Below are 72,089 nucleotides of genomic sequence, written 5' to 3'. Positions count from 1 at the left end.
ACCAAGGTACATTCTACCTCTGAACTACACTCCCAGCTCTTCTTATTTTATTTTTTGTGGTACCGGGGGTGGAACCCAGGAGCACCCTTTGAGCTGTACTCCCAGCCCTAGTTTTTTTTTTTTCCCCCCGGGTCTTGGGATAGAACCCAGTGGCAATGACCTCTGAGCTACACCCTCAGACCTATTTTGTATTATTATTATTATTATTATTATTATTATTATTATTATTGGTGGTACTGGGGTTCCTGGAAACCCTTCTACCTCCGGCCTATACTCCCAGACCTATTTTTATATTTTTTTTATTTGAAAACAGGGTCTCTGAAGCCAACAAGGCTGGCTTTGAACCTGCACGATACTCCTGTCTCGGCTTCCCAAGCACGGGGATTACAAGCGTGCGCCACCACGCCCGGCTTATTCTGTATTCTCTATTTTGAAACAGGGTCTCACTAAATTGCAGAGGGCCTCACTAAGTAGCTGAGGCTGTCCACAAACCGTGATCCTCTAGTCTCAGCCTCCCGAATGCTGGGATTACAAACCTGCACCACCATGCCTGGCACAGTCTTTTTATTTTTGAAAAAAGGTTTTACTGAGTTGCAAATGGCCTTGCCAACTGGCTGAGGCTGTCCATGAATTGCAAGCCTCCGGTCCCCATCTCCCAAATGCTGGGAGTAGAAGTTTGGGCCACCACACCCGGCCTGCCCTTTTTATTTTTAATTTTTAAATAGAATCTCAGTTTCTGAGGGTCTCAGTAAGTTACTGAGGCTAACCTCAAACCTACAATCATTCTGCCTCAGCCTGGGGCATTCTGCCCCAGGTACTGGGGTTACAGAGGTATGTCACTACACCCAGCTTGTCTTGTGACTCTTTAGTATGGATAATATAAACATTTTTATTGATTTTCTTAGATCCTTAAATAAATAAATGCTTTGTTTAAAGCTGCAATTTAAGCCAGGCGTGGTTGCGCACGCTTGTAATCCCAGCATTTGGGAGGCTGAGACCGGAGGATCATGGTTCGCTGACAGTCTCAGCTATTTAGTGAGGCCCTCCGCAACTTAGTGAGACCCTGTTTCAAAATAAAGAATAAAAAAATTGGGCAGGGGGTGTAGCTCGGAGGTCAAATGCCTCTGGGTTCCATCCCCAGAACCGCAAAAAAAAAAAAAAAAAAAGAATAAAATATTACCAGGGGGTGTAGCTCAGAGATCAGAAGCCCCTGGGTCCACCCCAGACTCGCAAAAAAAAAAAAAAAAAAAAAAAAAAAAAAAAGCTACAATAAAAAAAAATAGAGAATATAGAAGTTTGTAGATTTGAAAAACTGATGAGTCAGCAAAATTATTAATGACTATGGAATCTTTCCTAAGTCACTCCTCTATGCTTAGCACAGCCATTTGTTGTTGTTTTCTCAATTTATACTTCTCAACAAGGATCCTACAGTAGACTTCTTTACTATTCGCAGCAAACTGCTTTTAACCAAAGCTTTAAGGCAATAAAAATAGTTTTCATATGATGATGCTTTGAGAAGTCTGGCACAAAATGTGCTTTCACTTAGCTGGTTTGGTGTGACAGCTGTAAAGCGCTACATTCCAACTTAGTGCTTCAGCACTATATTTTCGTAGAGACAGTCATTCACTTGTGGCTTTGCCTTTTCCACAGACAGCCTGGCATTCCGACAAAGCCCCTGAGACACTCTCACAAAGAGACGCTGACAGATCACTGTCTCTCCAAGGTCTTAACTGGCTAGTGTCCCATCCAGACATGCTGGGCCTGAGCCTGCGGGGCTGTCTGTGGTCCTGTGGGAGAGTCTTCTCCTGCTACCTGGCCAGCAGCCGAGAGGCACAAAGAGCCCCTGGGTGAGGGAGCTCTGCCCTGGGCCAGCCTGCTTCAGTAGAAAGGCAGTGGGTCAGTTAAATGGGACAAGGAGTCTTATCCCAGGCAGTCAGAAGTAGTGTAGCAGACAAATTCCTCTCCACAATTATAGCGGGGTCATTGTATAAGTCCTCAACAAATAACTGGTAGAATATTCAGGCAGCTCCTGGGTTCTTGATGTGTAAATGAAATATTTAATGCAAGGAAGTCACCCTAACTTGTTTGGAGAAATAGACTAGAGCTGCTGACCTTTTTTTAGCCACCCCACCCTATCCCTAACACTACTTTAAACTTGTCCAATGAATTGTTCAAATAGTTTTTATCAAGTGCTTTTTCTATCTATGTCAGGCCACTGTACTCTGCTTAGGATGTACAAAAATAAACAAGACAGGCTGTTCTGGCTTAATATTATACATAAAATATTCTAATGGTGATCTTAGGGGAGTAAAACTAGATGGAGATATGGACAGAGATTTTTAAAATTTAATTTAATTTTATTTCTCTGTGGTGTGTGTGTGTGTGTGTGTGTGTGTGTGTGTGTGTGTGTGTGTGTGTTACTGTGGATGGAACCCAGCGGCCTTCTATCTCTCTGGGCTACACCTCCAGACCTATTTTTTTTTTTTTTTTTTTGGAAACAGAGTCTCCCCAAATTGCTGAGATTGGGTTTGAAACTCTAATCCTCCAGTCTCAGTGTCCCAAGTACTGGGATTACAAGCATGTGCCACTATACCCAGTTTATTTTATTTATTTTATTTTTTGTGGTACTAGGGATTGAACCCAGGGCATTCTACCTCTGATATACACCCTCAGTTCTCTCTCTCTCTTCCTTTCTTTCTCTTTCTCCCTCTCTTTCTCTCTTTCTCTCTTTCTTTCTTTCTTTCTTTCTTTCTTTCTTTCTTTCTTTCTTTCTTTCTTTCTCAGTACAAGGGATTAAACCCAGGAGCATTCAACCTCTGAGCTATACCCTCAGCCCTATTTTTTATTTTGAAATTGGACCTTACTATATAGCTGAGCCTGGCCACAAACCTGTGATCTACTTGTCTTGTCCTCTCAAGTACTGAGATTACAAGCATGTGCCACCACACCCAGCTTTTCTGGAAGGCTGAGACAGGAGGATAGCGTTTCGCAGACAACCTCAGCTACTTAATGAGGATCTTTGCAACTAAGTGAGGCCCTGTTTCCAAAATAAAGAATAAAAAATAGGACTGGAGGTGTAGCTTGAAGGTAGAATGCACCTTGGTTCCACCCTAGTATTCAAAATAAATAAATAAAAATTTATAGCTGGGTTGTAGTGGCACAAGCCAAGCATGGTGGCACACAGTTGTGATCCCAGTATGTAGAAGACTGAGTCAGGAGAATTGCAGGTTAGAGGACAGCCTCAGCACGTAGTGAGACTCTCAATTTAGCAAGCCCCTGTTTACAAATAAAAATAAAATAGGGCTGGGGGTGTAGCTCAGAGGTAGAATGTCCCTGGGTTCAGTCCCCAGTAACACACACACACACACACACACACACACACACACACACACACGACATATCATATAACATGGATTGATTACATAGTTTATAGTTTGTCCTGTGGCAAAACCAATTAAAAAAATACAAGCTGGTCATGGTGGCATATGCCTATAATACCAATACTTAGGAGGCTGAAACAGGAGGATCATAGGTTTGAGGATAGCCTCAGCAGTATAGTGAGGCTCTCAACAACCTAATGAGACCCTGTATTTATTTATTTATTTAGCAGTACTGGGAATGAAACCCAGGGGCATTCTACCTCTGAGCTATGCCCCCAGCCCTATTTATTTTTATTCTTTATTTTGAAACAGGGTCTCACTGAGTTGCAAAGGGCCTCACTAAATAGTAGCTGAGGCTGTCTGCGAACCATGATCTTCCTGTGAGATCCTGTTTTAATATACAAAAACATAAAAGGAGCTAAGGGTGAATCTTGGAGATAGAATGCCCCGGCTTTAATCCCAAGTACCACACACATATAAATAAATAAATATAAATTAAAAATTACAGTTTTTAAGGCTTATTATGATTTGTTTTGATAATCGGGAATCTTTAGAGATTAGAATTATTATTATTATTATTATTATTATTATTATTATTATTATTATTTTGCAGTACTGGGGATGGAACCCAGGAACATTCTACCTCCAAGCTACACCCTCTGCCCTATTTTTTACTCTTTATTTTGAAACAGTCTCAGTGAGTTGCAAAGAGCCTCACTAAGTAGCTGAGGCTGTCTGCGAACCGCAATCCTCTGGTCTCAGCCTCCCAAATGCTGGGATTACAAACATGTGCCACCATGCCCAGCCAATCAGAATTATTATTATTATCATTTTTAAAGGGGTTCTTTTTTTGTTTTTTGTTTGGAACTGGGAATCAAACCCAGAGCTCCACACCTGCAAAGCAGTTGCTTTGCCACTGAGCTACATCCTGGCCCATTATTATTATTATTATTTATTTATTTATTTATTTTTGGTGGTCCTGGGCATTGAACCCAGATACCTATGAGCTATATTCCAGATCTTTTTATTTATTTATTTTGAAACAGAGTCTCTCTGAGTTAATGAAAGTTTTACTACTTGCTGAAGGCTGTCCTCAAATCTGCAATCCTCCTGCCTCAGCCTTCTGAGTACAGGGATTACAGGTATGTGCCACCACACCCAGCTGAAACAGCAATTCTTTACTGGCCTGGACAAATGGTACTCAGAGATAGTTCTCTGAGTACCATTTGAGTTCTTTGAGGGTTTGGCCTCAAAGCCTGAAAAGTGTGGACTCTTATCCATTACTCTCCCCACTCATTGCAGATGAAAAGGCCATTGAAGTCACCCATGTTCTTTTGGCACACAAGTGATGTCAACTGAGAGGGCGTGGCCTGGCTGGTTGCCTTTATCCAGAGCCCAGACCTTTCTTCATACAGACTGGGGACAGAGCTTTCTGCTGTGCCAGTGTCTAAAGGTGCCAACCCTGCATCTATAGCCTACTTCTTCTTTCCAGATTTACCAGCTGGTTTCTAGCGACATGATCCCATGGGCTTCTGGTTGGCCTTGTCTGACAGCTGTTTGAACACTGGGACTTAAAAATTAGTTCTAAGGATATGACTTGGGCCAACACATTCTCATCTATTTTTAAGACAACATTCTCCTTCTTTGGCTCCCTGAGAAACCACTCTTCTTTTTCTGTTTTAAAACTGCATCAATTCCAACTTCAGAGTAAAGTCTCCTTACCTAGGGAGACAAAGTTTCAGGGTTCCAGTTTCTGTGCACAGCCAAGGGGAGGTCCTCTTACACTAAATTACCCTCTGGTTAAAGGGCGAAAACTTGATGTAATATCAAATTAAGGAAACACAAAGCCAGGCAAAACTTAGCAAGATTCTGTTTAAAAAAAAGGGGGGGGGGCGAGGCTGGATGTGGTGGCACATGCTTGTAATCCCAACATTTGGGAGGCTGAGACAAGAGGATTGCAGTTCAGGCCCTTTGCAACTCAGTGAGACTCTGTTTCAAAATAAATAATAATAAATTGGTCTGGGAATGTAGCTCGAAGGTAGAATGCCCCTGGATCCCATCCCCAGTACCGCAAAAAAGGGGAGGGGGCTGGTATAGCTCAGAGGTAGAATGCCCCCAAACTTTTTCTTTCTTTCTCTCTCTCTTCTCTCTCTCTCTCTCTTCTTTCTTTCTTTCTTTCTTTCTTTCTTTCTTTCTTTCTTTCTTTCTTTCTTTCTTTCTTTCTTTCTTTCTTTCTTTCTTTTGCGGTACAGGGGATGAAACCTAGGGTCATTCTACCTCCGAACTACACCCCCTGCCCTGTTTAGTATTCTTTATTTTGAAACAGGTTCTCTCTCTCTCTCTCTCTCTCTCTCTCTCTCTCTCTCTCTGGGATAGATAGAACTCAGGACTCAGGGGTATTTACCTCAGATCTACACCCTCAGCCCAGGGTCTCACTGAGTTGCAAAGGTCTTCACTAAGTAGCTGAGGCTGTCCACGACCGATCCTCTGGTCTCAGTCACCGGAATCCTGGGATGACAAGCGTGCACCACCATGCCCAGCCCCAGCCCTATTTTTTATTCTTTATTTGGAAACAGGGTCTCACTGAATTGCAAAGTAATAGCTAAAGCTGTTTGTGAACTGCGATCCTCCTGTCTCAGCCTCCAGAATGCTGAGATTACAAGTGTGTGCCAAGACCTGGCCTGCACCCATACTTCTGAGCTATATCCTCAGCCCTATTTTATTTTGAAATAGATTCTTATTAAATTGCATAGGGTCTCACTAAATTGCTGAGGCTGGCCACAAACTTGCGATTCTCCTGCCTCAGTTTCCCAAGTACTGGGATTTCAGGTGTTTGCCTTCAAGCCTGGCTTTATATTTTCATTCTGATCTCTTCTAAGGCTCAAAAGTTTGTTATTGGTTGAATGTATTATGTGTGCACACAGTGCAGAATTTGAGAAGCAAACTTGTGTTTTGTTGTCTACTTCCTCTCCTTAACGGTGTTCACTGTTAAAGTCACTTTATGATCATTCCAGTCTAGGCATATAAAAAGAATGTATCTATCCCTTTTTTTTTTTTTTTTTTCAGGTCTGGGGAAGGAACCCAGGGGCATTTGACCTCCGAGCTACACCCCCTGTCCTATTTTTTATTCTTTATTTTGAAACCGGGTCTCACTGAGTTGCAGAGGGCCTCACTAAGTAGCTGAGGCTGTCCGTGAACCGTGATCCTCCAGGTCTCAGCCTCCCGAATGCTGTGATTACAAGCGTGGTGCGCCACCACACCCGGCTATCTATCCCATTTGTGTGTGTGGGGGGGGTGGGAATGGAACCTAGGAGCGTTCTACCTCCGAGCTACACCCCCTGCCCTATTTTTTATTCTTTATTTTTGAAACAGGGTCTCACTAAATTGCAGAGGGGCCTCACTAAGTAGCTGAGGCTGAACCATGATCCTCCAGTTTCAGCCTCTCAAATGCTGGGATTACAAACTTGTACCACCACACCCGGCTTATTATCCCTTTTTTTTGGGGGGGGGTACTGGGGGTGGAACCCAGAAGCTTTCTACCTCTGGGCTATACTCCCAGACCTATTTTATATTTTATTTGGAAACAGGGTCTCACTAAGTTGTAAAGGACCTCAAAAAGAGCTGAGGCTGTCCTCTAACCGTGATCCCCCTGTCTCAGCCTCCCAAATGCTGGGATTACAAGCGTGCACCAACGCGCCTGGCTTGTTTTGTTACTTCTTTTTATCAGTGTGTGTGTGTGTTATTGGGAATTGAACCCGGGGGCTTTAATCTTGGGAGTTACACCCCAGCTTTATTTATTTATTTATTTATTTATTTATTTATATTTTTGGTGATACTGGGGGTGGAACCCAGGGGGTTTTCTACCTCGGGCTATACTCCCAGACCTCTTTTATACTTTATTTGGAAACAGGGTCTCACTAAGTTGCTGAGAGCCTAAGTAGCTAAGGCTGGCTTTGAACCTGTGAGATCCTCCTGTCTCAGCCTCCCAAACGCTGGGATTACAAGTGTGGGCCACTACACCCCCGGCTTCTATTTTATTTTTTGAAACAGAGTCTCACTGGGTTGCTGAGTTTCCTTATGTTGTTGAAGCTCTCCTTGAACCTTCAATCCTTCTGTCTCAGCCTCCCAAGTACTGGGATTGTAGGCTTGTGCCAGCACACTCAGCTTTTTATTTTTATTTATTTATTTATTTATTTTGCCAGTTTGACAGTTTGTAACCAATCCCTTACTGATTCATCCTTCTCTCTCCTGCATGCAACATTTTTTCTCACTTGCTCCCCAATGCCCTGCTCCAGGCTGCTCTGCAAGGATGTGTTTTTCCTCTAGCTTTGTGTCTGATGGCCTGTACTGAAATGTCATCACTGACCTGTGTGGACATTCTCCTCAGCCTCCTTAGGGTTTGAAACCTCCTTTGAGCTAAGCCTTCTCTGTCATGCTTTTGTCACCTATTGTGCAAAAAGAGTTAATAGAGTCAGGCGAGGTGGCCCATACCTATAATCCCAGGACTTGGGAGGCTGAGACAGAAGGATCAAGGGTTCCAGGCCAGCCGCAGTAACTCAGCAAGATCATGTTTCAAAATAAAAAATAAAAGGGGCTGGGGATAGCCAGGTGTGGTGGCACATGCTTGTAATCTCAGGAGTTGGGAGGCTGAGACACGAGGATTGCGGTTTGAGGACAGCCTCAGCTACTTAGTGAGACCCTTTACAACTCAGTGAGACCCTGTTTCAAAATAAAGAAGAAAAAAATAGGGTTGGGGGTGCAACTTGGAGGTAGAATACCCCTGGGGTTCCAACCCCAGTACTGAAAAAAAAAATAGCTGGGGATGTACCTCAAAGAGAGAATGTCTATCGATGTAATCTCTAGTACAAAAGGGGAAAAAGTTAATATTAGCCGGGCGTGGTGGCGCACGCTCGTAATCCCAGCATTCGGGAGGCTGAGACCGGAGGATCGCGGTTCTTGGACAGCCTCAGCTACTTAGTGAGGCCCTCTGCAACTCAGTGAGACCCGGTTTCAAAATAAAGAATAAAAAATAGAGCAGGGGGTGTAGCTCAGAGGTCAAATGCCCCTGGGTTCCTTCCCCAGACCTGCAAAAAAAAAAAAAAAAAAAAAAAAAAAAAAGTTAATATTTCAGGCCTGAGCCACAGAAAGATCTACTTTGAAGATTGGCCTTTGGCTGACATCTAGAAACTTGGATTTTGGAAGGCATCCAACCATTACCATCTGGGAAGTGTGGCTCACTATACCCAAACTGTTCATATAAACAACATGGCTTTTGTGGGAATCTGGAAAATTTGTACTTGCTTGGCTTACAGTGCCTACATGGCCAGCCCCCAGGAAAAATCTTGGGCATCGAGTCTCTAACAGACTTTTTGCATAGACAACCCTTCACATATGTAGTCACAACCTTTTGTGGGAGGAATTAAGCATAGCCTGTGGATTCTACTGGGAAAGAACTCTTACAAGCTCAGCCTGGTTACCTCTGAACTCTGTCCTGTATGTCTTTCCTTCTGTTGATTTTGGTCTGTATATTTTCCCATAATAAGTGATAGCCACAAGTATGTGTATATGCTGAGTCCCATGAGTTTTAGGTGATCATCAAACCTGCTCTATTAGTCAGCTTCCCATTACTATAATAAAACATTCAAGGCAATTCATTTATAAAGAAAAGAGGTTTATTTCAGCTCACAGTTGTGAAGTTTGGGTCCAAGATCTGTTACTTTGGGATTCCGGCAAGGGCAGCACATCATGGCAGAACCATGTGGTGGAGCAAACTACTCATCTCATGAGTCAGGAAGCGGAGTGACTGAGAGACCACAATCAACACAATCAAAGGGGCCCCCTAATCCTCTTCCAAGGCATTTCTCAAAGACTTAACAACCTCCCCTCAGGTCCACTCGTGGAGGTCCACAGCACCTCCCAACAGCGCCACCCTGGGGACCAACCCTTTAACACACACACCACTGGGGGGCATTCAACACCCAGGGGACAGCAGCATTTAAAGCAGACTTGGGGACCCCTGACATACTTGGCTTGAGTGTTCTCACTGAGCTATATCCCCATCCTATTTATTTATTTATTTATTTATTTATTTATTTTTGGTATTGGAGATTGAACCCAGAGGCATTCTACCTCTGAGCTATACCCCTAGCCCTATTTTTTATTCTTTATTTTGAAACAGGGTCTCACTGAGTTGTAAAGGGCCTCACTAAGCAGCTGAGGCTGTCTGCAAACCACGGTCCTCCTGTCTCAGCCTCCCAAGCACGGGGATTACAAGCCTGAGCCACCTCGCCCGGCTGTTCTTTATTTTAAAACAGGGTCTCACTCATTTTGAGACAGGGTCTCACTAAATTGCCCACATTGACTCGAGTTTGGATCCTACTGCTTCAGCCTCCCTTTCAGTGGGTGAAAAGTGTACCAGTATTGGGAACGGCCTAGGAAGATTTGGGAAAGCTCTGATTATTAATATAGTTCAAAAGAAGATGATTGATATTTCAAAAATAGTTGTATCAAAATGGCAGCAGACGCCGGGCATGGTGGCGCACGCTTGTAATCCCGGCGCTTGGGAGGCAGAGACAGGAGGATCGCGCAGGTTCGAAGCCAGCCGCGTGCGCTGGCTTAGGAGACCCTGTTTCCAAAAATGAAAATGTAAAAAATAGGTCTGGGAGTGTAGCCCGGAGGTAGAAGGGCTTCCAGGAACCCCAGTACCACCAAAAAAAAAAAAAAAAAAAAAAAAAATGGCGGCAGACATGGGTGAGGGGCAGATCTGTGCAAGGACTTGACCTCTGCCTAAGACAGGCAGTTATTCCAATGTAAATTAACCTAGCTCAAAATAATGACCAAGTCAATAGAGGAGAGCTAGGACTTCTGCTTTCTAAGAGATCTACAGGATGATCTAGGGAGGATAGGGCAGGGTTTGACCTTGCCCTTCATGAAAGGAGTTGCCTTGCCACACCTGGTTGGGGGAGGTACCTTACAGGGTTAAGGGGAGGTACCTTACAGGGACGTTCACTATGTCAGAGTCACGCAAACAAGATGGAGGTCATGGGTATAAAAGGCCGAGTCCATGTGTAATCCCTTTGGTGTACTCATTCGAGTCATCCCCTCATGCCATTTTGGCATGGGGCTGTATTTCTATTTTCTGTATTTCCATCTTTTAATAAACTTCTTTAAATCTTCAGCAAGAGTTCGGGCTAATGTGTATTTATACTTAGCTCAGAACAAGAATCCACGGTTTTTCTCTGTTTTCCTCTTTGTGTAGTTGTGGTGGGGGAATTACTTCTCCCCTCATACACCAAACCCAACCGCAACAAAAGGCACACGCTAGGGTGCCCAGCCTTGGCTTGAGCTCTGAAACCCACACTGTGTTGCCTGTCTGTAAGAACACTTTCTTCATTCTACTTGGATTTAACCCCAACTCAAGCCACTTTTCTTTCTTTCTGGGCTCTGACACCCTACAGCAAGCTGCCCACTGGAGGCACACTGACCTTACCTACTTGCTTCTGATTTTAAGTTGTCATGATTGAAGAGCTATGAACATTTTTATCTGTCTTTTTGTGGACATGCAATTTCAGTTCTAGCAGGTAAAATACCTAAGAATGGAACTGTCAGGCCATAGGGTACATATTGTTTAATTGTGTAAGAAACTGACAAATCTTTTCTTAAGGTCTTGTACCATTTAACACTTCCACCAACAAAGCATAAGTACCAATTATCCTCTAAGAAATTATGTAATCAGGAAAAAAGCTTTTTCAATTTACTCCCCCCCCCTTTTTTTTAACCATTTTTGGCACTCTTTCTTTGTAGATCTGAATTTTCTTCTGTTATTGATCTTTCTTCAACATTTCTTGCATTCCAAGTCTGCTGATGGCAAGTATCTCAACTTTTTTTTTTTGTCAGAAATGTCTTTATTTTTTTGCTGAATGTTAAATTCTTTTCCTTTCCCTTCCTTTTCTCCCTCTTTCCCTCCCTCCCTCCTTCTCTCCCTCCCTCCCTCCCTTCCTTCATGCCTGCTTTCCTTCTTTCCCTTTTTTTGGTAATGGGGATTCAACTCAAGAGCATTCTACCTCTGACCTACACCCTCATCCCTTTTTATTTTTTTCTTTTTCAAATAGGGTCTTGCTAGGTTGCTGAGAGTCTTACTATGCTGCTGAGGCTGTCCCTGAACCTATGATCCTTCTGTCTCAGCTCCCAAGTATTAGAATTACCAGCACATACCACTATGCCTTGCCCAGTTTTATTTTATTTTGGGACAGAGTTTGGCTAAACTGCCCAGGATGACCTCAAACTTTTAATTCTCCTGCCTCTGGCTCCTGAGAAGCTTGGATGTTAGGGGTGTATCAGGATTCCCAACTTCATATTTTTAGTCTTTATTAGTGTATGTCCAAGGAATCCTTTTCTCTAGGACTAAATTAGCCCTAATAACAAACAGACTTTGTATCTTGGGATCTTTCTTCTGAAGGTGCAGCTTGATCAGCCAGGTGTGGTGGCATGTACCTATCATCCTAGTACAAGGGAGGCTGAAGCAGGATGATTGGAAGTTCAAGACCAGCCTCAGCAACTTAGTGGGACACTCAGCAACCTAGCAAGCTCTGTTTAAAAAAATAAATAAATAAACTGGGCGTGGAGGCACACGTTTGCATTCAGGAGGCTGAGTTTGCATTCAGGAGGCTGAGATGGAGGATCGTGGTTTGTGGACAGCCTCAGCTACTTAGTGAGGCCGCCTGCAACTTAGTGAGACCCTGTTTCAAAATAAAGAATAAAAAATAGGGCAGGGGGTATAGCTCGGAGGTCAAATGCCCCTGGGTTCCATCCCCAGACCCGCAAAAAAAAAAAAAAAAAAAAAAAAAAAGTCTGGGCATATATCTTGGAGATAAAACACCCCTGGGTTCCATCAGCAGTAAAACACACACACACACACACACACACACACACACACGCACGCACGCACGCACGCACGCATGCACGCGGACACACACACAATTTTAGGGTGATCAAAATTTTCTACTTTGGCTGATTAGAGTTTGAATGTATTCCAGCCCCATACCAGCTCTGGAATCATCATTTATCCTGTGAAAATATAATTAGATCTTTTCTCTTTTTTTCTGTGTGGTTTGGGGATAGAACCCAGGAACATTCTACCTCTGAACTATATACCCAGCCCTATTTTTTATTTTTATTTTTATTTTTATTTATTTTATTTATTTATTTATTTATTTTTTTGGTGGTACTGGGGTTCCTGGAAGCCCTTCTACTTCCGGGCCACACTCCCAGACCTATTTTTACATTTTTTTTATTTGGAAACAGGGTCTCCTAAGCCAGCGCACGCGGCTGACTTCGAACCTGCGCGATCCTCCTGTCTCTGCCTCCCAAGCGCGGGGATTACAAGCGTGCGCCACCACGCCCGGCTTATTTTTATTTTTGAAATAGGGTTTCATTAGGTTAATGAGAGCCTCATTACTTGCTAAGGCTATCCTTGAACCTGTGATCCTCCTGTTTCAGCCTCCCAAGTACTGGGATTACAGGCTTGTGCCACTATGCCCAGCTTGAATAAAAAAAAAATTTTTTTTGCAATATTGGGGATTGAACCCAGGGGTTCTATCTCCAAACTATACCCCCAGTCCTATTTTTAATTCTTTATTTTTAACAGGGTCTCATTAAGTTGTAGAGGAACTCACTATGTAGCTGAGGCTGGCCACGAATCTACGATCTTCCTGTCTCAGCCTCCCAAGTATTGAAATTACAAGTGTATGCTACCATGCCTGGCAAATAAAAATGCTTGTAATCCCCGCTTGGGAGGCAGAGACTGGAGGATCGCGCAGGTTCTAAGCCAGCCACACTGGCTTAAGAGATCCTGTTTCCAAATTTAAAAAAGTATAAAAATTGGTCTGGGAGTATAACCCAAGGTAGAAGGGTTTCCAGGAACTCCAGTACTACCAAAAAAAAAAAGAAAAAAAAGGTTGGGGGTGTAGCTCAGAAATAGAATGCTTCTGGCTTCAATCCCCAGTATCATGAAAAAAAGGCCAAACACTAATCCACATAAAATGCTACTTGTTTGTGTGTGTGGTGCTGGGGATTAAGCCCAGTGCATTCCATCTCGCAGCTTTACCCTCCAGCCCTATTTTATTTTATCTTTATTTATTTATTTTGTTTTGGTTTGTATTTTTGCAGTATAGGGGATGGAACCTAGGGGCATGCTACTTACAAGCCACACCCAGCCCTATTTTTATTATCTTGAAATAAAGAATATTTTGCAACTCACTGAATTGCAAAAAGCCTCACTAAAGTAGTTGATGCTGTCCTTGAACCATGGTCCTCCTATCTCAGCCTCCCAAATGCTGAGATTATAAACGTGTGCCACCACTCCTGGCTCTATTTTATCTTTTTTTTTTTTTTTTTTTTTTGCAGGTCGGGGGATAGAACCTAGGACCTAGGGGCATTCGACCTCCGAGCCACACCCCCTGCCCTATTTTTTATTCTTTATTTTGAAACCAGGTCTCACTGAGTTGCAGAGGGCCTCACTAAGTAGCTGAGGCTTTCCGCAAACTGTGATCCTCAGGTCTCAGCCTCGCAAATGCTGGGATTACAAGAGTGCGCCACCATGCCCGGCTCTATTTTATCTTTAAACAAGATGACTTAGTCACTGTTCACACTGCTAAAATCTAAAAGACTGACCACATAACTTAGAGGAAGGGAGATTTATTTGCTTATGGTTTTCCTTGGAGATGTCGGGGTTCAGTCCATGTGAGGCAGGACACCAGAGATCTCAGGACATGGCGGCAGGATGCAGAGAGAGAGGAAAAACACAAGGTTTTGTTCTCACATCATGGAAGCCAAAAGCAAGAAAGAGCAAGCAAGCAAGCAAGGAGATTCCAAGATACAAGCACAATCCCTAAGGCCATATCCCCCCATCTTATATTACCATCAAGGTAAATCCATTTATCTTACTTAAGGCTTTATCTGTTGATGAGTGTACATCCCTCATGACTTTACATTAACCCTGAGCTCTTCCAGGGGTCACTCTACATCATCTGACCACAGCAGAAGGTCAACTAAGTTATCATACACACAGGCCTTGAACCTGTAGTTTCTTGGCTTGGTCTTCTCTCAGGATGTGGGATTAGGGAGATGTGCCACTGCGCCTGCTCCTGGCATATATATATGTATGTATATATGTATATATGTATATAGTGTGTGTGTGTGGTACTGGGGATTGAACCCAGGGGCATTCTACCTCCGAGCTATACCCCCAGCTCTATTTTCTATTCTCCCCCCCCCCCCCAACTGGGGATGAAACCTGGGACATTCTACCTCTCAGCAATACCCCCAGCCCTATTTTTTATTCTTTAATTAATTAATTAATTAATTGATTTTTTTTTGTGGTACTGAGGGTGGAACCCAGGGGCTTTTCTACCTCCGGGTTATATTCCCAGGCCTATTTTATACTTTATTTGGAAACAGGGTCTCACTAAGTTGCTGAGAGCCTAAATAGCTGAGGCTGGCTTCAAACCTGTGCAATCCTCCTGTCTCCTCAGCTTCCCAAGTGCTGGGATTACAAGTGTGCTCCACCACCGGTTTTATTCTTTATTTTGAAACAGGGTCTTACTGAATTGCAAAGGGCCTCACTCAGTAACTGAGGCTGTGTGCAAAACATTACCCTCCTTTCTTAGCCTCCCAAATGCTAGGATTACAAGCATGAACCACCATGTTAATTTCAGTTCTTAGGACTCAGAGATAAAAGGATCATAGGTTTGCAGCCAGCCTCAGCAACTTCCAGAGGCCCTCTGCCACTTGGTGAGATTTTGTTTAAAAATAAAATAAAATAAAATATGGCTGAAGGTACAGCTCAGAAGTACAATGCTTCTGGCCCAAATCCCCAGTAACACACACACATAACTAGGAAGGAAATAAAATGGGTAGCTACCTTTTAAAGTGGTCACTGAAGGCCTTAACAGAAGTAAGCAAAAGATTTGCTCATAAAATAGTTCTATTTTGGTCTGGGGTATATCTCAGTGGTACAGAAAGTTCTTAGCTTGGGTTCAATCTCTAACACCTAAAACAAGAAGATAGTTCTATTGAACAGGTTTCCCATACTTTAGTAACCCTTTTTTCTTTAGCGGTGGATTTTCAAATTGTCACCTGAGATATCTCTGGAAAAGGGTCCCAAGGCATTCCTGAAAAGGGAGGAGGGCCATCTGACCAGCAGGATCCCTGACATACACATGATGGAAAAGAATTTCAATACATGTCGGTAGAGTCAAAGACTTATTTGGGAAAGCAAAGAATGCATATTGAAGGGAGAATATGGGTCATCTAGAGAGTGAGAAGTGCATTTTTAGGGTCCCTAGCTCCTCTTTTTTATTTTCATTTTTGTGGTACAGGGAATTGAACCAGGGGCCATTCTGCATCCTAGTTACACCCTGAGACCTTTTTTTTTTTTTTTTTCAGTACTGGGGATGGAACCCAGGGGCATTGTACCTCTGAGCTATACCCCCAGTGTTACAGATTCGGAGAATATGGTTGTGGGGAAACTGTCCCCAAGGACCCCTGTTAGGGTCCCGGACACAATTTTCCCTCAAACCACAACAAAACCCAAAATGACCAAAACCAGAAAAAATACCCGCGGGTTCTTGTCCTGAGCTAAGGATAAGTATACATAGCTCGAACACTTGCTGAAGATTTAAAGAAGTTTATTAAAAAGATAGAAATACAGAAAATAGTTACAGCCCCATGCCATGGGGGGAGGGTGGTCCGAGCCAATTCACCCCCCCCACCAAGATATAGCACGTGGACCGGACTTTTTATACCCACAACCTCCATCTTGTTTACATAATTCTGACATAGTGAACGTCCCTGTAAGGTACCTCCCCCAGCAAGGTGTGTGGCAAGGTTTCTCCTTTCAGGAAGGTTGAAGGTCAACCCCCTGCTCCATCCTCCCTAGACTATCAAGTAGATCTGTTTTTAGAAGGAGGAAGCCCTAACTCTCTATTGATTTAATTACTTTTAGCTAGGTTAATTTACATTGGAATAGCTGCCTGCTTTCTCAAATCTTCCTAAGCCACTCCCAATACTGGTACACCCAGCCCTATTTTTTATTCTTTATTTGGCCGTGAACCGTGATCCTCCTGTCTCAGCCTTTCAGATGCTGGGATTACAAGTGTGTGCCACAACACCCAGTTCTAGAACTCTCTTAACGAAGACAGTTTAATTATAGTTGTATGCAGGTTATATTCTGTATGTGTGTGTGTGCGTGCACGCTACTGGGGATTGAACTCTACCTCTGAGTTACATCCTCAGCTCTATTTTTTTTTGTTTGTTTATTTTGAAACAGGGTCTCACTGAGTTGCAAAGGGCCTCACTAAGTAGCTGAGGCTGGCTGAGAACCTGGATCCTTTTGTCTTAGCCTCCCAAATAATGAGATTACAAGTGTGCGCCACTACACCTGGCTCCTATGTAGGTTTATTCTGCAGATGTGTTCAGAGGGTGGACCCCATCCATGCGCTGCCTCTGTTGCCCACCCTAGTAGTAGTTGCTGCTGCTGGCTTCTTGTTGAAACTCCCACTACTTTACCCTGCTTGGAGGTAGAATGGCCCTGGGTTCCAGCCCCAGTACTGAAAATGAAGGACCAAAGTGACGCCATGACAGGCTTCAGTTAAAGCTTTAAATAGAATAGGCCTAAGTTTCTGTCCAAAATTAAGTTTCTGTTCCCCTGTAACCTTTGCCCTATTCCCTTGAAAGAAGCTGCTAACTGCGCTAATCTGATCTTCCCCTAGCAACAGCCAATAGGTGCAGTGTATATCTGGGTCTGGAATTCCCAGATCCCAGCAAGGTCACTCTGCCAAGAGTTAAAGACCCCCACCCATCCTGAACATTCCTGAGTTAAGTTTTCCAAGGCACGAAAGCTATGCCAATGGGGAAGGGGGGCAACAGCTGACTTATATTTGAAAATATCCAATCAATGCAAAGATGGGTTGGGCGGCCTTTCTTAGGGGATATAAGCTTTGTTCTTGGGGGGCAAAGGGCTCTCCTCTGTGACCCACGTGGAGAGACCAAGCTCGAGCTTGAATAAGTCCCTTTTGCCTTCTTGCATTGGAACTTTCGGCTCCTGGTGGTCATTGGTGGATAACGGACTGGCAGAACAACAAAAAAATGTATGAATGAATGGTAAATCATGGTTGCAAATAGCACATCAAACATATAATAAAAAAATAAGTCAAATTACTGTTTATAGTAGAATAGTGGGGCAGTAAATGGAAGAGTTTGTCTTTGCTCAATTCAGTAATTTAGTTATTTTAGTTATTTGCTTTTTTTTTATTTTTTTATTTTTGCAGGTCTGTGAATGGAACCCAGGGGCAATTTACCTCTGAGCTACACTCTCTTGCCCTATTTTTTATTCTTTATTTTGAAACGGTCTCACTGAGTTGCAAAGGGCCTCACTAAGTAGCTGAAGCTGTGGGCAAACTGCGATCCTCCTTTTTCAGCCTCTCAAATACTGGGATTACAAGGGTGGATCACCACACCGGGCTTATTTGCATTTTATAATAAGATATTTTAAATTATTAAAAAACTATATTCCCTTGTTCTTCCTACTTTTTATTTTATTTTATTTTTTTGGTGGTACTGAGGGCAGAACCCAGAGGCTTTCTACCTCCGGGCTATACTCCCAGACCTATTTTATATTTTGTTTGGAAACAGGGTCTCACTAAGTTGCTGAGAGCCTCCCTTAAGTAGCTGAGGCTGGATTTGAGCCTGTGTGATCCTCCTGTCTCAGCCTCCCAAGCGCAGGGATTACAAGCGTGTGCTACCACTTCCAGCTTTCTTCCTACTTTTTAATATGTGTATGTGTGATGTTTTGGTTCTGGGGATGGAACCCAGGGTTGTTCTACTTCTAAGCTAAAATCCTATCTTCTTTTTTATCTTGAGATAATGTCTTGCTAAATTTCTGAGGCACTAACTAAATTGCTGGGGTTGGCTTTGAACCTTCATCCTCCTGTCTCAGCCTCCCAAATACTGAAATTGCAGGTGTGGGCCACCATATCCACCTATTTCTTATTTTCTTTTATTTTGTCTCAAGATCACTTCCATGTTTTCACCATTACACTAATAAATGTTACTATTCCTTTATGTTTACATAAGGACTATTACAATTCCTTTATGTTTATTTTCAAGGAAGTGTCCTAGAAATATAAGTACTGGACAGGAATAATCCAAATATTTAATATATACTACCAAGTTGCTTTCAAGATGGGATTCCCATTATGCATCTTTCTTTTTTTGGGGGGGCGGTGGTAGTGGGGTTGGAACCCAGAGGCTTTCTACCTCCGGGCTATACTCCCAGACCTATTTTATAGTTTATTTGGAAACAGGGCCTCACTAAGTTGCTGAGAGCCTCACTAAGTAGCTGAGGCTGGCTTCGAACCTGTGTGATCCTCCTGTCTCAGCCTCCCAAGCTCAGGGATTACAAGCGTGCACCACCCCGCCCAGCTTTAAATTTTTTTTTTAATTTTATTTATATGTGAAACATATTGAAAATGGTATAATTTACACTGTGCTTGGTGCCCTCCCCCCATCCTGTTTCCCCTTCCTCCCTCCCAACAATGAGTGTACAGCTTAACCATGCTATATTCATACTTTTATACATATTTGGATTTAGCTCTGCCATTAATCAACCTCAGCCTTCTTCCTCTCCTACCCTTCCTTTCTAGCTTTGCTGAGGTTTCCCCTCCATTATCTGGAGTCCCTCTGGTATCCCCAATGCTCACTCGTTTGGGCATATTGGAGAAAACCTATGTCCCTTCTCTTTCTGTGCTTGGCTGATCTCACTTAACATAATGTTCTCCAGATCCTTCCATCTTCTTGTGAATGGCATGATTCTGTTCTTTATAGCTGAATAGAATTTTTATTGTATATATTTTGAGGGGGTACTGAAGATTGAACCCAGAGTCATTCTACCTCCAAACTACACTCCATACCTTTTTGTTTTGAAACAGAGCTTCACTAAATTTCAGAGTATGGTCTCACACCTGCAATCCTCCTGTTTCAGGGCTTCCAAGTATGAGAATTATAGGTGTGCATCATTACGTGGCTTATATTAGTTATTATTATTTTTTTGTGGTACTCGGGATTGAACCCAGAGGCATTCTACCTTCAAGCTACACCCCAGTCTTTTTACATTTTATTTTGAGACAGAGTCTCAATAAATTGCTGAGGTTGGCTTCAAATCTGCAATCATCTAGGCTCAGTCTCCCAAATACTAGGATTACAGGTGTGGGCCACCACTTGGTTTATATTAGTTATTATTTTTTGTAGTACTGGAGATTGAACCCTGAGGCATCAACCCTTTGATCTAAAACCCCAGCCCACTTTTATTTCTTATTTGGAAAAAGAGTCTGGCTAGATTGATGAATCTCACTACTTGCTGAGACTGTCCTCAAACCTGAGATCCTCCTGTTTCAGCCTTCGAAGTACTGAGATTACGGTGTGTACCACCATACCTAGCCTCTACTAGTTAATATTTTAACAGGCTGGGAGGGGAACGATCAATGGTAGGGCATGGACAATGGTAGAATTTTGCATGTACAATACACTAGGTTGGATCCTCAGCACCAAAAATAAATAAATAAAAAAGAAAGAACAAAGAAAGCCATTTAAAAGAGGAATATTTTTTTTGGGGGGGTCTAGGGATGGACCCCAGGGGCATTCAACTTCCAAGCTACACCCCTGCTCTGTTTTTTTTTTTTTTTTTAATTCTTTATTTTGAAACCAGGTCTCACAGAGTTACAGAGGGCCTCACTAAGTAGCTGAGGCTGTCCCTGAACCGGAATCCTCCTGTCTCAGCCTCCCAAATGCTGTGATTACAAGCGTGAGCCAACAGGCCGGGCCTTAAAAGAGGAATTTCTAGCTGGGTGTGGTGGCGCATGCTTGTGATCTTAGTTTTTGGGAGGCTGAGATTTGAAGATAGCAGGTTTGTGCCCAGCCTCAGCAATTTGTGAGGCCCTCCGCAACTCAGTGAGACCCTGTTTCAAAATTTAAAAGACTAAAAAATAGGGCTGGGGTGTGGCTCAGAGGTACAATGCCCCTGGGTTCCATCCCAAGTGAAAGGAAGAAAGAGAAAGAATAAATAAATAAAGTAGGGCTCTGTGGTGTAGCTTGGAGGTAGAATGACCCTGGGGTAAATCCCCAGTACTACCAAAAATAAAATAATAGAATAGGGATTTCCAATACACTCATCAATGAGAGTATGCTGAATAGTGGCTCTGAGAGGTTCGAATGCTAAACCTGTTAAAAAGATGTGTGAATGAATTGACCTGGACTTACTGGTGAGAGGTGGCAGGGTGATGACAAGGGAAAGCTTTGCCTGTGAACAACAAAATCTGGGTTCTAAGGCCATCTCTGTCACCCTGTGACCTTCACACGTTCTAGCTTCTGAGCCTTAGATTCCTGAAATTAGGGTGTGGGGAGGGCGTAGCTCCGGTTTCTAATGTTTTCCACCTTCAGAGGAAGCTTACCGTAGGCCCTCCAAATTTGACAGTCACTTCCGAAAATGTCTTTGTGTGTGTTTGGGGGGCTACTGGGGATTGAACCCTGGAGCAGTCTACCTTTGAGCTACATCCCTAGCCTTATTTTACTCGGAAACTCGCTAGGTTGATGGGAGTCTCACTACTCGCTGAGGCTGTCCTCGAACCTAAGATCCACCTGTCTCAGAAGGGTTTGCAGACGTGCGCCAACATGCTCTGCCGGAAACTCTTTAACATGAGGGCGGGTTGAAAAACCAGCTGCAGAACCCAAACTTCCGGGACTTCCGGGCGGCGGGAACAAAGAATTTGAAGTCCTGGGTCCCGCACTTCCGGATAATTAAAGCTGCGTCTTAGGTGTCAGTTCTCGGGCCGCAGCCGGTGACTCGGCACCACGACTGCGCATGCTCGCCGCGGGCGCTCGGCGGGGCGGGGCCTGGATGGGCGGGCCTGTCCCTGACGTGTTTCTCGGTGATTGGGCCGATGCGAGCGCGCGAGGCTCGGGGGCGGGGCGGGGCGGGGCCTGGCTGCCGAGACGCTGCGGGTCCCTACGGAGCGACGCTGCGCTCGCTGGGCTGAGGTCGTGTCAGGTGAGAAGGTCGCGCCGGAAGTGGCTCAGATCCGGGACCTCGGCGTTTTAAGGAACCTGCGCGGGGTTTTGTTGTGAAGGGGGTGCGGCATCACCCGGTTCTCTCTCCGTTTCTCTTTGCAGCAGCCATGGTGAAAGCCAGAGTAGCCGAACGATCGCAGACCGAGGCGCTTCTTGCGGCCCCAGTGGGGGACGGGGCCGCAAAGACGAGGGCTCCCGCGGCGCCGGGCGACAGAGAACACCTGAAAGGTGAGTGGACCTGGCACGCAGAGCTGGACTGTCCCAGAGGTGCCAGTGTGTCGGGAGGGGGTCTGCAGGGGAAGGGACCCTGCAGGGGAAGGAGGTTCCGGGGGAAAGAAGGGGTCCGCTGACTCCCCGAGGCGGGATCGAGAGATGGAACGCTTGGCCCCTGCGCGGCGCTAGGCAGGCAGACGCCTAGCAGGTGCGTGCTAAGTGCTTTTAAAACTGAATTCTGTTAAGAGAAGGAATGACACCGGCTTATCGACTTTCTGGGAGATTGTATTGTCAGTAAGGAAGCTAGACAGATCTGGAAGGGACTTTAACTTTGGTTGCGTTGTTTTTACAGATGAAGTTACTGAGGCCCAGGGTGGGTACATGCCTTTTACAGAGTCACAAAGCCAGATTAGTTAAGAAGTTAAAAGCAAAGACTTGGCTCTTCCAGGTGCTGCTCTAATAGGTGTCAGGAACATACCTAGAGTTGAGTCCCTGCTCTACCATTTACCCTGGACTTGCTAACTTTTTTTTTTTTTTTTTTTTTTTTAATGCGGTACCAGGGATGGAACCCAGGAGCATTCTTCCTCAGAGCTACACCTCCAGTCCAATTTAATTATTTATTTATTTATTTTTTGAGGGTCTGGGGATGGAACCCAGGGGCATTCGACCTCCGAGCCACACCCCCTGTCCTATTTTTTTATTCTTTATTTTGAAACCAGGTCTCATTAAGTTGCAGAGGGTCTCACTGGAATTACAAACGTGCACCACCAGGCCTGGCTCTATATTTTTATTTTTATTTTGAAACAGGATCTCACTAAGTTGCAGAGGGCCTCACTAGGTATTCAAAATAAAGAATAAAAAATAGGGCAGGTGGTGTAGCCCAGAGGTCGAATGCCCCTGGGTTCCACTCTCAGACCCGCAAAAAACAAACAAAACATTCTTAAAGAAAAAAATATACCTAGAAATTAAATACTTTGATTCCATCTTGTTGCAAAATTGTTCATTGTTTTTCAGCTGTTGAAATGATGAAACTATACTTGGTTTCAAGCCTCATAAACTTCAAGTGATCCTAACAAATAGCCATTTGTCTGTAGCTCACACATTCTAGTATGTTCCAACACAAGTGATGACTAAAGGGATCTTTTAAGGATGTGTATTGAAATCCAGGTGTGGTGGCACAAGTTTGTAATCCCAGCATTTGGAAGGCTGAGACAGGAGGATCGTGGTTCGTGGTCAGCCTCAACTACTTAGTGAGGCCCTCTGCAACTCAATGAGACCTTGTTTTCTTTCTTTCTTTCTTTCTTTTTTTTGGCAGGTCTGGGGATGGAACCCAGAGGCATTTGTTCAACCTCTGGGCTATACTCCCAGCCCTATTTTTTATTCCTTATTTTGAAACAAGGTGCGCCACCAAACCCGACTAATGAGACCTTGTTTTAAAATAGAATAAAGCCGGGCATGGTGGTGCATGCTTGTAATCCCAGTGCTTGGGAGGCTGAGACAGGAGGATCATAGGTTCGAAGCAAGCCTCGGCTACTTAGTGAGGTTCTCAGTAACTTAGTAAGACCCTGTTTCCAAATGAAAAAAAAAAGAATAAAAAATAGGGACGGAGTGTGCCGTGGAGGTAGAATGTCCCTGGGTTACATCCCTAGTACCTCAAAAAAAAAAAAATGTGTATTGGATTAGCTAGTTGTGGTGGCGCACACCTATAATCCCAGTATTTGGGAACCTGAGACTGGAGGATCAAGCAATTTAGTGGAGCTCTCCTCAACTCAGTGAGATCCAGTTTCAAAATAAAATACAGCTATCCAGGCATGGTGGTGCATGCTTGTAATCCATCCTAGCATTTGGGAGGCGGAAAAAGGAGAATCCCGGGTCCTGAACAGCCTCAGCTACTTAGTGAGCCCCTTTGCAACTCAGTGAGACCCTGTTTCAAAATAAAGAAAAAAAAAATAGGGTTGGAGATATAGCTCACAGGTAGAATGCCCCTGGGTTCCATCCCCAGTACTGCAAAAAATAAACAAAAAAGAGCTGAGAGTGTGGCTCGGAGTTTGATTGCCCCTGGGTCCCAATTCCTAGTACCCTCCCACACAAAGTGTATAGTAGAAAGTGTTAATGGATTTTCAAATAATAAATGTTTCCAGTAGTTTTATGTATTTGGGTATTTTTCCAATTTGTAGATAGTGAAACTAAATAATTTTGTATGAATTAAAAAACAAGTCAGATGTGGTAGTGCATGCTTGTAATCTCAGTACTTGGAAGGCTGAAACAGGAGGATCCCAGATTTGGGACAGGCTCAGCAACCTAGACAGGCCCTGTTTTGAAATAAAAAATAGGCTGGGTGTGGCTGCACATGCTTGTAATCCCAGCATTTGGGAGGTTTAAGACAGGAGGATCGCAGTTCGCGGACAGCCTCAGCTACTACTTAGTGAGTCCCTATTTCAAAATAAAGAGTAAAAAATAGGGCAGGGGGTGTAGCTTGGAGGTAGAATGCCCCTTGGTTTCATCCCCAGTACCACCCCCCCATACACACACACAAAACGAAGCTGAGACAGGAGGGTCTTGGGTTTCTGCCCGGCCTCAGCTACTTAAAGAATAAAAAATAGGGCTGGGAGTATAGCACAGAGCTAGAATGCCCCTTGGTTCCATCCCTAGTACCACAAAATAGATAGATAGATAGATAGATAGATAGATAGATAGGAAGGATGGACAGACGGACTGGGGCTGGGTGTGGTAAAGGACTGGGGCCAGGTTCCTAAATCCCAGCATTTAGGAAGCTGAGTCCAGAGTATTGCATTCACGGACAGCCTCAGCTCTTTAATGAGGCCCTCTGCAACTTAATGAGACCCTGTTTCAAAATAAAGAATACAAAATAGGGCAGGGGAAGTAGCTCAGAGGTCGAATGCACCTGGATTCCATCCCCAGACTCGCAAAAAAAGGGGGGGGGGATGGGCTGGGGACATAGCTCAGAGTTCGAATTTCCCTGTGTTCAGTCCCTATTACCACAAAAATAAGTAAAAAGTAGTAAATAAAAGAAAATATTTAGAGATGAATTGTTATGAAAGTATAAATCTGCTTTAAATCAAAGGATCACTGACTCTTCTGCTTAGAATGACAATAATGTAAGATCTCACTAAGTTGCAGAAGGCCTCACTAAGTAGCTGAGGCTGTCTGCAAACCACGGTTCTCCTGTCTCAGCCTCTCTAATGCTGGATTACAGGCATGCGCTACCACACCCAGCTAGGTCTGTTTTTTTTTTTCCTCGTTACTGGGGATGGAAGACGTTACTGGGGATGGAAGACGGGCATTCTACCTTCGAGCTACACCCCTAGCCCTATTTTGTTTTTGTTTTTGTTTTTTTTTTGAAACAGGGTCGCACTGAGTTGCAAAGGGCCTCAAAAAGTAGCTGAGGCTGTCCACGAACTGTGATCCTTCTGTTTCAGCCTCCTGAATGCTGGGATTACAAGCATGCACCACCATGCCCAGCTATGGGTTTTGTGAAAAAGTATTTTCCAGGTAGGGAATCCTATATATAATTATTTGGTTTGAAGTAGTAGTCAGTTGTTTGTTACTGTTTTTGTTTTTTCTTTCTTTTTGTATTGTTTTGTTTTTTGTTCTTATCTAAAGATATTCAGAAAATAGCTGGGCCAGCGTGATGGCGCATGATTGTAATCCCCATGCTTGGGAGGCTGAGACTGGAGGATCGAGCAGGTTCGAAGCAGCTTCAGCTGGCTTAAGAGACTATGTTTCCAAATAAAAAAATATAAAAATGGTCTGGGAGTATAGCCCAGAGGTAGAAGACCCCTGGGTTCCATCCCCAGTACCACCAAAATAAACAAATAAATAAATAAAATAAAGATATTCAGAAAATAAAACCTGGAAGCTTCCAAAATGAATTTATAAATTATCACTAGGTCAATACATTGAACACACTTTTTTTTTTTTTTAATGATAATGGGGATTGAACCCAGGGGCATTTCACCTCTGAGCTACAACCCCAGCCCTATTTTATTTATTTATTTATTTATTTATTTATTTATTTATTTATTTATTTATTTTGGTGGTACTGGGGTTCCTGGAAGCCCTTCTACCTCTGGGCTACACTCCCAGACCTATTTTTATATTTTTATTTGGAAACAGGGTCTCCTAAGCCAGCGCGCACAGCTGGCTTCGAACCTGCGCAATCTTCCTGTCTCTGCCTCCCAAGCGCGGGGATTACAAGCGTGCGCCACCATGCCCGGCTTGCTTATTTATTTATTCATTTATTTATTTATTTATTGTGGTACTGCGGATGGAACCCAGGGTATTGGACCTCCAAGCTACACTTCCTGCCCTATTTTTTATTCTTTTTTTTTTGTGGTACTGGGGGTGGGACTCAGGGGCTTTCTACCTCTGGACTGTACTCCCAGATCCATTTTATATTTAATTGGAAACAGGGTCTCACTAAGTTGTTGAGACCCTCACTAAGTAGCTGAGGCTGGCTTTGAACCTGTGTTATCCTCCTGTCTCAGCCTCCCAAGCGCGGGGATTACAAGCGTGTGCCACCACGACCGGCCTATTTTATATTTTTTATTTGGAAACAGGGTTTCACTAAGTTGCTGAGAGCCTCACTAAGTAGCTGAGGCTGGCTTCGAACCTGTGTGATCCTCCTGTCTCAGCCTCCAAAGCGCTGGGGATTACAAGCATGCGCATGCGTCACCACGCTTGGCTTTATTCTTTATTTTGAAACAGGGTCTCTCACTAAGTTGCAGAGGGCCTCACTAAGTAGCTGCGGCTTTCCTCAAACCACAATCCTCATGTCTCAGCCTCTGAATGCTGGGATTACAAGAGTACACCATCATGCCTGGCTTCTTATTTTATTTTGAAACAGTATCTCACTCAAGAGTTTCTCTCCTTGCTGAGGCTGTCCTTGAACTCATGATCCTATTGTCTCAGCCTCCCAAGTACTGGGATCACACATGTGCACGACTATGCCCCAATGAGCAAACTTTCTTTTTCTTTTCTTTTCTTTTCTTTTCTTTTTTTTTTTTACAGTATTGGGCATGCCCTAGTTCTAACTACGAACTACACCCCCAGCCAGCCCTATTTTTTATTTTGAAACAGGGTCACATTGACTTGCAAAGGACCTCACTAAGTAATAACTGAAGCTATCTTGGAACTGCAGTCCACCTGTCTCAGCCTCCCAGATGCTGGGATTACAAGCATGTGCCACCATGCATGGCTTGAGCAAGTTTTTTTATGATGCTGTTACTGACTTTTGCACACTACAAATCTGTAAAAAGACAAAGGGAAGAGATGTAAAGGCATGCATTCATGGAAAAGTAAAGATTGGAGAAAGACTAAAGAAATAGGGCTGGTGATCTAGCTCATAGGTACAATGCCCCTGGATTCCATTCCTAGTACTGCAATAAATAAATAAATAAATAAAATAAAAGTACTAAAATAAAGGGCTGGGAGTGTATTTCAGAGGTACAGTGTCCCTGGGTTCCATCCCCAGTACCGCAAACCAACAAACAAAAACTCGTGTGAAGCTTTTATTTAATTATTTATTTATTTTTGTGTTACTGGGAGTGGAACTCGGGGGCCTTCTACCTCCAAGCTATACCCCCAGGTCTATTTATTTATTTATTTATTTATTTATTTATTTATTTTTCAGTACTGGGGATTGAACCCAGGGGCTTTGTACCTCTGAGCTGTACTCCAGCCCTATTTTTTATTCTCGTAATCCCAGCATTAGGAGGCTGAGACAGAAGGATTGTAGTTTGCGAACAGCCTCAACTACTACTGAGTGAGGCCCTTTGCAACTCAGTGAGACCCTGTTTCAAAATAAAGAATAAAAAATAGAGCTAAAGTACAGCTCTGAGGTAGAATGGTCTTGTATTCCATCCCCAGTACTATATGAAAGAAAGGAAGGAAGGAAGGGAGGGAAGGAGGGCTGTAGTGTAGTTCAGAGGTAGAATGCCCCTAGGTTCCATCCTCAGTACCAAAAAAAAAAAAAAAAAAAGGAATGAGAAACTGGATTAGGTAGCACACACCTGTAATCCTAGTACTTGGAAGGCTAAGACAGGAGGATCCCAAGATCAGTGCACACTATTTCAAAACAAAAAATAAAATATGGCTGTGGATGTAGCTCAAATGTAGAACTCTCCTGGGTTTAATTCCCGGTGCCATAAAGAAAAGAAAGTTTGAGAAGTAGTGGTACATGTCTGTAATCTCAGTTATTCAGGAGCTCAGGTAAGAGGGTCACAAATTCAAAGCCAGTTTGGGCAGTTTACCAAGCTTTATCTCAAAATAAAAAGGAATAGGGATGCTGCTCATTGGTAGAACACATGCCTAGCATACACAAGGCCCTGTACTTAAAAACAAATACTGCCCCCCAAAAAGTTTGAGAAACGCTATCTCAAAGTTGGTTTTATTGCTTTTAGAAGACAGTATTGTTCAAACTTGGACAATAAATCCTTTTCAGGTCCCTGTTCTGGATCCTAACTCCTAAGCATTTGCAGTGAGCATGGTACTGGCTTTAAAGAAGAAGGTTGCTTTGATTACTGATTAATGGAATCCAAGACTAGAACTGGCAATGAGACATTAACCAAAGCATTAGTCTGATTTGTCAATGCCAGTCTCAACCCAAATGTTATATATATATCAGAGTTTTTGTTTTGTTTTGTTTTTTCCTTTGATGAGTAGCAAATTCAATTGAAACCTTTGTTGTAAAGGAGTTTACTGGTTCATATAACTAAAAAAGTTAATAAATGAGGTAGAATGCAGTGGCATGAGGCAGGAACCAGTGGCTCTGTGCTGTCTTCAGAACCACATTTCTTCCATATTGTGGTTTGATTACATTATGTCAGCTTTAGTTTAATTCGGGTTCCTCTTGAAGCACCAGGTAAACAAAGTTCCTTCTTGTACAATTCCTTCTAGTATTACTAATAAGGCTTGATATTCATAATAGATTGCCTTAGATCAGATGTTCATCTCTAAACTTTTCACTGTTGTCAGAGGTAAAAAATAACCAGGTTGGCTCAGCCTGCTTCATGTTTTACACCAAGGAAAAGTTGAAAGAATAGGTCTAAATCAATTTCCCCAGTGATATGGGTCTCTGATTGGTTACTCATTATTTTATTCTTGTGCTCAGCCATTTTGTTTAGGAATGAAGAAAATGAACTCAATACAACCGATTTTGGGTTAGATAGTATATTAGATGCAGGCAGTTGTCACATCTTGAGACAGAAGCCAAGAGGACTAGGTAAGGTCAAAGTTCAGCTTTTATAACCACTGCTGGCAGGAACTATCAAGAAGTCCCAGGAGAAGGACCTTTGGAGAGCATGCCTCCAGTGACCTAAGGACCTTCCACTGGGTGTCACTCCCTGGAGATTCCCACCACTTCTGAGTAGTGCTACTCGGAAGACCATATCTTCAGTTGCAGTTGACCTTTGAGAGACATTCAAACTATAATGAAACTGTAGCAGAAAGCTATATGGAAATGATAAGGATTTCAGTTAAAGATGATGGTTCATATGATACATGAAACCTAGGCAGGATCACGATTTGCGAACAGCCTTAGTTCCTTAATGAGGCCCTTTGCAACTCAGTGAGACCCTGTTTCAAAATAAAGAATAAAAGCTGGGCATGGTGGCGCATGCTTGTAATCCCAGCGTTTGGGAAGCGGAGTATGGGGGATCACGGTTCGTGGACAGCCTCAACTACTTAGTGAGACCCTTGGTAACTCAGTGAGATCCTGTTTCAAAATGTAAAAAGACTAAAAAATAGGACTGGGAGTGTAGCTTGGAGGTGCAGTGCCCCTGGGTTCCATTTTCAGTACTGCAAAAAAAAAAAAAGAGTAAAAAATAGGGCTGGGGATGTAGCTTGGAAGTAGAATGCTCCTGGGTTTCATTCCCAGTACTGCAAAAAAAGAGACACATTCTCAAAGAAAACTCAGGTAGTTAATGTTCTAAAGTCCGGTTAAACATTGTTTAAAAAAAAGAAATAAAAAATAGGGCTGGGGATGTCCCTCAGAGGTAGAATGCTCCTGGGTTCAGTTACCCCTGGGTTTCATCCCTAGTATGGCAAATGAATGAATGAATGAATGAATGAATGAATGGGATGTATCTTGGAGTTAGAATGCCCCTGGGTTCAATTCCCAGTACCACACACACACACACACAAAAAAAAAATTGTTTCTACTTTTGTCAGATGTCTAACCTTGGGCTACTGTGTTTGGGAGGATAAGATGTTTGACTCACATACAGTAGGTAGATTGGTCCCTTTGGGTGACAGGGAAAGTAGGTAGTTCTTAGGGAAGGGAAATGGGGCAGTATGGCTAGAGCAGGCAGTGGTGCCTGTCTGTCCTACTCTTTTTTTTTTTTTTTTTTTTTTGGTGGCACTGGGGATTTAACCCAGAGGCATTCTATCTTTGAGCTATACCCGCAGCATTCTACTTCCAGCCCCCTTTTTTTTTTTTTTTTTTTGCGGCTCTGGGGATGGAACCCAGGGGCATTTGACCTCTGAGCTACACCCCCTGCCCTATTTTTTATTCTTTATTTTGAAACTGGGTCTCACTGAGTTGCAGAGGGCCTCACTAAGTAGCTGAGGCTGTCCGTGAACCGCGATCCTCCAGGTCTCAGCCTCCTGAATGCTGGGATTATAAGTGTGCACCACCACGCCTGGCTCTGAATTTTAATTAATTAATTAATTAATTAATTAATCAAGGTTCAAGAAAGACTTAGCAATATAACAAGCGAGACTCTCATCAAGCTAGTGAGACCCTGTTGTAAAATAAATTTTTCTTTCTTTCTTTCTATTTTTTTTTTTTTTTTTTTTTGGTGGTACTGGGGTTCCTGGAAGCCCTTCTACCTCTGGGCTACACTCCCAGGCCTATTTTTACATTTTTATTTGGAAACAGGGTCTCCTAAGCCAGCGCGCGCAGCTGGCTTCGAACCTGCGCGATCCTCCTCTCTCCACCTCCCAAGCGCGGGGATTACAAGCGTGCGCCACCACGCCCGGCTTGAATTTTATTTTTTATTTGGAAACATGGTCTCATTAGGTTGCTCAGAGCCTTGCTAAATTGCCAAGGCTGGCTTGAACCTGAGATGTTCTGTCTTGTCCTCCTAAGTACAAGGATTTCAAGCATACATCACCATGCCTGGCTTAGAGTATATGTATTTTAAATTCTGTTACCAATATGTATGTGAGCTAATGGTAAATTTAGGCAGTAAATTTTGAATCACTCACTTCTCTCTCTTCCCCAGCAAGCACTATGGTGTAAAGTTCTTCTGTGCCACCATACCCGGTGCATATACAATTTTAAAATGACACTAATATCACCTTTTTTTTCTTTTCTTTTCTTTTTTTTTTTTTTTTTGGTGGTACTGGGGATGTTAACACCTCCGGCCAGATATTTTATTTTTTATTTGGAAACAAGGTCTCACTAGGTTGATAAGAGTCTCACTACTTGTTGAGGTTGCCCTTGAGCCTGTGATCCTCCTGTCTCAGCCTCCCAAGTACTGGAATTACAGGTGTCCGCCACCCTGCCTGTTTCTGAGATTACCTTTTGACTGGATGTAAACACTCCCAGTCTTTCAGTCATAGACCCACTCAAAACATTTGATGTTTGACTTTACATTCTGAGGCCACTACTGTAAAGAGAAATCATAGAATTTTTCAGTTACATTAGTGCATATCTGTGTTCTTATAATACTTGAATTAACTTAATGTCACAATGTTTTGGCAGAAGTTTGAATCTATTATTATTATTTTTTCTTTCAGAAAAAGCCCGGGCTGAAGCTGGGTCAGCAAGAATGTCACTCCTTATATTGGTGTCCATTTTCTTATCTGCAGCTTTTGTTATGTTTTTGGTTTATAAAAATTTTCCTCAACTTAGTGAGTAAGTATACCAAGAGAGAAACTGAAAATGTTTAGATATTTGTGATTTGGAAGTGAATTGTGGTGTCTGGTGGTGCTCGTCTGTAATCCCAGTACTTGGGAGGCTGAGACAGGAGGATCAAGGTTCAAGAAAGACTTAGCAATATAACAAGCGAGACTCTCATCAAGCTAGTGAGACCCTGTTGTAAAATAAATTTTTCTTTCTTTCTTTCTATTTTTTTTTTTTTTTTTTTTTTTGGTGGTACTGGGGTTCCTGGAAACCCTTCTACCTCAGGGCTACACTCCCAGACCTTTTTTTTTTTTTTGGTGGTACTGGGGTTCCTGGAAATCCTTCTACCTCAGGGCTACACTCCCAGACCTATTTTATATTTTGAAACAGGGTCTCTTACGCCAGCACGGCTGGCTTCGAACCTGTGCGATCCTCCTGTCTCCGCCTCCCAAACGCGGGGATTACAAGCGTGCGCCACCACGCCCGGCATTCCCAGACCTATTTTTATATTTTGATTTGGTCTCTTAAGCCAGCAAAGCTGGCTTCAAACCTGCGCGATCCTCCTGTCTCGCCTCCCAAGCGCGGAGATTACAAGTGTGCACCACCACACCCAGCAAAACAAAGAATGTTTTAAAGGGATGGGGGTGTAGCTCAGAGGTAGTATGCCTCCTGGGTTCAATCTTTAGTACCATATACACACAAACAAAAAGGTGAATTAAAGTTGGTTGTGGTGGTGCATGCTTGTAATCCCAGCATTTGGGAGGCTGAGACAGGAGGATCTGGGTTCACAGACAGCCTCAGTTACTTAGTGAGGACCTTTGCAACTCAGTGAGACCCTGTTTCAAAATAAGGAATAAAAAATAGGGTTGGGGGTGTCGCTTGGAGGTAGAATGCCCCCGGGTTCCATCCCCAGTACCACAAAACACACACACACACACACACACACACACGCAAAAGGTGAATTAAAAGTTAAAAGTTCTTTAAGGAATGGAGCTACCATTATGATGTATACTATCTCTTATGGCTTGTAACAAGTTCACATCAACACTCTTACCATAAATACTTGTTTTAAAAATTGCCTTTTCATTTCTATGCAAGGTTTTTATAGCATTGCTTTTTTAATTAAGGCCCCAATTTTTAATTGTTTCCAAATAATTTTAAATATAATTATAGTAAGAGTGACTTTTGTATAACCTTATATACTCATGCCTGTCTCACACTTAGAATCTTATATATATATATTAAAATAATTAAGTCTGTGGTCATATCTCAGTGATAGAGTCCATGCTTGGCCTGTGCAAGAACTGGGTTTAAGCCCCAGTATGCAAAACAAAACTAAGTTAAAGTTTCATGAAATAGGCAGTGTTTTCTGATGTGTGTTTGTGGGGAGGTAGGAATCCAGAGGCATTCTTTCTCTGAGCTATACCCTCTAGCCCTATTCTTTATTCTTTATTCTTTATTTTGAAACAGGGCCTCACTAAGTAGCTAAGGCTGGCCATGAACCTGCGCTCCACCTGTCTGAGCCTCCCCAAGCTTGACTTTATGATCAGTTGTTTTCTGTTTTGCTTTTTTGTGATATTGGAGATTGAATACAAGGGTGTTCTACCTCTGAACTATACCCTAATTGTATTTATTTTATTTTATTTTATTTTATTTTGAAATAGGGTCTTGCTAAGTTACTGACAGTCTTACTGAGTTGCTGAGGTTGGCATTGAACCTGTGATCCTTTTGTCTCAGCCTCCCAAGTACTGGAATTACACATGTGTGCCACCATACCCGACTTATTTTTTATTTATTATTTATTTATTTTTTTTTTTTTGTGGGTCTGGGGATGGAACCCAGGGGCATTTGACCTCCAAGCTACTCCCCCTGCCCATTTTTTTTTTTTTATTATTCTTTATTTTGAAACAGGGTCTCATTGAGTGGGCCTCACTAAGTAGCTGAGGCTGTCTGTGAACCGTGATCCTCTGGTCTCAGCCTCCCGAATGCTGGGATTACAAGCGTGCGCCATCACGCCTGGCTCGTGTCCAGCTTATGATTAGCTTTTGCCTGCTTCATTTCATACATTTCCTTCTCACCATGTAACTGCCTCATAGTTCTTTTTCTCTTTCCTGTTTTATAGAAATTGTCTGGTCCAAATAGGTACTTTTCTAGTACACATCCATGATTCCTTAGCAAAAATCTTGGTAAAATATGTTTTGGAATTTAGAATTTTTCTAGTTTCTAAAGATAACAAAGAATGTGTGCCCTATTATATAACACCCCCAGCAGGTTCTAGAGCAGCATTCTAATCCAATATATTCGTGTTTATGCAGAGAAACCTAGATAATAACACTAAGCAGACTCCTATTTCACCTTTCCAAGTACTGGGATTATAGGAATATACCATCATGCCCAATTTATTATTATTATTATTATTATTATTATTATTATTATTAATTTTATTTTTTGTGGTACTGGGGGTGGAACTGAGAGGCCTTCTACCTCTGGGCTATACTCCCAGACCTATTTTATATTTTTATTTGGAAACAGGGTCTCACTAAGTTGCCGAGAGCCTCACTAAGTAGCTGAGGCTGGCTTCAAACCTGTGCGATCCTCCTGTCTCAGCCTCCCAAGCATGGAGATTACAAGCATGCGCCACCACTCCCGGCTCCCAACTTATTATTATTAATTATTATTATTATTATCATTATTATTATCATTATCATTATTATTATTTTGTGGTACTAGGGATAGAACCCGGAAGATTATACCTCAGAGATAAACCCCCAGCTCTATTACGTAAGATATAAGTGCAGGTCAGTTTTTGCTAACAAATTATAATGAACTAATTGTTTTCAGAATTTTTTAATTGTAGGAAAGAGATTGTGGACCTAAGGTATATTTTAGAAGGACCTAAGGTATATTTTAGAAGGACAAAACACCCCAGCGCTATTTTTATCACAGTAATACCGTACTAGTGTAATCACAGATTTTATAAGGAATTATAAAAAATATAGTTAGACTTTCAACTTGGGCTAGCCTTATTGGTAATGGATTATTGTGAAATGAGATTTCAGAGTATTAGAAAGTTTGTATTTTCTTTAAGTTTCTTTTATTCACAGCTCCTCCTCCATACACTCATGGATCCCAGGACCTTGTATATACTAGGCTAGTCCTCTACTGCTAATCTACATCCCCAGCTCTTATTTTTTATTTTAGTATTTTGATTTTATCTTATGTCAGTATTAGAGATTGAACCTAAGGCCTCATGGATGTTAGGTTGGCAATCTACCACTCAGCTATATCCCCAGCTCCAGTACTTTTTTTGTTTGTTTTTATTGGTGCATTGTATTCATATATCATAATGGGTAAAAAACTTTTGTAGACATACATGCACACATCACCCAGTTAGCCCCTACCCAATCCCCACCCAATTCCCTTCTCATCCCTCCTTCCCATGCTTGGCTTAGTGGTTGACTTTGATATGTTTAAGTACATTGTGTGCTTTAGAGAGTTTCTTTCTTCCCCCCTCTCATCCCCTCTGTTAGGTTGTTTTATTTGCTTCTCTATAGGATTTCCTTTTTCATCTAGAGTTCCTCCTATGACCCATTTCTCCTTAGCTCTCACATATTAGGGAAAGCATCCGATTTCTTGTTTTTTGTGACTGACTAATCTCACTTAGCATTAATGTCCTCCAGTTCCATCCATTTCCCTGTAAATGATGTAATTGTGGTGGGGTTTTTTGTTGTTGTTGTTTTTGCAGGTTTGGGGATAGAACCCAGGGGCATTTGACCTCCAACCTGCACCCCTGCCCTATTTTTTATTCTTTATTTTGAAACAGGGTCTCACTAAGTTGCAGAGGGCCTCATTAAGTAGCTGAGGCTGTCCACGAACTGTGATCCTCTGGTCTCAGCCTCCCGAATGCTGGGATTACATGCATTGTGCCACCACGCCCGGCTAATTGTGGTTTTTTTTTTTTATGGCTGAGTAAAATTCCATTGTGTACATATCCCAGTTTCATAATTCATTCATCTGTTGATGGACATCTTGGCCGATTCCATAGTTTGGCTATGGTGAATTGTGCAGCTATGAACTTAGATACACATGCATTCGTTTGGTAGTTTGGTTTCCTTTCTTTTTGGTAGATAGCCAGAAGTGGTATTTCTGGATCAAATGGTATATTTGTTCCCATTCTTCTGAGGATTCTCCATACTGTTTCCCAAAGTGGTTGCACTAATTTGCAATCCCACCAACAATGTTTTAGAGTTCCCACTTCTCCACATCTTCGCCAGCATTTCTTGTTGTTTGTGTTTTGATTCATTGCCATTCTAGTTGCAGTTAGGTGAAATCTCAGCGTAGTTTTGATTGGCATCTCTCTGCCAATGTTGTTGAACATTTTTTCATGCATTTATAGGCCATTTGAATTTCTTCTTTCATGAAGTATTTAGTTCACTTGCCCATTTTTTTATTAGATTTTTTTTTTAGTGTTGAGTTTCTTTTTTTTTTTCTTCTTTTTTTTTGCGGGTCTAGGGATGGAACCCAGGGGCATTCAACCTCCGAGCTACACCCCCTGCCCTATTTTTTATTCTTTATTTTGAAACTGAGTCTCACTGAGTGGCAGAGGGCCTCACTAAGTAGCTGAGGCTATCCGTGAACTGGGATCCTCCAGGTCTCAGCCTCCTGATTGCTGGGATTTACAAGCGTGCGCCACCATGCCCGGCTAGTGTTGAGTTTCTTAAGCTCTCTGTATATTCTAGATATTTATTAGTCCTCTATCAGAGGAGTAGGTGGCAAAAATCTCCCTTTTTATTGGCTCTTGATTGAGGTTCTTGATAGTTTCCTTTGCTGTACACAAGCTCTTCAGTTTCATGCAATCCCACGTATTGATTCGCCTTTGGGTTTGTTATGCCTTTGGGGTCTTGTTGAGAAAGTTTTTATCTGTGCCTGTGTGTTGCAGTGTTGGACCTATGCCCTCTTCAAGGAGCCTCAAAGTCTCTGGTCTAATTTCCAAGTCTTTGATCCATCTTGAATTGACTCTTGTGCAGGGTGAGAAAGTGTGATTAATTTCCATTTTTCTGCATATGGGAACTAATTTTGCCAACACCATTCGTTGAACAGGCTATCTTTTTTTCCAGTGTATGTCTTTGGCTCCTTTGTCAAAAATCAATTGGCTGTAAGTGTGTGGATTTGTTTCTGGGTCTTCTATTCTTCTCCATTGGTCAGTACTTTTTTCTTACATCAATGTAGATGCCTTGGGGATGGTTGCATGTTTTGTGATTAAGTTAGTATTAGTATGATTTAATTTTAGATGTTTTCTGCTTTTTAATTAGGAATAGGAAACATTGATATGATTAAAAGTGAGAAAGAGCCAGGCGTGGTGGCTCATGCTTGTAATTCCAGTACTTGGGAGGCTGAGATAGGAGGAATCTTAGGTTCAAGGCCAGATTCAGCAGCACAATGCCCTCCATAACTTAGACCCTGTTTCAAGAGAAATAATAAAATGAAGCTGGGAATGTAGCTCAGAGGTAGAATATACTTGGTTCAATCCCTAGTGTGTGTGTGTGTGTGTGTGTGTGTCTCTCACACACACACACACACACACACACACACACACACACACACGTGGGAAAGAATAGCTCTAAATTAAGGTGGGTTTTGCTCCAAATTTGCTTTAACATGTTATCAGTATAAAGTAATAATATACTTTCTTGGTCAGTGTTCTTACTGCTATAATCCAAAACAACTGACCACACAATTTAGAGAAAAGAAAGTTTCTTGGGATTTGGGGTTCAGTCCATGTGGGTCCGTAGATCTCAGGGCAGGTGTGACAGCAGGAAGGAGAGAGAAGAGAAAGAGAAAGAGATAGAGATAGATATCCAAGCTTTGCTCTCACATGGAGACAGTAAACAAGAGAAGACAGAAAGGGGCTTCAAAGACCAAAGCATGGTCCCTAGGGCCACACCCCCAGCGATCCAGTAAGTTCACCACAATGGATTTACACACTGAGATTATAACCCTCATGGCTTAATTTATCAGGTCTGAACATTAAAATGTGACTCCTAGGAGACATTCTTTATTGCAACCATAACATACTACGATTACAAAACTTTTTATTCTGCTTATTGCTTTTTCTATATATTTGCATAGGTGTGTACATAATTTCACTACCATGCATGCACACTTTTGTATAGAGAATCTATAGTTTTTAGATTTTATAAATGAGAAACCATTTTTGTTTACCAGGTGTTATTTACAGGGCTTAGCAAAGTAGCATTAAGCCTGGCATGGTGGCAAACATCTTTGGTCCCATCTATTTTGGAGACTGATGTAAAAGAATCACTTGATACCACAGATTTGAACCCTGTCTCAGCAGTAAATGAATGAATGAATCAATGAATTAAAAAAGCAGCATTTTGTCATTGTTCAGCAGCATAAACAAATGAGCATAATATACTTAAATGAAAAGGTGATTGAGACTTGCGTTAATAAGAAATTTATTTAGTTCCAAACAAAGCACCAAATTAGAAGTAAATTAATAGAATAAGAAAATATTTTCACTGTTTTTATGAACTTTGAACTGAGATATTTTAGAAAAAGTATGAACTGTGAATGCATTGAAATTTTGATTTACTTTTCATTATAAATGATTATTGACAAGCTTTTCATGAGGATTACCCAAAATGGTGTTGTATACGATTTAATATGTTAATATCAGTGGTTCATTTCTTAATGTTTTATTTATTTATTTATTTTGGTGGTACTGGGGTTCCTGGAAGCCTGTCTACCTCCGGGCTACACTCCCAGACCTATTTTATAGGTTTTATTTGGAAACAGGGTCTCTTAAGCCAGCACGGCTGGCTTTGAACCTGCGCGATCCTCCTGTCTCCGCCTCCCAAGCGTGGGGATTACAAGTGTGCGCCACCACGCCCAGCATTTAATGTTTAATTCAATTTTTTTTTTTTTTTTTTTTGGCAGGTTTGGGGATGGAACCCAGGGGCATTTGACCTCCGAGCTACACCCCCTGCCCTATTTTTTATTTTTTATTCTTTATTTTGAAGTAGGGTCTCACGAAGTTGCAGAGGGCCTCACTAAGTAGCTGAGGCTGTCTGAACCGTGATCCTCAGGTCTCAGCCTCCCGAATGCTGGGATTACCAGCGTGCGCCGCCACATCTGACTTTAATTTAAAATTTAAACCAATATTGGAGCAAATGCTTTTAGCCTTATGTTTACGCCATCCTAAACTTTCTTATTTAAATTTATATCTCAGGAAATTATAATGAAGCATTTAAAAATAATAACTTACAGACTTTTAAACTTAAAAATTGCTAATTTGACCTTAAAATACAGAGCAAGGCATCAAATCATTTTGGATAAAGCTCTACGTTTTGAACTTAACTTGGATTTTATTATGGCAAAATTCTGTTTAAAATTTTTTTCACTTTTTTTTTTTTAGAGAAGAAAGAGTGAATATGAAGGTTCCCAGAGATATGGATGATGCCAAGGCTCTAGGAAAAGTCTTATCGAAATATAAGGACACCTTTTATGTACAAGTACTTGTAGCTTATTTTGCTACATATATTTTGTATCCTTTAACGTGAAAAATGTTTTCTAGCTTTGTTTGAGAAAAGGTTTAAAAGTTCTGTTGTTTATACATAATTGTTTTTCTTTTTAGAAATTATTAATGCAATGTTACAGTATTAAATAAAATATTGAAAAATGGAAAAAATTCTTACTTTAATCTTATCTCAACTCAGTTATTTTATATTACTATTACCTTTTTGTATTCTCCTTATTTTAATTATTTTTTGTTAATTTATTGATTAATTTAAAATTTAAGGAATTATTTTGAATTAGTAGTTATCATAACATTTTTTAAAGGACTGTGTTATGTTTGAAAGTATAATTTGTTTTTAACTTTTTGCTTTTATTATAGATGTCTTATCTCCTTTGTTCATGTCCTCCCCCCAATCAGAGGAACTTTTTTTTTTTAATGGTACTTGGGATGGAACCCAGGGATATTCAACCTTCAAGCTACACCCCTCAGCCCTACATTTTATTCTTAATGTTTTTGTGGGTGGGGGTCTAGGGATAGAACCCGGGTGTATTTGACCCCTGAGCTACACCCCCTGCCGTTTTTTTTTTTTTTTTTTTTTTTTTTTGGTGGTACTGGGGGTGGAACCCAGAGGATTTCTACCTCTGGGCTATACTCCCAGACCTTTTTTTTATATTTTATTTGGAAACAGGGTCTCACTAAGTTGCTGGAGAGCCTCACTAAGTAGCTGAGGCTGGCTTTGAACCCGTGTGATCCTCCTGTCTCAGGCTCCCAAGCGCGAGGATTTTAAGCGTGTGCCACCACGCCCGGCCCCCTGCCCTATTTTTTATTCTTTATTTTGAGACAGTGTCTCATCTCACCAACTTGAGGAGGGCCTCACTAAGTAGCTGAGGCTGTCCGCCAATCCCAATCCTCCAGTTTCAGCTTCCCGAATGCAAGTGTGCGCTATCATGCTCTGTTTCAGAGGAACTTTTTTGTTTAATATAATAAAATATGTTATAATTAGTCAGGAAAAAATGGCTTCATTCTGTCAACATTCTTTCCCGTCTTTCTTTTTTTGTTTGTGTGTATATGTGTATGTACTGTTGGGGATTGAACCCAGGAGCATTCTACCTTTAAGATACACCCTGAGCCCTTTTTATTTGGAAACAGATTTTTGCTAAGTTGTTAAAGCTGACCTCACTCTCTAATCATCTTGTCTCAGCCTCCCAAGTACTTTCTTAATGCCTAATTTCAAACTCATCTAAGTTATTTTTTACATTATATTCCTTATTTTAACTCTGGCATTCATTTATTTATCCAATACTTTTTATAGTACTAATTTTATACTGAGTAGAAATCGAATATTTTGAGTATTCAAAAGCAGAACAGCTATTTCCAGTTGAAATAGTGAGGAATGAGCCGGGCGTGGTGGCGCACACTTGTAATCCCAGCATTCAGGAGGCTGAGACCGGAGGATTGCAGTTTGCGGACAGCCTCAGCTACTTAGTGAGGCCCCCGCAACTCAGTGCGACCCTGTTTCAAAATAAAGAATAAAAAATAGGGCAGAGGGTGTAGCTCAGAGATCAAATGCCCCTGGGTTCCATCCCCAGACCCTCAAAAAAAAAAAAAAATAGTGAGGAATGATGGGTAATGATGCAATAAAATCTTTCTAAATGGAGCCAGTCTAGAGCACAGCTTTCCATTATGGGCACTGTGAGGGAGTGGTTAGTAGCCTAATTTAGCTGGGGTACAGGGCCTTAGAATGGGAGGACTAAGAATTCTAGAAAGTTGGTCAGCAGTACTTCAATTACAGGGGACTTTGAGTATCGGGCTATAGAATGTAAAATATTCATTTGGTAATCATCGAGGACTTAGAGAAGACGATGACATTAAAATTGTCACTCTCATCTCTTTTTGTTTATTGTATATTTGAAACATGTAAGTAGAAAAATTCTAAATGAATTCCTATGTACCATCAGCCAATTTTAACAATTATTAATATTATGCCTAGCTTGTTAACTTTAATTATGTATTTTTGCCCTTTGAAAGAAAAAATGAGCTGGGCGTGGTGGCACACGCTTGTAATCCCAATACTTGGGAGACTGAGACAGGAGGATCACAGGTTCAAAGCCAGCCTCAGCAGCTTAGGTCTCAGCAACTTAGTGAGATCATGTTTCCAAATAAAATATAAAATAGGTCAGAGGGGTATGGTTGTGCACGTTTGTAATCCCAGTATTTGGGAGGCTGAGACAGGAGGATCGCACAGGTTCAAAGCCAGCTTCAGCTACTTAGGTGAGGCTCTCAGCAACTTGGTGAGACCCTTTTTCCAAAATAGGTCTGGGAGTGTAGCCCAGAGGTAGAAGGCCTCTGGGTTCTATCCCCATTACCACCAAAATATATTATTTATATATATTAGGTCTGGGGGTATATCCCGGAGGTAGAAGACTCCTGGGTTCCACCCTAGTACCACCACCAAAAAAAAAAAAAAAAAAAAGAATTTTATATATTAGGTCTGGGGGTATAGCACAGAGGGAGAAGGCTCCTGGGTTCTACCCCTAGTACCAAAATTAAAAAGGAAAGCCAGGCATGGTGGTGAGCGCTTGTAATTCGAGAGGCTGAGAGAAGGATCGGGGTTCACTGCCAGCTGCAGCTACTTATTGAGGCCCTTTGCGACTCAGACCCTGTTTCAAAATAAAGAATAAAATATAGGACTGGAGGTGTTGCTCAGAGGTACTAGGTTCCATCCCCTGGGTTCCATCCCCAATACTGCAAAAGGAAAAAAAAAGAAAAATTTAAAAAATAAAGAAAAAAAAGGGATAGGTAGAGTCCCAAGTTTGAGAAAAGAGAATGGAGGCCCGCATTGTGGCTCACGTTTGTAATCCCAGCATTCAGGAGGCTGAGATTGGAGGATCGCGGTTCTCATACAGCCTCAGCTACTAAGTGAGGCCCTTTGCAACTTAGTGAGAACCCTCTTTCAAAATAAAGAATAAAAAATAGGGCAAGGGTTTTAGTTCAGAGGTCAAATGCCCCTGGGTTCCATTCCCCAGACCTGCAAAAAAAAAAAAAAAAAAAAAAAAAAAAAAACACAGTATTTACCATTTACTTTGATTTAAATTATGCTGGGTTTTGCCTGCCATGGTATGCTTGTAATCTCCATACTTGGAAGGCTGAGACAGGAGAATTACAGGTTTTCAGCCAGTGTCAGATACTCAGTGAGGCCCTTCACAACTTAATGAAACCCAAAATAAGGAATAAAAAATAGAACTGGAGGGTCGCAGTTCGTGGATAGCCTCAGGTACTTAGTGAGGCCCTCCGAACTTAGACCCTGTTTCAATATAAAGAATAAAAAATAGGGCAGGAATGTAGCTTGGAGGTTAAATGTCCCTGGGTGAGCCCCAGACTCACACAAAAAAAAAAAAACCCAAAAAACAAAAAGGCTCGGCTATAGCTCAAATATAGAATGCCTCTGAGTTCAATCCCCAGCACCGCAAAAAATAAATAAATAAATTATGCTGTTTTAAAAAATATTCAAAAATGGAATTTTCCACGCTTAAATGTCAATCAGTAGGGAACTAATTTAAAAAGCTATTGTAAATCCAAAATGCAGCCGGGAGTGGTGGCGCACACTTGTAATCCCTACACTTGGGAGGCGGAGACAGGAGGATCGCACAAGTTCGAAGCCAGCTGTGCTGGTTTAAGAGACCCTGTTTCCAAATAAAATATAAAAAATAGGTCTGGGAGTGTAGCCTGGAGGTAGAAGGGTTCCATCCCCAGTACCACCAAAAAAAAAAAAAAAAAAAAAAAATGCAGTACAATGTAGCTTTTAAGAATTAGAATACCTGGGTGTGCATGCTTGTAATCTTAGTACTTGGGAGGTTTAGGAGGATTATAAATTTGAGACCAGCCTCAGCAATTTCATGAGACTCAAAGCTAGTAAGACCTTGTTTAAAAATTAGGAATATAGGGCTGTGGGTGTAGCTCAGAGGTAGAACACTCCTGGGTTCAATTCCTATCACCACAAAAAGAAAAAAAACTAGAGCTGTTGTGGTGGCGCACGCTTGTAATCCCAGAATTCAGGAGGCTGAGACTGGAGGATAGAGGTTCCTGGACAGCCTCAGCTACTTTAGTGAGGCCTTTTGCAATTTAGTGAGACTCTGTTTGAAAATAAAGAATAGAAAATAGGCCAGCAGGTGTAACTCGGAGGTTGAACTTCCCTGGGTTCCATCCCCAGACTCACCAAAAAAAAAAAAAAAAAAAAAAAAAAAAAAAAATCAGAAATATCTTCATATGCTTTTTTTTTTTTTTTTTTAGTGTGGGTCTGGGGATGGAACCCAGGGGCATTTGACCTCTGAGCTAAACCCCCTGTCCTATTTTTTATTCTTTTATTTTGAAACAGGGTCTCACTAAGTTGCAGAGAGTCTCACTAAGTAACTGAGGCTGTCTGTGAACCAGGATCCTCCAGTCTCAGCCTCCCGAATGCTGGGATTACAAGTGTGCGCCATCATGCCCGATCTTCATATGCTTTTAAGGCATTGATTCAGGATACTGTTAAGTGAAAAAGCAAAGAACAGAACTCTGCACAAGTATGCTATTTTATCTAAGGAAGGAGAATGATATTTGTAAATATACAAACAAGCCGAGCATTTGTTTGTAAATATACAAACAAGCTGGGCCCAGAGGTCGAATGTCCCTGGGTTCCATCTAGACCCGCCCCCCCCAAAAATATATATATATACACAAACAACTTTTATTTTTTTATTTTGAGACAGGATCCCACTAAGTTGCTAAGTCTGGCATCAAAAGTAATCCTGTATCAGCCTCCTGGACGGCTAGGATTACAGGCATGTATTACCATGTCTGGTTTACAATATCCTAGCATTTGGAAGGCCAAAACAAGATGATCAAAAGTTCTTAGCCAGCCTCAGCTACTTAATGAGGCCCTCTGCAATTTAGCGAGCCCTGTTTAAAAATAAAGAATAAGCTGGGCATGGTGGCACACACTTGTAATCTCAGCACTTGGAAGGCTGAGATAGGACCTCATAGGTTCAAAGCCAGCCTTAGCTAGGCTCTCAGCAACTTAGTGAGACCCTGTTTCTAAACAAAGTATAAAATAGGTCTGGGAATATAGGCCGGAGGTAGAAAAGCCCCTGGGTTCCACCCCCAGTACCCTCAAAAAGAAAGAAAGAAAAGAAAGAAAGGAAGAAAGAAAGAAAGGAAGGAAGGAAGGAAGGGCTGGGGATGTAGTTTGGAGGTAGAATGCCTCTGGGTTCAATCGTCAGTATTACAAAACAAGCTAGCAAATAATTTTTAAAGGGATGTGAACCTTCAAAGAGCAATAAAAATATCTACGAAAAGGGATGAAACGGGTACAGAGGTGAAACTTGTCTAAAGGGTACTGGAGACTGAACACAGAGGCACTCTACCTCTGAGATACATCCTGAACCTTTTTTTTTTAAGTACTGGGATGGAACCCAGGGCCATTTCTACCTCCAAGGCACACCCCCGGCCCTATTTTTTATTTATTTTGAAACAGGGCCTCACGGAGTTGCAAAGGGCCTCGCTAAGTAGCTGAGGCTGTCTGCAAACAGCGATCTTCCCGTCTCAGCCTCCCGAATGCTGGGATTACAAGTGTGCGCCACCATGCCTGGCCTCCCAGCCTTTTTTTTTTTTTTTTTTTTTTTTTTTTTTTGCGGTCTGGGGATGGAACCCAAGGGCATTCGACCTCCAAGCTACACCTCCTGCCCTAGTTTTTATTCTTTAATTTGAAACAAGTTCTCACTAAGTTGCGGAGGGCCTCACTAAGTAGCTAAGGCTGTTTACAAACTGCGATCCTCCAGTTTCAGCCTCCCAAATGCTGGGATTACTAGCGTGCGCCACCACTCCCGGCATCCCAGCCCTTTTTTCTTTGAAACAAGATCTCACTGAGTTGCTGTACTCTGCTGGCCTTGCACCTGCAATCCTGTCTCAGCCTTCCAAGTACTAGGGTTATAGGCATCTGCCACTGCCCCTACCTACATTTGACTTTAGAGCCAAGTGAATGTTTTACACATTTATGAACACATCAAAATGAAAAACAGAAATCATAAAAATCTGAAACGGATGTGGTGGTACACGCTTGTAATCCAGCATTTGGGAGGCTGAGACAGGATTGTGGTTTGTGGACAGCTTTAGCTACTACTTAGTAAGGCCCTTTGCAATTCAGTGATACCCTGTTTCAACATAAAATAGGGCTGGGGGTATAGCTTGAAGGCAGAATGTCCCTTGGTTTCATCCCCAGTACTGGGGGGGGGGGGAAATTCTGAAACAGCTCACACCCATTAGAATGGCTACTATCAAAAAGAAAACAGAACGCTGGGCATGGTGGCGCATGCTTGTAATCCCAGCATTTAGGAGGCCGAGACTGGATGGTCGCAGTTAGAGGATAGCCTCAGCTACTATTTAGTGAGGCTCTTTGTAACTCAGTGAGACCCTGTTTCAAAATAAAGAATAAAAAAATAGGGCTGGAGGTGTAGCTGTAGCATGAAGGTAGAATGCCCTTGGGTTTCATCCTCAGTACCGCAAAAAAAAAAAGACAGAAAACCACAAAATAATAAGCATTATGTAACTAGAGGAATTGGAACTTCTTTGCACTATTGTTAATAAAGTAAGCCGGGCGTGGTGGCATACGCTTGTAATCCCAGCATTTGGGAGGCTGAGACTGGAGGATCTCGCTTTGGGGACATCCTCAGCTACTTAATGAGGCCCTTTGCAACTTAATGAGACCCTGTTTCAAAATAAAAATTAAAAATAGGGAAAGGGGTGTAAGTCAGGTTGAATGCTCCTGGGTCATTCCCCAGACCCGCAAAAAAAAAAAGAAGAAGAAAAAAGTAAAATGATTCAGCTTGTATGAAAAACAGTATGGCAGTTGCTCGAAAATAAGTGTAGAAGCCAGGCATGGTGGTGCATGCTTATAATCCTTGCGCTTGAGAGGGTGAGACAGGAGGATCACGCAGGTTCAAAGCCAGCCTCAGCTACTTAGTGAGGCTCTCAGCAATTTAGCAAGACCCTGTTTCCAAATAAAATATATAATAGGTCAGTCGGGCGTGGTGGCGCACGCTTGTAATCCCCGCACTTGGGAGGCAGAGACAGGAGGATCGCGCAGGTTCGAAGCCAGCCGCGCGCGCTGGCTTAGGAGACCCTGTTTCCAAATAAAAAAAAAAAAAATGTAAAAGTAGGTCTGGGAGTGTAGCCCGGAGGTAGAAGGGCTTCCAGGAACCCCAGTACCACCAGAAAAAGAAAAAGAAAAAAAATATATATATATCTATATAATAGGTCTGGGAGTGTAGCCCGGAAGTAGAAAGCCACTGTGTTCTATCGCCAGTACCACCAAAATAAAATAAGACAAAAAGAAAATAAATGGTAGAAGCTGGCTGTGGTGGTGTACACCTGTGATCCCAGTACTTGGGAGGCTGAGACAGGATCTCAGTTTCAGCTACTTAGAATCTCATCAACCTAGGGAGACTTTTAAAATAAAAATAAAATAGGGGTGGGGTGTAGCTTGAAGAAGATAATGTGCCCCCACAGCCATACCACACACACGCGTGCCCGCGTACACACAAAATAAGATAGGCTTGGTGTTGCACACCTATAATCTCATCTACTCTGAGGCTGAGGCAGGAGAATTTGAAGTTCCAAGGCCACCTAGGGCAACTCAGTAAGACCCTATTCCAAAAATAAAAATTTTAAGAAAGGGCCAGGGAACTGGATGTGGTGATGGATGCCTGTAACCCCAGTACTTGGGAGGCTGAGGTAAGAGAATATCAGACTCATGGCTAGCCTAAGCAACTTAGTAAGGCTCTCAGTGACTTAGATCTTGTTGGCAAGTAAAAAATAAAATCAGGCTGGGGGTGTAGGTCAGTGGCAGAGTGCTTCCCTGGTACTTTTGTGAGCCCTTGGGTACAATATCCAGAACCAAAAAAAAAATATATATATATATATATGCATATATAATTAAAATAATTCATTGATTTCTAGATACATATACAAAAGAATTGAAAGCTGGTTCTTGATATTTGATTACCTGTGTTCATAGCAGCAGTACTCATAATAGACAAAAACTGGAAGCAATAGATTCCTTCAACAGGTAAATGGATAACAAAATGTGGTAAGTGCATTCAATAGGATAGTGTATAGCTATAAAAAGAAGTATTAAGCCGGGTGTGGTGGCACATGCATGTAATCCCAGCATTCGGGAGGCTGAGACTAGAGGATCACAGTTTGCGGACAGCCTCAGCTACTTAGTGAGGCCCTCTGTAACTTAAAAAATAAAATAAAATAAAAAATAGGGCAGGGGTTGTAGCTTGGAGGTCGAATGCCCCTGGGTTCCATCCCCAGACCCTCAAAAAAGAAGGAAAGAAGTACTGATAACGCTACAACATGGATTAATCTTAAAATATACATATTCAATCTGGTACCATGGTTCATGCCTGTAATCACAGTATTTGGGAGGCTCAGACAGGAGGATCGAAAGTCACAGCCAGCCTCAGCTACTTAATGAGGCTCTCTGCAACTTAGACCTTGTTTCAAAATAAAGAATAAAACATAGGGCCAGGGTGTCCTTAGAGGTAGGGTGCCCCAGGGTTAAAAAAAAAAAGAAGCCAGGCATGGTGGTACATGCTTGTAATCCCAGCATTCGGGAGGCTGAGACCAGGAGGATTGGGTTTACAGACAGCCTCAGCTACTTAGGCCCTTTGCAACTCAGAGAGAAGTGAGACCCTGTTTTAAAATAAAGAATTAAAAATAGGGCTGGAGATGTAGCTCGGAGGTAGAATGCCCCTGGGTTTCATCCCCAGTACTGAAAAAAAAAGCTTTGTTAACCAGAACCACATGCTCAAGAACAGGTTAAAGGTATCCTAAGGATACAACAAGCAAAATTTAATAAATAAGTGATAAGTTCTACCAATAAATAAGTTCTTCCAATAAATAAATTGCAAGGGAAAAAAGTACCCAGTACTTAAAAATGCATTGAATAAATAACATGTGTAAACCTTGTTTAGATTCTGATTTTTTTCCCCCCAGTACTGAGTATACAACCCAGGGGCATTTTACCTTCGAGCTACACCCCTCTAAATAAAGAATATTCTTTATTTTTAAACAGGGTCTCACTGTTTGCAAGGGCCCCAATAAGTAGGTAAGACTGAAGGAGAGCCTATGATCTCCTGTCTCAGCCTCCCAAGTACTGGGATTACAAGCATGTACCACCACACCCAGCTTAGGTTCTGGTTTAAAAAACAAAATTCCTGGGGGCTGAACCCAGAGACATTCTGTACCTCCAAGCTACACTACCAGCTTTATTCTATTTCTTATTTGGGAACAGGGTCTTACTAGGTCTGAGAACCTCTCTGAGTTGCCGAGACTAGCTTTGAACCTGTGATTCTCCTGTCTCAGCCTCCAAAGAACTGAGATTACAGGCATGTGCCACCCCACCCAGCTCTATTTTTAAAATTTAAACAGACTAAATAAAACATTAGAAATTATAGTTGCCAGGTGTGGTGGCACATACCTATAATCTCGTTTCTTGGGAAGCTGAGACAGGCAGATTGCAGGTTTAAGGACAACCTGAGCAACATGATGAGACCCTTAACAACATAAAAAGGGCTGGGGGAAGCCATGCGTGGTGGTGCACACTTTTAATCCCAGCATTTGGGAGGCTGAGACCAGAGGAACGCGGTTTGCGGACAGCCTCAGCTACTTAGGCCCTCTGCAAATTAGTGAGACCCTGTTTCAAAATGAATAAAAAAATAGGGCAGGGGGTGTAGAGGTTGAATGCCCCTGGGTTTCATCCCTAGACCCACAAAAAAAAAAAAGGGCTGGGGGCTATACCTCAGATGTAGAGTGCCACTGGGTTCAAGTCTCAGTACCACCAAAAAAAAAATTTTTTTTTAAATGTGATATGTTGAAGTGAAATCTCTGTGTGTGTTAGTTACTGGGGGTGGAACCCAAGGGCATTCTATATTCGAGCTATACCGCCAGCCCTATTTTTTCTTTATTTTGAAACAGGGTCTCACTGAGTTGCAAAGGACAGCTTTTGTAGCTGAGGCAAACTGTGATCTTCCTGTCTCAGCCTCCCATACGCTAGGATACAAGTGTGTGCCACATGCCTGGCAGAAATGAAATCTTTTTAACAATTGCAAACAATGTGTTAATGTAAGGCATTATGATATGATACTAATTTCTCTATTTTGTGTGTATGTGTCTGTTTTTTGTTTTTGTAGAACTGAGGCATTTCCTCAGAGATAAAACCCCCAGGGCATTTACCTCTGAGCTACACCCCCAGTACTATATTTTATTTATTTATTTATTTATTTATTTATTTATTTATTTATTTATTTTGTGTGGTACTGGGGGTGGAACCCAGAGGCTTTCTACCTCTGGGCTATACTCCCAGACCTTTTTTTAAAATATATTTTTATTTGGAAACAGGGTCTCACTAAGTTGCTGAGAGCCTCACTAAGTAGCTGAGGCTGGCTTCGAACCTGTGCGATCCTCCTGTCTCAGCCTTCCAAGCGTGGGGATTACAAGCGTGCGCCACCACGCCCAGCTATTTTATTCTGTATTTTGAAATGGTGTCACTAAGTTGTGGAAGGTCTCACTAAGTAGCTGAGGCTGGCCTCAAACCCTCCATCTACCAGTCTCAGTCTCTCAAGTACTAGGATTATAAGCCCATAGCACCACTCCTGGCTTCTACTTCATATATTTGAAATTTTGTTGTTGTTGTTGTTGTTATTGCTGCTGTTTGTTTTGGTGCTGGGAATCCGGGCTTGGTTGTGCACGCTTGTAATCCCAGCATTCGGGAGGCTGAGACTGGAGGATAGCAGTTCGCGGACAGCCTCAGCTACTTAGTGAGGCCCTTTGCAACTCGGTGAGATCCTGTTTCAAAAAATAAAGAATAAAATAAATCGGGCTGGTGGTGTAGCTCAGAGGTAGAATGCCCTTGGGTTCCATCCCCAGTACTGCAAAAATAAAAATAAAAAGTTTTTTGGTTTGGGGATGGAGCCCAGGAGCATTCTACCTCCAAGCTACACCCCTAGCATCATTTTATTTTTATTTTGAAACAGGGTAGGTTGATGTGAGCCTCACTACTTGCTGAGGCTAGTCTTGAACATTCAATTCTAGTGGCATTACAAGTGTGCAGGACCAGGCCCTGCTTGAAACTTTCTATAATGTCTTAAAATTGTGAGAATAATTTATTGCTAGATTTCCATAGAAATCTCATTTCCTGAGACATGCATTAAAGAAGAGTGTTATTAAAAGATTACTCAATGGAAGCGGGTATAGGGGCATACACCTAAAATCCCAGTACTTGGAAGACTAAGACAGGAAGATCAGTTTTAAAGACGGCCTTAGCGAGTAGTGAGACTCTCATCAACCTAGCTAGAATCTTTTTCAGAATAAAAATCAAATAGGGATGGGGGTGTAGCCTGAAGGTAAAATGCCCCTAAATTCAGTCCCCAGCACCAAAAATCAATAAGCCAGGTGTGATGACTCATGCCTGTAATTGCAATACTTGGGAAGCTGAGAAAGGAGAATCACAGGTTTGAAGTCGGCCTCAGCAACTTAGTGAGGTACTTATTAACTTAGTGAGACCTTGTTAACAAATAATTGTTAATATAATTTTGCTTTATCTTTTAATACAGGCTAAGCATCCCTTATCAATAAAATTCAGAATCCAAAATTGTTGCAGAATCAAAAACAAAATATTCAAATGCTGTTATAATGCTATAAGTGGAAAACTCCCCATCTGATGTCTTGTAATAGTTTTTAGCCAAAACACAGACACACTGCACATAGTGTATAAAAGTAAAGGGGAATGGGTTGGATATGGAGGGAAATATACCAAGTAATGTGTGTATGTTATATGAAACAATTTTGTCTTTATACTTCATTTTTATCCCTAATTTGCTATGTGTATGCTGCAAATATTCCAAAATCTGAAAAAACCAAAAATACTTCTGGTCCCCTGCATTTTGAATAAGGGGCTTTCAGCCTCTACTGAAATATGGATATAATCTCATTAATTTCTATATTTATACTTATTTCCTGAAGTGATAGATTTGTTATTTTGAAATTCCATTTAATTATGTTTCAATCCTTAACTTAGAAATTAACAGCTTGCAAACATTTGCTATTCCAGGCTCTATATTTCTCAGTATACTCTCAGGGTTTCTTTACCCCTTTCCACTAGCCTTATTTCTTGTTTGTTTGGTAAGTATATAAAATGAATTGGGAGACTGGGAAAAATTTGATTTAAGTTGAATGATGAGGATGATAATGACTTTCAGGTCCCTCTGTGTAAGCATAAATCCATTAGTTTAAGAGGAATTAAAGCCAGGCGTGATGGCGCACACTTGTAATCCCCGCTCTTGGGAGGCTGAGACAGGAGGATCGCAGTTCAAAGCCACCCTCAGCTACTGAGTGAGGCTCTCCGCAACTTAGTGAGACCCTGTTTCTAAATAAAATAAAATATAAAATGGGTCTGGAGTATAGCCCAGAAGTAGAAAGCCCCTGGGTTCTACCCTCAGTACCACCCAAAAAAAAAAAAAAAAAAGAGGAATTAATGTTAAGTCCCCCAGGAAGAAGGTGTTTTAATTATTTTCTAAAACAAGGTTACTATAGACTTAATTACATTTATAAACTGTGTTAGCCTTTCTTTCCTGGTTGTGTTTTGTAACTTGGATAGTCTAAGAATACTAGTAGGCACAATGAGTTAAGTCCCAAGGAGAAAAGTTGTGTTGTTACACGTAGGAGTTGGAAGGGGGCAGGGGGGAAATTGGCTCCTGAAATTTTATTTTTATGCTAAAGGCTAACTAATTATTTGAATATAGTTGCTAAGTTTAACCATAGTACCAGTTGTTTTAGTTGTTCTCATTAAGGTAGTATTTAGTCTGAAAAAGGTCCAGATCAGATGGATTCTTATTCTTTGTATAAGAGATGTGAAGCATAGCATCTTCGCTATCCCGAAAAGAAGTAAATGAATTGAGTTTTTCCTCAGGTGATTATACATGAATGACATGGGGGAATATAAAATGCTTTTATGGCTTTTTCATATTTTTCAGTGTTCTGGACTTGGTGCCTCATTCTGCTATATGCTTTCCTATTTAGTTGGAAGACCAGTTGTATACAAATACCTAACAGAGAAAGCCGTAAAATGGTCACAGCAGGTAAATATTTATTTATTTTTTACGTAGACTCTTGCTGATCAGGCTGGCCTTAAACTCCTGAGCTCAAGCACTCCTGCTGACCTGAGTAGCTGGAAATTTAAGTGTGAGCCATTTTGCCATTATGTAATATAACTTTCGAAGATGAGCATGGCGGCACACGCTTGTAATCCCAGCATTTGGGAGGCTGAGACAGGAGGATTGTGGTTCTCGAACAGCCTCAGCTACTTAGCAAGGCTCTTTGCAACTCAGTGAGACCCTATTTCAAAATAAAGACTAAAAAATAGGGCTGGGAAGCTGGGCATGGTGGCACACTCTTGTAATCCCAGCATTCAGGAGGCTGAGACAGGAGGATCATGGTTCACGGACAGCCTCAGCTACTTAGTGAGGCTTTCTGCAAATCAGTGAGACCCTGTTTAAAAAGAAATAATAAAAAATAGGGCAGGGGGTGTAACTTGGAGGTCAAATTCCCCTGAGTTCTATTTCCAGACCCACAAAAAAACAAAACAAAACATAGGGCTGGGGTTGTTGTTAGGTGGTAGAAGGTTCATGGGTGTTCTATCTCCAGTACTACCCCCCCAAAAAAAATATGTGTACATATATGTATGTACACACATATATGTATATATATAAAACTTTCGTTAGTTCAGTGTGTAGTCATTATAAAAGTTTTAATAATTTACCTCATGTAGAGTTTATGTATTAACTCAGATAATTACCTTTTGACCAGAATAACATCAGGTGGTTTGCAGATATGAATGCTAATAATGTCTAAGTATGAATTTTTAATATATGGAACAATTTTTTACTTTTTTGTGTTATTAGAGATTGAACCCAGGATCTAACTCATGGAAAGCATGCACTCTACCACTGAGCTATATATAGTCTTAGCCCCTCTGTAATGATCATCTTAATTGTTTACCTTCATAAATCAATCAGAGAAATCAAAGTATCACTGTTAAGGCATCCACATAATTAGACATGTCATCTGTTTTGTGTTGATGTGGCAGGCAGTCATTAAATTTAAAAAAAGTGTCAGCCAACTTCTCTAATGCATTTCATCAGTGGGAGCAAGTGTTATCTTCAGTCAAGAGAAATAGTTCATTGATAAATAGTTCAAGGATAAATATGAGCCCCACCGCACAGAAAAGGCTAACATAGCATTGCTAGGAGAATCTTTTTTTTTTCTTTTACTTTTCTGCAGATGGAACCCAGGGGTATTCTACCTTTGAGCTACACCCCCATCCCTATTTTTTATTCTTTATTTTGAAACAGGGTATCACTAAGTAGCTGAGGCTATCTGCAAACCACTATCCTCCTGTCTCAGCCTCCCAAATGGTAGGATTACAAGCATGTGCCACCACACCCAGCATTAGGAGAATAAAATTTTTATAGGAAACCAAAAGGAGCAGACTGTTTTATCTCACAGGAATATTTATTTACTTATTTTTATTTGTGGTATTGGGGATTGAACCCCAAGGCATTCTAACACCCCCTTCCCTTTTATTATTTTCATTTTGAAACGGGGTCTTGCTAAGTTTTTGAGGGCCTTGCTAAGTTGCTGAGGCTGGTTTTGAACCTGTGATCCTCCTGTCTCAGTATTATAGATGTTGCACCACCACACCTGGCTCATAGGAACTTTAGAAATATCCTGCCATATTTCTTTAACTAGGAAATTAAGACACATTTACAAGTAAAAATCTCAGATCTCCAGACTGTGGTCTAGGGCACTTTTTATTATACCATATATATACTGATAATTAAAATTTTGGCTGGGGCCGGGCGTGGTGGCACACGCTTGTAATCCCAGTGCTTGGGAGGCTGAGACAGAAGGATCGCGCAGGTTCGAAGCCAGCCTCAGCTACTTAGTGAGGCTCTCAGCAACTTAGTGAGACCCTGTTTCCAAATAAAATATAAAATAGGTCTGGGAGTATAGCCCAGCGGTAGAAAAGCCCCTGGGTTCTATCCCTAGTACCACACACACACACAAAATAATTTTGGCCAGGCATGGTGACACACGCTTGTAATCCTAGCGCTTGGGAGGCTGAGACAGGAGGATCGCACAGGTTCAAAGCCAGCCTCAGCTATTTAGTGAGGCTCTCAGCAACTTAGTGAGACCCTGTTTCCAAATAGAGTATAAAATAGGTCTGGGAGTGTAGCCCAGATGTAGAAAAGCCCCTGGGTTCCACCCTCACCACACAAAATAGATAAATAAATAAATAAGAATTGCATATAAGTTTTTCCTTGGTGCTGGGCATGGAGCTGCATCCTTGTATTTCTAGTACTTGGGAACCTGAGACAGGAGAATTGCAGGTTCACAGCCTCAGCTGCTTAGTGAGTCCTTGTGCAACTTAGTGAGATCCCAATAAGGAAGTAAATATAGAACTGGGGGTGTATCTCAGAGGTAGAATTCCCCTGAGTGCCATCCCTAATACTGCAAAAAAGAAAAAGGGAAAAAGTAAATTTTTTTGGAACAATTATTTTGTGTAAATGAACTTATTACTTATTTAAAGGAGGTACAAACTGTAATTAGTGTATATATAGACACATACACACTTTTTTGGTTCTAGGGTTTGAACCTCAGGAGTGTTCTACCTCTGAGCTATACCCCCAGCACTATTTTATTTCTTAAAAACAGGGTCTTGCTAAGTTGCTGAGATCCTCAGTAAGTTGCTGAGGTTGGCTTTAAACCTGTGATCTTCCTATCTCAACCATGTACTGGGATTATAGGCATGTACCACCATGCCCAGCTCATAACTGTTTTCATATAAGTTTAATTTAGACTTTTGTTTTTTAGTGTTGGAGATTGAACCCAGGTGCATCTCCAAGATATACTCCTAGCCCTTTTTATTTTGTATTTGGGAAAAGGGTCTCAGCTAAATTGCTGAGGCTGTCCTTGAACCTGTGATCCTATCTTAGCCTCCCAAGTACTAGAATAACAGGTGTGGACCACCATGCCAAGCCTATATTCTGCTTGTTAGGTGTAAAATATCAACATTGGGCCATCATTAGGCTAACATATAACCATCTTTAATAGCATAACATTGGCTAAGAAGCAGTTTTTTTAAAATCCCACTTCCTTTAACACTGGCAATGAGCGTTTGTTAAATAGTTCATTGTAGCTGAATGTCTTGGCATGCAGTTTTATTTTCCATTATATATTTATTTTGTGGTACTGGAGATTGAACCCAGGGACATTTTCCCTCTGAGCTAAACCCCCATCCCTGTTTTTATTCTTTATTTTGAAACAGGGTCTCACTAAGTTGCCCAGGGCCTCACTAAGTAGCCGAGGCTGGTGGCAAACCTGCGATCCTTCCTGTTTCAGCCTTCCAAATACTGGGATTACAAGTGTGCACTACCATGCTGGCTTGAAATAAAGTGTTAAATATTAAGCAACTTATTTTCAAGATTGGCCTTATCTGATGCTAATTCTCTTCTTTCTTGTGACAGGTTGAACGTCATAGAGAACATCTCATTAACTACATTATATTTTTGAGAATAACACCATTTCTGCCTAATTGGTTTATTAATATTACATCTCCTGTGATAAACGTGCCATTGAAAGTGTTTTTTATTGGCACTTTTCTAGGTAAGTCGTCTGGTTCACTGAGTTCATTTCTATAAAGTCAGCTCTCAGCTGGGCATGGTGGCGCACACTTGTAATCCCAGCATTTGGGAGGCTGAGACCAGAGGATCACAGTTCGCAGACAGCCTCAGCTACTCAGTTACTCAGTGAGGACCTCTGCAACTCGGTGAGACTGTGTTTCAAAATAAAGAATAAAAAATAGGGCAGGGGGTGTATGTAGCTCAGAGGTCGAATGCCCCTGGGTTCCACTCCCAGACCCACCCTCAAAAAAAAAAAATTTATATATATATATATATGTCAGCTCTCTGCAAACCTGCCAGTGCCACATAGAACTCTTGGGCACAAAGTCTGACCTGTATAAATACGTACTTGGAAGTGTTGTTTCATTGTGTTGATTGAGAGAGAGAGAGCGAGCGCGCGCGTGCGCTTGCGCGCGTGCTTGCTGGGCATTGAACCCAGGGACATTCTACTTCAAGCTACACCCTAGTTTTATTTGGAAACACGGTCTCACTAGGTTGCTGAGAATCTTGCTGTTGCTGAGGCTGTTTTGGAACCTACTATTCTTCTGACTCAGCTTTCCAGGTATTGGGATTCCAAGCATGCACCATCATATCCAGCTAATCTAATTATTTTTGTGTTACTTCTTTAAAGGAAAGTACTTTCTAGCCAGGTACAGTTCCACATAAAAAATTAAAAATAAAATAGGGTTGGGGGTGTAGTGCAGAGATAGAATACCCTTGGGTTATACCTCTGAGCAACACACACACACACACACATCAGCTTTCAAGGACCTGACACCTGATTTTTTTTTTTTTTTTTTTTTGTGGTACTGGGGTTCCTGGAAGCCCTTCTACCTCCAGGCTACACGCCCAGACCTATTTTATACTTTTTTATTTTTGGAAACAGGGTCTCTTAAGCCAGCGAGGCGGCTTTGAACCAACGCGATCCTCCTATCTCTGCCTCCCTAGCGTGGAAATTATAAGCGTGCGCCACCACGCCCGGCCTGACACCTGATTTTGAAATTTATCAGTGGACATGAAAATTTATTTATATATTTTGTGAATTGTTGTACTTAAGTAAGAGTGCTGTCATCCTTCCAATTTAAATTCCATTGTTGGAGAAGAAACCATAAATGAGCATTTAAGGTGACCCAACTGAAGGGGATAGGAGGGGGAAGAGGGGAATTACCTAATGTACATGAGGTACATTCAAAAACATATCAAAGTCAATCACTAAGCCAAACATGAGAAGGAGAGAGGGGGGAGGGAAAAGGAGGGAGTGGGGGAAGGGCTAAATGAATGATGTGTTCATGTATGCCTCTACCATCTTGTATCCATTAAGATGCATGACTACAATGCACCAATAAAAAAATTTTCAGTTGTTTAGATACAATGAGCAGATGTGTCATGTAAGGAATATCTGTTAAAGCTTAATACTGTTGAGATTAAATATTTTGAAAAAGCTGGACGTGGTGGTGCACTCTTGTAATCCCAGCATTTGGGAGGCCGAGACAGGAGGATTGCACAGGTTCGAAGCCAGCCTCAGCTACTTAGGTCCTTTGCAACTCAGTGAGACCCTGTTTCAAAGTAAAGAATAAAAAAATAGGGCTGGGGGTGTAGCTTGGAGGTAGAATGCCCCTGAGTTCCATTCCTAGTACAAAAAAATAAATTAAAAAAAAACTTTTGAAAAAATAAATAAAATCCATTTGATTTTATGCTGGGGATTGTCAAAATTAATTGTTTATTGATAATTTTTATTTGATTTTGTGTGGTTGTGTGTGTAGTGCTGGGGATTGAACCCAGGACTTTGTGCATCATGCTAGGCAAATGATCTACCACTGAACTACTTGCCCATTCCACCTCCTCTTGCGGGGTTTTTTTTTTTTTTTTTTTTTTGGTGGCAATAAGAATTGATCCAGATGAGTTCTGCCTTTGAACTATACTTCCAGCATTATTTTATTTTGAAACAGGGTATTTGCCAGCTGACCTCTAACCTGAGATCTTCCTGTCTCAGCTTTCCAAGTACTACGATTTTAGGCATATCTCACCCATGTCTAGCTTTCAGCCCTTTTTTAAATTTTATTTATTTATTTTTTGTGTATGTGCTACTGGAGGTACCAGAGACCTTCTACTTCCGGGCTATACCCTCCCAAGCCCTTTTTTATTTTTATTTTTTTATTTTACTTTTTTGTGGGTCTAGGGATGAAACCTAGGGGCATTCAACCTCCAAGCTACACCCCTTGCCCTGTTTTTTATTCTTTTTTTTTTTTTTTTTTCGGGTCTGGGGATGGAACCCAGGGGCATTTGACCTCCGAGCTACAGCCCCTGCCCTATTTTTTATTCTTTATTTTGAAACCGGGTCTCACTGAGTTGCAGAGGGCCTCACTAAGTAGCTGAGGCTGTCCACGAACCGCAATCCTCCAGATCTCAGCCTCCTGAATGCTGGGATTACAAGCGTGCACCACCACGCCCGGCTGTTTTTTATTCTTTATTTTGAAATGGTCTCACTAAGTTACAGAGTGCCTCACTAAGTAGCTGAGGCTGTCCGCGAACCGTGATCCTCTGGTCTTAGCCTCCCAAATGCTGGGAATACAAGCGTGTGCCACCACGCCCGGCCCTTTTTTATTTTTTAATTGGAAACAGGGTCTCACCAAGTTTTTGAGATCCTCATTAAATTGCTGAGGCTATCCTCAAACATGCACTCCTCCTGTCTCAGGCTCCCGAGTACTAAGAATTGAAAGCATGTGCCACTGCCTGGCTTCCTTGTTATTTTTATTTTCATTTATTTATTTTATTTATTTTTATTTTTTGGTGGTACTAGGATGAAACCCAGGGGCTTTCTACCTCCTGGCTTCACTCCCAGACCTATTTTATATTTTATTTGGAAAAGGGTCTCACTAAGTTGCTGAGGCTGGCTTCGAACCTCATGAACCTCCTGTCTTAGCCTCCCAAGTGCTAAGATTACAAACATGTGCCACCACGCCCGGTTTATTTTTGTTTATTTATTTTTTGCGGTACTAGGGGTGGAACCCAGGGACATTCTACCTCTGAGCTACACCCCAGCCTTATTTTTTTTATTCTTTACTTTGAAACAAGGTCTCACTGAGTTGTAAGGGGCCTCACTAAGTAGTAGCTGAGGCTGACCATGAACCTGTGATCCTCCTCTCTCAATCTCCCACATACTGGGATTACTAATGTGCGCCACCATGCCCAGCTTCTATGGTCTAAATTCTTTCTTTTTTTTTTATTTTTTTTATTTTGAGGGTCTGGGGATGGAACCCAGGGGCATTTGACCTCCGAGCTACACCTCCTGCCCTGTTTTTTATTCTTTATTTTGAAACAGGGTCTCACTAAGTTGTGGAGGGCCTCACTAAGTAGCTAAAGCTGTTTACAAACTGCAATCCTCCAGTCTCAGCCTCCGGAATGCTGGGATTACAAGCATGCGCCACCACACCGGCTCTAAATGTGGTACGGGTGTGTGTATGTGTGTGTGTGTGTGTGTGTGTGTGTGTGTGTCCGTCCCAGAGGCTTTCTACCTCTGTGTGTGTATGTGGGGGGGGTATGTATGTCCCAGAGGCTTTCTACCTCTGGGCTATACTCCCAGACCTATTTTATATTTTATTTGGAAAGAGGGTTTCACTAAGTTGCTGAGAGCCTCACTAAGTAGCTGAGGCTGGCTTCGAATCTTTGCGATCCTCCTGTCTCAGCCTCCCAAGCGCAGGGATTACAGCATGTTACAGCATGTGCCACACCATGCCCGGTTCTAAATTCTTTTTTTTTTTTTTTTTTTTTGGTGTTACTGGGGTTCCTGGAAGCCCTTCTACCTCCAGGCTACACTGCTAGACCTATTTTATATTTTTGAAACAGGGTCTCTTAAGCCAGCACGGCTGGCTTCGAACCTGCGTGATCCTCCTGTCTCCGCCTCCCAAGTGCCGGGATTACAAGTGTGCACCACTACGCTCGGCTTTCTAAATTCTTTTTTTTTTTTTTCTTTTTTTTTTTTTTGCGGGTCTGGGGATGGAACCCAGGGGCATTCAACCTCCGTGCTACACCCTCTGCCCTATTTTTTATTCTTTATTTTGAAACCGGGTCTCTGAGTTGCAGAGGGCCTCACTAAGTAGCTGAGGCTGTCCGCGAACTGTGATCCTCTGGTCTCAGCCTCCCGAATGCTGGGATCACAAGGGTGCACCACCACGCCCGGCTTCTAAATTCTTAATAGTCTTGTTTCAGCTGGGCTGGTGGCTCATGCTTGTTATCCAGCATTCCGGAGTCTGAGACAGGAGGATTGCAGTTTGCAGATGGCCTCAGCTACCTAATGAGGCCCTTTGCAATTCAGTGAGATCCTGTTTCAAAATAAAGAATAAAAATAGGGCTGGGAGCCAGGCATGGTAGCGCATGCTTGTAATCCCAGTTGTAACTTCGCAACTCAGTGAGGCTCTGTTTCATTAAAAAAAAAAAAAAAAAAAGACTCCAAAAAATAGGGTTGTGGGTATGTATAGCTCAGAGGTACAATGCCTGTGGGTTCTAGCCCGATACTGCAAAAAAAAAAAAAAAGAAAGAAAGGAAACAAAAGAAAAAGAAAGAAAAGTAGGGCTGGGAGTATAGCTCAGAGGTAGAATGCCCCTGGGTTCCATCCCCAGTACCACACAAAAAAAAAAAAAAAAAAAAATCTTTTTTACAAATGGAAATAGTGGTGTTTTATAAAATGTCATGTACACAGAAATTTATAATTTTTAGAACAAATGATTTTACTGTATGTTTTTATTTATTTTTTTAGGTGTTGCACCTCCATCTTTCGTAGCGATTAAGGCAGGAACAACACTCTACCAGCTTACGACAGCAGGGGAAGCTGTCTCCTGGAACTCAGTATTTATTCTGATGATTTTGGCTGTTCTTTCTATTCTGCCAGCTCTCTTCCAAAAAAAACTAAAGCAGAAATTTGAGTGAAAAATCATCTGGGCTTCAGTTTTCCTGTCATCATCATCATCATCATAATCATCATCTCAGGATTAGTTGGTGCATTCATTTATGTTTTTAAATCACTTCTTCACCTGGACTTGGTGGCACACACTTATAATGTCAATACTTGGGAAGCTGAGACAGGACAGATTCGAGGACAGCCTCAGCAAGTAGCGAGACACTGTTTCCAAAGAAAAAATAAGGCTGGGGTGTAGCTTAGAGGTAGAATGCCTCTGGGTTCAATCCCCAGTGCCACAATAAGTAAGTAAGTAAGTAAATAAATAAATAAATAACCTCTTCAGTTATCGAAACAAAGAATTTGTAAAATATAATTTGTACTCAGTAATAAAATGCATTTATGTGGCAAGGGAAAAAACGAAATGAAAATTCTTATGCTATGAAAAGTGCCGTCAATAGCTATGATAAACGTGAATTACTATACCAAGGGTACCAGTAGATAGAACATTAATAATAGCTTGTTAGGAAATTCTTGGTACAACTGATTCATTCAATTTAATATTTTTCCTCTTACGTCTAATAACTAAGATAGTGGTGCAGTTTTTGTTAATATAAGTCTTCTTTTAGAGTATCAACTGGGAAAACAAAGCTAAAAAGAGATTTACATTTCTTTCTCCTTTTACCTTTGAGGTAGGGAATCTGTTAAGAGGTTGCATATTGATAGACCACTACAAATGGAACAGATATCAAAGTATCTGTTTTGTAAATTTCATTTTTATTTCTGTTCTAGACTTTTATCATGGATTAGTTTGGTAATTTAAATTCTGGCCAGTCTGGTTTCATCCTTTTTTCTAGGTTTTACAATATTTCCACTTTCATCTATAAAGTGAAAAATTACATGAAAAGTGTATCATATTGTTGATAATTTATATTCAGATAATATTTTGTTAGTGTCTCTTTAATATCTCAAAAGGGGATCTAAAAAGCAAACACTCAGAACTTATAGTTTTTAGGCATTATAATAATTTTATATTTTGAAATAAACAGTGGCAGCACAGAACTAGTGGTTAAATATAGTTTATTTGTTCCAATGACTATAAAACTTACCTCATTTATTTATTAGTCTGATCATTAAAGAATGTATTATATAATTATTTCTTTATGCATGATACATCCTTAAGAATACCTTGCTTTCTTTCTATGTATGCCTTTTTTTCTTTTTCGTTTGGGGTTACTTTGATTAATGCAAAACCCAATTTAAAGTTTTTACTTACCTAACTCACAAAGTCAAATTAACTTCTCACATGGTAACTATTATATTTAGGTAGTTCTGGAAAAACAACCACTTCTTGTTTGGTAGATGGTAATGCCCTTGGTTCCTTGATTCCAGGACACAGCCTTCTAAAGTACTCTTGTCAGTTTTTTCTTCACCCCAAGATTTTGGTTACATTGAAAAGTGTTTTAGCTATATGAAAATCTTGTTTCCTTTGTGAGAAGATAATCCTTAAAGCCTGTTTTTACTATATAATGTGGATTGATTCATTTTTTCTATCACAGTATTAACAAATGGATATATTGTAAATACAAAGAAAATATTAATATAGTAGTCTTATGTCACCTGGCCTTTTGTGTGAAATTATTTATTGTTATTTCTAGCAAGTTTTTTTCTTACTGACCAGAGACTAAGTGATAAAACTTTTGTTATTTTTACAAGTAATTTTAAAACATAGCCTTTTGGGATAAAGTTCACTAATACTGTTGTATGAGATGTAATTGAGTAAATTTTTATCAGACTTTAGAAATAAAATTAAGCTTGGACTCAGGAGAAGCCTTACTATTTACTCTGGTGTGTGTACACTGTACTTACTCTATTCTCAGTATTTTCTTCATCTTTACCATATATTCATTCCCTTTTCTATTTTTATTTTTCCTGTTAGAAAACTTTAGCTGCCACTTTAAATGGGGAATATTTTCCTCTCCTAAGAAAATAGCCAGTCATTATAGATTTCTTCATCATTGACTTCTTCTGCCTGTATTCATGGAGTCATACAGACTTAGCTTGATGTCAAATGTAAATGCAAGCTATAGCCACCCCGCTCCCCTTTTGGTCCTGGGGATTGAACCCAGGGCCTCCCACATGCTAAGCATGCACTCTGCAGTTGAGCTACACTCCAGCCCCTTCAGCCACTTCTCTGTAATAACCACAAGAGAGTAAGCATCTCTATCCAGGAGATGAGCAAGGTAGCTAGAAAGTTGACACACTAAAAAAGTGAGATTGTTCCTGTCTTAGTTAATGACTTTCTCTGGAGCTCTATTTGAGTGTAATGTATCTAAGACATTTAAATGCAAACTGAAGTGTAATAATAATAAATTGTATTGGAAAAACTTAAATGTCATCTTTGAAATTTATTTAATGGAAATACTTAGGTTAAAAACCTATTCATTACCTGGGTGTGGTGGCCCATGCCTGTAATCCCTGTACTTGGCAGGCTCAGTCAGAAGGATTACAGGTTCAAAGCCAGTCTCAGTAATTTAGGCCTTCAGCAACCTGGTGAGACCCTGTTTCAAAAAAAAAAAAACAAAAAAACAAAAAAAAACAGGCCTGGTGTGGTGGCACATGCTTGTAATCCCAGTGCTTTGGAGGCTGAAACAGGAGGATCTCACAGGTTCAAAGCCAGCCTCAGCTATTGAGTAAGTCTCTCAACAACTTAGACCCTATTTCCAAATAAAGTATAAAATAGGTCTGAGAGTATAGCCTGGAGGTAGAAAAGCTTCTGGGTTCCACCCCCAGTACCACACACACAAAAATAAACAGCTGGATGCCGGGCGTGGTAGTGCACACTTGTATTCCCAGCATTCCGCCTCAGCTACTTAGACCCTCCGCAACTCAGTGAGACCTGGTTTCAAAATAAAGAATAAAAAATAGGGTAGGGACTGTAGCTTGGGGATCGAATGCCCCTGGGTTTCATCCCCAGACCCATAAAAAAAATAGCCAGTGTGGTGGCACACACTTGTAATCATTGTAATCAAAGCATTTGGGAGGCTGAGACAGGAGGATCTCTGTGGACAGCCTTAGCAATGTAGTGAGGCCCTTTGCAACTCAGTGAGACCCTGTTTCAAAATAAAGAATAAAAAATAGGGCTAGGAGTGTAGCTTGGAGGTAGAATGCCTCTGGGTTTCATCCCTAGTACTGAAAAAAAAAAAAAAAAAAGAAGAAGAAGAAGAAAAGAAAACAAAACTAAAAGAGCCAGGCATGGTAGTATATGCTTATAATCCCAGTACTTGGGAGACTGACACAGAAGGATCACAGATTTACAGCCAGCCTCAGCTACTTAGGATCTCTACAATTTAGACCCTGTTTCAAAATAAAGAATAAAAAGTAGGGCTGGGGATGTAGCTCAGATGTAGAATGCTATTGGGTTCAATCCCCAGTATAGCTAAATAAATAAAGAAAATGAGGCTGGGGGTATAGCTTGGAGGTAGAATGCCACTTGGTTCAATCTCCCAGCACCAAATAAATAACTTAAAACCACTTTTTTTCTTCCAGTACTGGGGTTGGAACCCAGAGGCATTCTATCTCCGAGGGCCTCACTAAGTAGCTGAGCCTGTCCACGAACTTTTATTTTCCAGTCTCTGCCTCCCGAATGCTGGGATTACAAGCATGGGTCACCAAGCCCAGCCTAAAACCTCTTAATTGAATAAAAGTATATATATTCTCTTGTAATTCTCTTATACATTTTTTTTCCCCTGGAGCTACACCTCCATATATACATACATACATATATATCCCCCCCCCCCAGGACTGAGGCTGGAACCCAGGGGCATTCGACCTCCAAGGTACACCCCTTGCCCTATTTTGTATTCTTTATTTTGAAACCGGATCTCACTGAGTTGTGGAGGGTCTCACTTAAGTAGCTGAGGCTGTCCGCGAACTGCGATCCTCCGGGTCTCAGCCTCCTGAATGCTGGGATTACAAGCGTGTGCCACCATGCCCGGCCCTAGCTCTGTTTTTTATTATTTTGAAACATGATTTCACTGAGTTGCAAAGGACCTCACTAAATTGCTGAGGCTGACCGTGAACCACAATCCTCCAGTCTCAGCCTCCCAAATGCTGGGATTACAAGTGTGCACCACCATGCCCAGCTATATTTTCTTTGCTTTGAAACAGTCTTACTAAGATGCAGAGAGCCTCACTTAAGTCACTGATATGGGCTGGGAACCTGTGATCTTCCTTTTTCAGCCTCCAAAGTATTAGGATTTCAGTCTTGTGCCACCAAATTCGGGTCTGATGCACAATTTTACCACTAAGAACAAAGAAATTTTTCAACCTTTTAGTGCTAGAGATCAAACTCACGACCTTGAACATTCTAAGCAAGCACTCTACCACTGAGCTACACCCGAGTCCAATCTAATTATATTTATATTTTTTTATGATACCAGGGATTGAACTCAGGGGCATTGCACCTCTGAGCTACACCCCTAGCCTTATTTTTTATTCTTTATTTGGAAACACAGTCTCATTGAGTTGCAAAGGGCCTCACAAGTAGCTGAGGCTGCTGTGTGATCCTCCTGTCTCAGCCTCCCAAATGCTGGGATTACAAGTGTGTGCCACCATGCCCGGCTTATCATTATTATTATTTTTTGGTGGTACTGGGGTTCCTAGAAACCCTTCTACTTCCAGGCTACACTCCCAGACACCTATTTTTTATATTTTTATTTGGAAACAGGGTCTCTTAAGCCACCCAGGCTGGCTTCAAACCTGCGCGATCCTCCTGTCTCTGCCTCCCGAGCGTGGGGATTACAAGCGTGTGCCGTCATGCCCCGATTATTCTTTATTTTTGAACCAGTGTCTCACTAAGTTGCAGAGGTCCTCACTAAGTATCTGACGCTGGCCATGAACCTGTAACCCTCCTGTTTCAAACTCCAAAGTACTGGGATTATAAGTGTGTGCCACCATGCCTGGCTTATTTATTTTGAAACAGGGTCTCACTAAATTGCAGAGGGCCTTACTAAGATGAGGGTATCCGAAAACCTGGGATCCTCCTGTCTCAGCCTCCCAAGTACTAGGACTACAAGCATGTACCACATGCCTGTTTCAACCTTTAATTTAATTTAATTATTTTGTGATACTGGGAATGGAGCCCAGGGGCGTTGTACGTTTGAGCTATACTCCCAGACCTATTTTATATTTAATCTGGAAACAGTGTTTTACTAAACTGCTGAGAGTCTCACTAAGTAGCTGAGGCTGGCTTTGAACCTGTACAATTCTGTCTCAGCCTCCCAAGTACTGGGATTACAAGTGTGCACCACCATATCCAGCTTCTCAACCTTTCATTTTTTTATTTTATTTATTTATTTTTGGTGGTACTGGGGGTGGAACCAGGAGGCTTTCTACCTCCGGACTATACTCCCAGACCTATTTTATAATTTATTTGGAAACAGAGTCTCACTAAGTTGCTTAGAGCCTCACTAAGTAGCTGAGGCTGGCTTCTAACCTGTGCGATCCTCCTGTCTCAGCCTCTGAAGTGCAGGGATTACAAGCGTGCGCCACCACGCCCGGCTCAACCTTTAATTTTAAAAGCAACAACTGAAGGAACTATGTGAATAGACGGATATGTCAATTACAGTTAAAGTGTTTCTTTGTGTGTGTGGTATTGGAGATGGAACCCAGGAGCATTCTGCCTCCAAGCTATACTCTCCCAACCCTATTTTTTATTCTTTATTTTTGAAACAGGGTCTCACTAATTGTGGAGGGCCTCACTAAGTAGCTGAGACTGGCCATGAACCTGTTATCCTTCCATCTTATCCTCTCAAGAACTGAGATTACAAGCGTGCAACACCACGCCCAGGTACAACATTTTTTTTTTTTTTTTTTGGTGGTACTGTGGTTCCTGGAAGCCCTTCTACCTCTGGGCTACACTCCCAGACCTATTTTTACATTTTTATTTAGAAACAGGGTCTCCTAAGCCAGCGTGCACGGCTGGCTTTGAACCTGCGCGATCCTCCTGTCTCTGCCTCCCAAGCGCGGGGATTACAAGCGTGCGCCACCACGCCCACCCAGGTACAACAATTTTAACATATAAATCAAACAGAAAAAAGCAAATATTGGCTAGGCATGGTGGCACAAGTTTGTAATCCCAGCATTCAGGAGGTGGAGACCAGAGGATTGTGGTTCATAGACAGCTTCACCTTCCAGGCCCTTCACAAACTCAATGAGACCCTGTTTCAAAACTTTTTTTTTTTTTTTTTTTTGGTGGTACTGGATGTGGAATCCAGAGGCTTTCTACCTCCAGGCTATATTTCCCAGATCCATTTTATATTTTATTTGGAAACAGGGTCTCACTAAGTAGCTGAGAGCCTCACTAAGTAGCTGAGGCTGGCTTTGAACCTGTGTGATCCTCCTGTCTCAGCCTCCCAAGCGCAGGGATTACAAGTGTGCGCCACCACTCCCGGCTCAAAACTTTAAAAAAAAAGGGGGGGGGGGCTGGAGGTATATCTTGGAGGTACAATACTCTTGGGTTCCATCCCTAGTACTGCAAAATAAATAAATAAATAGACTAAATGATAGGGCTGGGGCCAGGTGCAGTGACACATGCTTGTAATCCCAGCATTCGAGAGGTGAAGACTGGAGGATCATGGTTCATGGACAGCCTCAGCTATGTAGCGAGGCCTTTCACAACTCAGTGAGACCCTGTTTCAGAAAAAAAAAAAAAAAAAAAAAAAAAAAAGACTTAAATCGGGCTGGGAGTGTAGCTCGGAGGGACATTGCCTCTGGGTTCCATCCCCAGTACGAAAAAAAAAAAAAAAAAAAAAAAAAAGACCATGTCTCTAGAAGCTAAATGTCTTGAGATCTTGACATTTTGCCTTCTTTGACATAAACCTACCCCGAAATGGCCTAGATCGTTGGCGCTGATGACAATCTGGAATACACTTAAGGCAGGCTCTTTGATTGGATAAAAATAAGACAAAATAAAAATGTTTGTTCTATTGACTCTTTCTAAAAAAAAAAAAAAAAGAAAAGAAGTTGATAGATCGAAGCATATGCATTTTAGGTATATATGTACAATTATGCACCCCAAAAATACAGACTTTCTGAACACACGAGTTCTTACAAAAGTAGAACTATCTTATAGAAGCCACAAGCTGATCGTAGTGGTGCACAGTTATGATCTCAGCATTTAGGAAGCTGAGACAGGAGGATCGCAGTTCGTGGACAGCCTCAGCTACTTAGTGAGGCCCTTTGCAACTCAGTGAGACCCTGTTTCAAAATAAAGAATAAAAGCCAGACGTGGTGGTGCACGCTTGTAATCCCAGCATTCGGGAGGCTGAGACTGGAGGATCGCGGTTCGCGGACAGCCTCAGCTACATAGTGAGACCCTCTGCAACTCAGTGAGACCCAGTTTCAAAATAAAGAAAAAAATAGGGCAGGGGGTGTAGCTCGGAGGTAGAATGCCCCTGGGTTCCATCCCCAGACCCACAAAAAAAAAAAGAAAAAAAATGAATAAAAGCCAGGCGCGGTGGTGCATACTTGTAATTCCAGCGCTTGGGAAGCTGAGACAGGAGGATCTCACAGGTTGGAAGCCAGCCTCAGCTACTTAGTGAGGCTCTCAGCAACTTAGTGAGACCCTGTTTCCAAATGAAGTATAAAGTATAGCCCAGAGGTAGAATGCCCCTGGGTTCCACCCCCAGTACCACAAAAAGTAAGATAAAATAAAGAATAAAAAAAAAAGAACTGGGGTGTTGCTCAGAGGTAGAATACCCCTGGGTTCTAAAAAAAACACAAAAAACCACAATACAAAAAAAAAAAAAAACCATAATACATTTAAAAGGATCAATATCAGACAGTCTATGCCCACAGATTTATATTGCGGTATAGTAAGAAATTAATACTGCCAGGCACAGTGGTGCACATCTGTAATCCCAGTGCTTGGGAGGCTGAGACAGGAATAGCATAGGCTCCTGGCCTGCCTTATCAATTTAGCAAGACCCAAAATAAAAAATAAAATAGGTCTGGGCCGGTCATGGTGGCGCATGCTTGTAATCCCTGCGCTTGGGAAGCAGAGACAAGAGGATCGTGCAGGTTCCTAGTCAGACTCACTGGCTTAAGAGATCCTGTTTCAAAAACAAATCATATATATATATGGAGAGAGAAAGAGAGAGAGAGAGAGAGAGAGAGAGAGAGAGAGAGAGAGAGAGGAGGGAGGGAGGGAGGGAGGGAGGAGAGAGAGAGAGAGAGAGAGAGAGAGAGAGAGAGAGAGAGAGTGAATAGGTTTGGAAGTGTAGTCCGGAGGTAGAAGGGCTTCCAGGAACCCCAGTACCACCAATAAATAAATAAATAAATAATAAATAAATAAGTAAGTAAGTAAGTAAGTAAATAGGTCTGGGGTAACTCCCCTGAGTTCAATCCCTAATACACACACACACATAAATTACTACCAAAAGGTAACTTTGTATAGTAAAGGAAACTGAAAAACCTTGGAACTGAATGATCACATGTTATATGTAAAATCTGTTAAAATTTGTAAACAAGCCGGGCGTGGTGGCGCATGCTTGTAATCCCAGCATTCGGGAGGCTGAGACCTGAGGATGGCGGTTTGCGGACAGCCTCAGCTACTTAGTGAGGTCCTCTGTAACTCAGTGAGACCTGGTTTCAAAATAAAGAATAAAAGCCGGGCATGGTGGCACACGCTTGTAATCCCCGCGCTTGGGAGGCTGAGACAGGAGGATCATGCAGATTCGAAGCCAGCCTCAGCTACTTAGTGAGGCTCTCAGCAACTTAGTGAGACCCTGTTTCCAAATAAAATTATAAAATGGATCTGGGAGTATAGCCAGGAAGTAGAAAGCCTCTGGGTTCTACCCCCAGTACCACCAAAAAATAAAAAATAAATAAAGGAAAAAAAATAGGGCAGGGGGTGTAGCTCGGAGGTCGAATGCCCCTGGGTTCCATCCCCAGACCCTCAAAAAAATTGTAAACAATTTAGGAGATCATCATTTACAAATAAAATATTTTACATCTATAAAAAATTTGTTAACAAGTTTTTCTGCAACATGTATGTGTATTTATTTGTGTTCTCGCGAAGTTGCTGACAGCCTTGCTAAGTTGCTGAGGTTGACCTCAAACCTGTGATCCTCCTGTCTCAGTCTCCCAAGTACTAGGGTTACAGGTGTGTGCCATGGTGTCTGGCTCTTATTTAGTTTTTTAAGAAATTTCCAAGTTAGGCATGGTAGTGTACACCTGTGATCCCAGTATTTGGAAGGCAGAGATAGGAAGACCATCCTAGTGAGACTACTTCAAAACAAAAAAAAGGTTTGTTCCCATTCTTCTGAGGATCCTCTATACTGTCTTCCAAAGTGGATGCAATAATTTGCAATCCCACCAACAACATATTAGAGTTCTCACTTCTCCACATTCTTACCAGCATGTGTGTGTGTGTGTGTGTGGTGTGTGTGTGTGTGTGTGTGTGTGTGTGCGTGTGTGTGTTTGCAGTACTGGGGATTGAACCCAGTGGCATTCCACTTCTGAGCTACAACCCAGTCCTACTTTTTATTCTTTATTTGGAACAGGGTCTCACTAAGTTGCAGAGAGTCTCACTAAGTAGCTGAGGCTGGCTGCAAATCTGACTCCTCTGTCTCAGCCTCCCAAGTACTAGAATTACAAGCATGTACCACCACACTGGGCTTGTTTGTGGCTTTTTTTTTTCAGTACTGGGGATGGAACCCAGAGGCATTTTACCTCCCAGCTACACCACCAGCCCTATTTTTTATTCCTTATTTGGAAACAGGGTCTCACCCACTTGCAAAGGGCCTCACTAAGTAGCTGAGGCTGTCCTCAAATCTCAGTCCTCCTGTCTCAGACTCCCAAATTCTGGGATTACAAGCACAGGCCACCACGCCCAGCTTTGTTTGTGTTTTGAATGATCATCATTCTAATTGGAGTTAGGTTAAGTCTCTGGGTAGTTTTGATTTGTAACTCTCTGAGTGCCGATGACATTGAACATTTGTTCATACATTTATTGGCCATTTGATCCAGAAATACCACTTCTGGGTATCTACCCCAAAGAATGAAACCAAACTACCAAACTGATACACGCTTATCTATGTTTGTAGCCGCACAATTCACAATTGCCAAACTATGGAACCAGCCAAGATATCCATCAATAGATGAATGGAAGCCTGGCATGGTGGCACATGCTTGTAATAATACAGTACTTGGGAGGCTGGGACAGGAGGATCTCATGTTTGAGGCCAGCCTCAGCTACTTAGAGAGGCCCTCTGCAACTTAGTGAGACCCTGTTTCAAAATAAAGAATAAAAATGAGGCTGGAGGTATAGCTTGGAGGTAGAATGCCTTTGGGTTCAGTCCCCAGGATCACACACAGACACACGTAAAAAAATAGATGAATGGATTATAAAATTAGGAGATATGTACACAATGGAATTTTCCTCAGCCATTAAGAAGAACAAAATGGCATCATTTGTGGGGAAATGGATGGAACTGGAGAACATTATGCTAAGGGAGATTAGTCAGTCACAAAAAGTAAGAAATCGGATGCTCGCACTAATATGCGGAAGCTAGGAGAATAAGGGGTCATAGGAGGAACTCTAGATGAGGAAGGAGAAGCCATACATGAGCAAATAAGGCGACCTCACTGAGGGGGAAGGGGGGAAGGGGAATTCCCCGATGTACAGGATGCATACTCACAAACACATCAGACAATCACTAAGCCAGACGTGGGAAGGGGGTGAGGGAGTGTGGCGGGAACTGGGGAAGGGCTGAAAAATGATGTGTGCGGTATGCCTCTACCATCTTGTACTCCGTTAAGATATATGACTACAAGCCAGGCATGGTGGCGCATGCTTGTAATCCCAGTACCTGGGAGCTGAGACAGGAGGATTGCAGTTTTGTGGCCCAGCCTCAGCTACCTAGTGAGGCCCTTGGCAACTTAGTGAGACCCTGTTTCAAAATAAAGAATAAAAAATAGGGCTGGGGGTGTAGCTCGTAGGTAGAATGCCCCTGGGTTCTATCCCCGGTAAAACACACACACACACACACACACACACACACACACACACACACACACAAGATATGTGACTACAATGTACCAATTTAAAATAATAATAATAATAAACTGGGCGTGGTGGCCCAGTACTTGGGAGTACTTGGGAGTAATCCCACTACTTGGGAGGCTGAGACAGGAGGATCACGCAGGTTCAAAGCCAGCCACGCCTACTTAGTGAGACTCTAGGCAACTTAGTGAGACCCTGTTTCCAAAATAAAATATAAAATAGGTCTGG

The 72,089-nt window shown here is 41.8% G+C and overlaps 1 protein-coding gene across 1 annotated transcript; it reads left to right on the top strand.

Moving 5' to 3' along the window:
* Positions 1 to 21,607: 21,607 nt before the first annotated feature.
* TMEM41B (transmembrane protein 41B) lies at positions 21,608 to 60,825 on the top strand (the record flags this gene model as incomplete). Its single annotated transcript, XM_080693100.1, has 7 exons — positions 21,608 to 21,728; positions 31,476 to 31,593; positions 39,017 to 39,145; positions 51,247 to 51,340; positions 52,192 to 52,296; positions 55,744 to 55,882; positions 60,656 to 60,825. The coding sequence occupies 7 exons, from the start codon at positions 21,608 to 21,610 to the stop codon at positions 60,823 to 60,825; spliced, it is 876 nt and encodes a 291-aa protein (XP_080549226.1).
* Between the last annotated feature and the right edge of the window lie 11,264 nt (positions 60,826 to 72,089).

This window comes from Muscardinus avellanarius, assembly GCF_963383645.1.
Source record: "Muscardinus avellanarius genome assembly, chromosome: 1".
NCBI lineage: Eukaryota > Metazoa > Chordata > Mammalia > Rodentia > Gliridae > Muscardinus > Muscardinus avellanarius.
The sequence above is the reverse complement of the archived record's forward strand: the minus strand, read 5'-3'. Positions and strand labels throughout refer to the sequence as shown.